The 72089-nt window shown below is 48.0% G+C and overlaps 2 pseudogenes; one reads left to right on the top strand and one right to left on the bottom strand.

Moving 5' to 3' along the window:
* Positions 1–43007: 43007 nt before the first annotated feature.
* LOC125546609 lies at positions 43008–50627 on the top strand (annotated as a pseudogene).
* A 10369-nt stretch (positions 50628–60996) lies between these two features.
* LOC125547866 lies at positions 60997–63305 on the bottom strand (annotated as a pseudogene).
* Positions 63306–72089: the final 8784 nt, after the last annotated feature.

The following is a 72089-nucleotide window of genomic DNA, read 5'->3' as shown; positions in this document are numbered from 1 at the left end:
TGGAGAGGGGTGGGGAGAGTTTGCCATTGAACCCACCATGGAGCGATGTCTGCATGACATTGTATTGCCGCGCAAAACTCTTCTCTTTTTCTCTACATGTTCAGCATGACTGTGTACAATATCTGACATGCATACGAAAAAATATGGTGAGATTATGTAAGGAGAGCATGCAGAAATTTAGAGTGATGGTAACAACCAGTGGATCGATGTTTTTCTGCTGAACCAAAATAGCCCTAATGGATCGACGTGAATGTATAGTAATAAGTGATGCAACAAGTGTACAACCTCTTTGCCGTAGCCGTGTCGACCTCATCATCATTGGGTTGGTCGCTGAAGCAGTTGAGGCAGAGGTGGCTGTCGGAGGTGTGGAGGAAGATCTGAGGAATCTATAGACGGCGTCTAGGGCACTGCTCTATTGTGATGGATCGTTCTGTCGTTGGAGCAGCTCCGGTGAGCCGTAAGACGTCAAGGCTGAAGCAACACAAGATAGACATCGTCAATCTCAAGTGGGATTCTAATAGCATTTCCAATAGACGATGTAAAATGGATGTAAAATTAACATCACCAAAAACCACCTGACTACAATAGATGAGGTAAAAACTGTTGACTCTGAACTTAACTGTCGAAACTGAAATTTACTGTGAAATCTGAATGCTACTGTCGAAACTGAATGCAATGGTAGCAGAGAGGCACTTGACATGTAGTTTAGGGAGGGCCTGCAGTTCATCTTCAACCCGCACCCCCCTGAGCCGCCAGCCACCACCGGCCGAACCGCCGGCCCCAGCGCCGCCTCGCCGCCCCGAAACAACTCGCCACCGCCGCCCCGGCCAGCCCTCTAGGCCCCTGCCCCACCCTAAACCCTAAGATAGATAGTGGGGTACCTCTCCGGTGATCCCCCATCCCCGCTGCAGGTGGTTCTTCCTTAACTCCGGCGAGCCCCCCAACCCCTGAAAATCGACTGACCCAAAAGTCAATTCAGTCGACTGAAGTGTGGCTTAATCAGAGCAGAGCAGCAGCACGAGCGAGGGGGAGAGAAGTAGCAGCAGCTGGGCGAGCGAGCAATCGAGCGAGAGCCAGAGCAGCAGCAGCAGATCCGTCTGGTATGGCTGCCGCCGCCGAAGGGGCCTCGCACTGGGGGTGAGCGGCCGTGGAGATGTCTCCCGCGGCGCCGGCTTCAAGTTAGCCGCTCCATGGGGGTGCGGGATGGAGCACCGTCGGTGCCGGGAGGTCGAGTTAAGGAGAAGGTGCGATGCGATGACTGTACAACCTCTTTGGTGGCGCCAAGTAGTCCTCGGCTTCATCCGAGGAGTCGGTGAGGATGCTGCGGTTCCGGTGGAGCAGGTTAAGGCGGCGCTGTGGGGATGGAGCAGCCGCGATAGACGAGGCGATCATCGGAGCAGCTCCTTGGAGGTGGAGGACGGGGCGGCTGAACCAGTGGGACGGCGAGATGGACGACGGATCCTCATCCGGGGAGGTGGACGAGGGACGTCGAGCTATTGCGGTGGACGACGTCGTCGGGGAAGAGGCTCCAGCTAGGCAGCGGTGACGTGGCGGACGGAGGAGGGTGGGGTTTCATGGCTGGAGCGGAGAGGTTATGGCGGCCTGGGATTTCGAATGGCGAAAAGGGGGTGATGGGAGGGGGTGAGGCATGACTTAGGAACGCGCTTTTCCAAAATGTAGGGTGTGTTACAAAAGTACCCCCCACCGATTTGAACTAGCGGCGCTTTTGGCTCAGGGTTAGAAGGGGGATTTCGCGTGTCAGGATTTGGCAGCTGGAGGGAGTTTTCGCGCGCGTTGTAATTTCGGGATAGCAAGGCGCGGGTTGTGAAGACGCCAATTTTGGAAGCACGATATCTGAATTTTCAGGATATAACAAGACGTGGGTTGAATTTCAGGGACAAGCCTAACGTGTCGTAATATTGTACTTGTACGTACCAAATCAATTTGCACTTCCCTCAACCAAAAAGAAAACGAAAAAAATAAAACTATTCACACCACACAAAAGAGAGAGTCTTGCCCCGTTTTACTATACAAATGCTATTCAAAGCTACTCCCTCCTTCCATCTATATAGGGCCTAATGCGTTTTTCGATGCTAACTTTGACCAAATATTAGAGCAATGATATATGACATGCAACTTACACAAAGCACACCGTTAAATTCGTCTGTGAAAGGTTCTTTCAATGATATAATTTTCACATTTTGCATGTCATGTACTATTAATCTTGTCAATAGTCAAAGGCGGTCTTAAAAATCTCATTACGACCTATGTAGATGGAAGGAGGGAGTATGAATCCATGTTATGTCCGATTAAATTTTTTCGCTTGCTATATAATGCATGTAACCTACTCATACCAACATTTTAGTGCATTCCAAATGTCTATACTACCGCTGCAATTCGAACTAAATTTGAATTCGTTTCTCTATTTCAATAAGAATCTACAATCATGATTGTTGCCAACTTCAACCATCAAAGTTTCCTTGCTATCCGCCAGATATAAATCAAACGGCCTATAATGCAGGATGGCAGGCACACCATCATCAACAACTCCGTTTTTATAAGAGTAGAGATAAAATATATTAAATGTAGTATACCATGTTCGTAACCACACCATGTTTATCACCGTTATATATATTCACACATCCGTCGGTTTTAAACACTATGATAAATTCTTCAAATATCCGAATTTGCTTTTTATAATGAAGTATATATGATCTCTATTCGTCTTTTACACCCACACAACCCTCTTATCTTTGTAGCTAGCGCTAACTTTCTCTTGTGCATGCACACGCCCGCATCCCTCTCACCCTCCCTCAGCATTCTCTAGCTCCATCGTGCAAATTCGTGTTTTCACTTTAGGTCATTCACCCACGGTGTGTGTAGGCCCCAGCTCCTTCTTTACGGCACACATCGATCGATATGCCTCTCTAGCCAGGTGTGCCTAGCACAAACACAAGCTTCCCCTCTTCTCTTGTCACCGTCCATGCCTCACTCCCACCACTCTTTTCATCATTCTCGTACTCGCACACTCCTCCCCCTCGATATAGTATGCCTCTTGTACCACCTCCTACATGCATCCCTCTCTCTCTATCCTTCTCCTCATGCCTCATTTGCTTCTAACACACACATGCATGTATACCGATCGATCTCCCAACATATACCTAGATCGACTTTAACTACCCCCCCATCGATCGACGTACCTCACAAGTTATGTCTCTCCTTTCTCTTACAAAGGGCGATTGATCTTCCTATGTAGTTACGTCTGCTTACCACAGCCACATCGTCCCCCTCATCATTCGTGCATGCCTCCTAACCCATCTCTCACACGCACATGCACAGACAACAAGCAGCCATCTCCTCTCTTATTGATATTGCGGGCGTGCCCTCCGTTTGTATAGCAAGCCTATCCCACCATTTGTTAGAAGCAACTCCACTACCACCCCCTCCAACACTCTAGCTCTATCTCTCTCCCAACCTTATTTATCTCCTGCACATATGCATGGATGCCTATCGATCTCCCTTAATACATGAGGCAGATCGATCTCCTTAATACATGAGGTAGGCCTCTCTCCTCCTCCACACATATACCAGCCATTGTACCTCTATAGTTAATTGGGCCTCCCTCTTCCCCCACCACACACCGATAGTCAAGCGCTGCAGGTAGGTATCCATGCCACAGAGACAAACTGCACATGTCCCATCTCACATTCCAGTAGGCCAGCCACTCTATATCTTTGACGTGGGCACACACAAATTCGATGGCACTCTTTATCGATCGCGTGCGCGCGCGCACACACACACACATCATCCTTCTCTTCAATTCTATAGACACCTCAAGCCGATGATACCTCCACTCTCTTCTCGTGGATCGCCCCCTCTATATATATGTTATATCCAGAGCTCTATTTCACACACGTTGCATAAGTTAAATTTTTTGATTGACCCCCCAAAAAAACTCTCAAGAACCCACACACTATATCTCTCTAGGTTTGTATCTCTCTCACACAACCCCACATAGGTGGTGTACGTATACAAGAAGAGAATAGGTGCACCATGCACGTACTCACGCTTCGTGCCCAGTGTCATGTTTTTGTCACGGCAGATGTCCTAGAGAAAGGACTTAGTCGTGGAGCCATCGTGACGGGTTAGCTTGAAGGGGTTAAAGCGGACACAAGGACGCAAGAGAGTTTATACTAGTTCGGCCCCTTCAATGAAGGTAAAAGCCTATGTCTAGTTGTGATGGAATTGATGGGTGTTTCGATGACTAGGGAGCAATAAGCTTCGCCTATGTCTCGAATTGTTGTCTGTCGTCCTTGAACCGCCGCCGGGTCGTCCCCTTATATACATGGGTGACGCCCGTCAGTTTACAGAGTCCCAACACCGGCTCATAGATGTGTCTGGTTTGGTCTCTACTTATTCCTAACTTACAATACAAGTTACATATTGACGCCGGTTTACGGCTACGGGCTCTCAACCGATTATGGGTCTTGAGCCCTCATCTACCTTCATGGGCTTTAACATGCTTTAACTACTGATGAAGCTAATCCGGCCCAGATAGGCCGGTTTATGCCCAGTAGTAATATCCCCAACATTAGGCCCCAGATTGATTTGAACAGGTTCATGTCAATCCTTAGCAAAAACTTCATTTTCAACATCTTCTTGTAGTTTGGTGAACCGCCGTGATGTCATCTTCTCTGATTGCTGTAAATCGGCATGACGTCATCTATCATAAAGAAACTATCCATGATACCTTCTTGTTTAATAGATCCGCGATAATCGAGGCGACCGCTCTGTTTCCAAACTTGCGGCTCCTTGATTTTCACGCTTGACCCATGTCCCTTGCTTTATAAATTGGACCGAAGGGTCATCCCTTTTTTCCCCTTCGTGCCCTTCTGCTTCCTCTTCCTCGCGTCGCCCAGTCTTCGGAGCTCCGCCACCGCCGTCGACCTCTGCACCAACCTTGGCCGCTGCATCACCCTGAACGCACCAGAGCACCGCGGTGACCTTCCGCTTCTTCCTCAGCCCCAATAAGTCTTCTATCCTTTCCATCATAGATATGTTCTAGGGTTTCCCTGTTCTTCCCGTGTTCATTGCTTGCTTCTTGTTCATATGATAGATCCTTAGACGAGTCTGTGTATCTTCGCTCTGTGTAGCGATAGTTTTTATCCTCCGTTTTCACTGTCCGGCATACTAAGAGCATAGATCTTATCCATACCTTTGCTTATTGATTCGGTACTGCTCCTTTTGGGCCTTGAATATTTATCTCCTTTATAAACATGTACCAGATCCAAAGCTGTAGCATAATGTTGTGAAATCTGTTTTTGTGTACTTACTCATCTGCAGTCTTGATTGTTCAATGCTTAGATCCGGCGGTTTAACTTTGTAGAAGAATTTTACAAACCGATATATACCATTAGTCCCCTTGTTGAACCGCCAGATATTGGTTGCTTCATGAAACTCCGGTTCAGATAGTTCTTCCTCCGGTTTAACAGTGCCCATACCAACATACCTTGATCAAATGTATTTTTGAACCGGTATCTTCTACCTTGTAGACTCCGTCATGGCCAAGCAAGTATATGAGTGCAATTGGGTCCCTTCCCGCGTCACAGAGGATCAACTAGAGGATTTAGTCCTTATTGGCGCCTTGGGCAGCAAAGACACCCTCCATTGGAGGGCTCCTGGCAAAGAATGCCCCCCACCCCTCGAGAAGGAGAGGTTGTTGTTTTCATAGACCACTTAGCCCGGAGCTTTAAACCGCCCGGTTCCAAATTTTACCGGGATGTTCTGGCTGATATTCAACTCCATCCGCAAGACACTGGCCCCAACTCTGTTACAAATATGTGCCACTTCCAAGTGCTTTGTGAGGTGTTCTTTCAAGAGGAGCCCACAGTAGAATTATTTAGAGATCTTTTCCATCTAAACCGCCGTACTGAGTTTACTGATGGCTCTAATACGGAATTGGGTGGCATGGCGATTCAAAAAAGGAAAGAGGTCACATACCCTCACGCCAAGCTGCACAGTCACCCCAAGGAGTGGAATCAGACGTGGTTCTACTGCAAAGACACCTCCCCTGCTGGTGAGAATCCCTTGCCTGGGTTTCGTCCGGAGCGGCTCAGCAATACCCATCCTTTTCCTTAAAGATTGACTGCTCAGGAGAGAAGCAAATATGCTCCCCAGCTGTCAAAGCTTAGAGCCTTTATGGACAACGGTTTAACAGGGGTTGACCTTGCTCGCTGTTGGATATCATGGAGCATACTGCCCCTTAGTCAGCGCTCCGGTTTGATGTGCGAATATACTGATAGTGTGGATGACCCACTGCGACATTCAAGACTTCAGCTCTCCGGTGAAGAAATCACAGAGGCTGTGCATAAGATACTGAATGAACCGGAACACATCTGCGCCAGAACCGGCCTGCTTCCCTTCTGTGCCACCAACAAACCGCCAGCTGTAAGACTTTGATTTTTCTCTTTGCTGAACCTGTTATTGATATGTCTGGTCATTGTTTTTAATATCAGTGTCTGCATAATCAGGGCAATGATCCGTTTTGGAGCAAAAATCTGCCACAGGAGAAACCAGAGAAAACAGATAAACCAGAAAGAGCAACCCGGCAAAAAACTAAAGCTGTGAAGAAGACTGCCCACCGGAAAAGAACCACTGCATCTTCTAATCCGGCCCCTGATGACGAGGTGGATAATCCGGACCTTGAGGTAGAGCTTGACTCACTTGGTTTATTTTTCATGCATCTTATTGATGATGATATTTGTCAGGATGATGCCGAAGCCAGCCATGCGGATGTTGCAGAGGTAATTATTCTCTCTTCCGATTCAGAAACTTTGCCTTCACAAAAAATCCGTTAGGCAAACCGGAAAGTTAAATTTTCTCATCCTCTTTCTTATTTGGATCCTAAACTTCTTATGAAGACTCAACAACACGAAGCTCGCCGCACCACCCGGCACAGCGGCCAGGTAGTTACCTCCGCCGGTTTACCGAACAGTCCGGTTCGGAAACATCATTCTGAGGTCTCTAATTCGCTTGTCAGTGCTTGTCCTAAAGCGGGCTGTTTTCGTCAACCTCTTAATCCGTCTGACTCCGATTATCAGGTTGTTTCCCACTCATCTTCTGGCGAGTCGTCGGCTACTCAGCTCCCACCGCTCAAAACGGTGCTTGGGTAAGCTATATTTATCGTGATGTTTGCAGTATATTGCCTTAGAACATATGCTGTATTTAATTTTGTTATTCTTTTCAGGGCCAAACCTAGGCCGAGCAAGAAGGCCAGCCTGGATAAAGCGGCCGAAGAAGTTGTCATTCTTGAACCAGGCACGACACCCGATCTTGAAGCGGCTGTCCCTAAAGATATTCCCAACGATCCACCGCAGCCAGATGATGATCTTACTGCTGAAGAGAGACCTACTGATACCTCAGGTCCTATCCATCAGCCCACAGGTTCCCTCCGGATTGAAAGCTCCACCGGTCCAGCAAAATCTACTGATCAACCAATAGCTCCAGTGCAAACCGACGGTACCAAGGATGATGAAGTTGTCATTACTGGCACTAGCCATACTGAGCCAAGCAATCCTGTGGATTTATCCAAACATTCTGCCAAGGAAGAATTTGCTGCTTTTGGCAAAGGCAAGTGGAACGCTGATCTGACGGCTTATGCTACTCTGAACGCCCAAGATATCCATTCCGGCTATCTAAACCGGCTGTATACCAGCCGTGACTACGAAGCCGGTCTGGTTAATATGATGAAAGATAAATATGAGGTAACTTCCATATGCTCCTTCCTGCTTGTATGCTTTCATTCTTGCTGACTCTCCTAGCCCCTAAGGGCCGATTTGAAATATTGTTTCAAACCGGGACTTTAATAATATGAATCTTGATGCTTTGAAATTTGCTGATGTAGTCCCCAAGGGCCGGCTCAACTTAGCGTAGTTACACCGGTACTTTAAGTAATTGAAACTGCCGCATCAGAATACATATGATCAAATAGCCATTAGCCCCCAAGTGCCAAGTTGAATACTTGTATTGAGCTTGGGACTTTGTAAACAATTGAAAAGATGAAGATCGAATATGCATTAGCCCCCAAGTGCTAAGCACATAACTTGTTATGTGGTTGGCACTTGAATCCTTCTACCGACTTGTTGAAACATATATCTGTATGCCTGCAGGCGGAGCTGAAGGCGAAAGAAAACCAAGTCATCGATCTTCAAGAAAACTTGAAAACCCAACAGGCTGAAACCTCCAAAGCAAAAGAGGAATTGGCCAGTGCCTTAAGCGCCATGGAACAACTTAAGGAGAACTTCAAGAAGAAACGGGCCGATTGGGCCACTGAAAAGTCCGCTTTGACCAAACGAGTAGAGGATGCCGAGGCTGCATTAAAACCAGTGACAGATGAACTGACGAGCATAAAGCGGCACGTTCATGCCATGACCACTACTATCTTTGGTAAGCCAGCTTGCCTTCTGAATTGGTTCTGCCTTCTTACAGAGTCACCGGTTTATTAACCCTTTATGGTATTTCAGGGACACGCATTGGTCACTTGGGGTCAGATGTGCGGAAGAAATTGAAGGCTGCCTATACCTTAGTTGAACAATTGTATACTGGTGCCCAGCGGATCATCTGTACCGCATCTCATAACAAACCGGCGCCCAGTTTGATTCAAGATACTCTGATGAAACTGTCAGTGCTTCCTGCCCGGGTTGAAGAGCTGAAGAAATCTGCTGCTCGAACCGGTGCAATCAATGCTTTAATCCGGGCAAAAGCTTGGGTGCCGGATTTTGATCCAATTGAAGCGGCTCAGGGTTATCCCAGCTTGAAGGAAGACGGGTCAGAATTTGGTGAAGCAGATTTGCGAGCCATAAACCGGGAGGTACGTCCGCTAGCTTGTCAACTGGCTAAGGAAGCAGATTTGTCTCATTATCAAGCCCGATATGACAGCCAGAACAAGCGAATAGCTGCACCAATCCATGAATCGGAAAACCTGATCCGTCCAATCCGTAAGCATACTTACGCTCCCGATATTGACCCGTCTTTGCTAATCCATGACGAAGCTGTTTTTCAAGCACTAATGGGAATCGACTGGACAACTGTGGATTTCCAGCCACTGGGTAGAGAAACAGAAGCTGAAGCGGCACAGGATGACCCACAACCATCAGGCCAGGCTGGTGGCCAATCTTAAACTGGAAGCCGGTTTTAAAACTGTCTCTCCTTTGTGAAAAACAATTATGTTATTATGGGCACCATGTTGCCTTGTAATAGGCTAGCTGATACCTTTGATGTTGATATGCCTTCGTGCATAACTTGTTCTTCCTGTGGTAATGAACTTTCCAAAATACTTTTTGAAATAAGAAATTCGTTAAGTGCCACCGCGGTTGTACCGTCAGGCAAAATATGATGTCTGTATGTATAAAGTCAAAACATCCAATTTTTTTTTTAAGTATACATGATCAAAAATTTTGCGATACATAATACCTGCCACCGTTGAGTGTGAAGTTGGCTTGGCCAACCTTGAAGTGCAGTTTTGCAAACCCACACTGTTGGAGGAAATAACGACTCCTGTATATATGTATAATCAAATATGAAATATATCATACACATGACATTGAATCACATCGTTGGTTTTACCAACTTTTTGTAGTAAGGGTGATAACCCAAATTTTGAGTACTGATAACTCCTTTTATATTGTGCCGGTTTATAATAAAACCGTGCCGGGTTGTGATAAACACCGTGTTACTCCATAAGAGGATGTTAACAACAAGGATCAAACCGGGCAAATAGTCTCCGGATTGACGTGAACTGTGTTCCGTCAATTGATTGGTGAAAAAACTTTGTCGGTTTAAAAACACAATGAAAAGCAAAAAAAAACCCCTTCAAAGAAAAGTATGAAACACGACCAAAAAAGATTTATTTAAGCTGATCAAATGGTGTAACCATGGCAAAACACGACCAAGCTCCCGTTAGGTGTAACTATGGTTATAGTTAGCCAGGCCCCCAAGTGATTCTTGTGGCATTTATGCCGACCAAATGGCGTGGTCATGGTTCGGGTTCGACCAAGCCCCCAAGTGATTCTGTGGCCTTAGGCCGATCAAGAGGCGTGACTGGTTCAGACATGACCAAGTCCCCAAGTGATTTGGTGGCTTTCGCCTATCAAGAGGCATGGTATTGGTTCGGACACGACCAATCCTCCAAGTGATATAACATGATGCTTTTAGCAAAGTGAACTCAAGGGGTAAACCGGAGGCCGCTTTAGAGCAAATCCGTGTAACCTCACATGATGTAAAAGAATAGATACCCCGTTTTAGCTGAGGTTCCGGTTTATTAAAATATATACATTGTCGTAATATGTACATAAGTATAGCCAATGGCTCAGGTATAGTAAGGCCGAAGATGAGCTATATTCCACGGCCTGTTAGTCTCCTCCTCTGATGTACGTGAGTCCTTATGCTCTCGAATATCAATCAGATAGTATGACCCGCTGTGCAGATTCTTGCTGACCACGAAAGGCCCCTCCCAAGGTGGGGATAACTTGTGCATATCAGTCTGAGCTTGGATGAGCCGAAGCACCAAATCTCCTTCCTGAAAGGTTTTGGTTCTGACTCGGCGACTATGATAACGATGAAGATCCTGCTGGTAAATCACCGATCGAGCTGCTGCGATATCACGCTCTTCATCCAACTGGTCCAAAGCATCTTGCCGTGCTGTTTCGTTGTCCGCTTAAATATAAGCCGTGACACGAGGTGAATCATGACGGATGTCACTGGGGAGAACCGCCTCCGCTCCATAAACCATGAAGAACGGTGTGTATCCTGTTGATCTATTGGGTGTTGTATTGATGCTCCATAACACAGATGGTAATTCTTCTACCCAACAACCCAGCCTTCTCTGCAAAGGAACCATGAGCCGAGGCTTGATGCCTCTCAAGATCTCTTGATTAGGTCTTTCTGCTTGACCATTGGACTGTGGATGTGCCACTTATGAAACGTCGAGCCGAATGTGCTCCCGTTTGCAGAACTCCTTCATAGCACCTTTGGACAAATTGGTACCGTTATCTGTGATAATACTGTGCGGAAATCCAAATCGAAAAATCACCTTTTTGATTAACTGAACCGCCGTGGCCGCATCACACTTGCTAACAGGTTCTGCCTCCACCCACTTTGTAAACTTGTCCACCGCCACCAGGAGGTGGGTCTTCTTATCTTTGGACCTTTTGAAAGGCCCAACCATATCCAGCCCCCAAGTCGCAAACGGCCAAGTAATTGGAATCATCCTCAATTCTTGAGCCGGTACATGAGCACGTCTTGAAAATCTTTGGCAACCATCACATCGTCTGACCAGATCCTTCGCATCAGCATGAGCAGTTAACCAATAGAAACCATGGCGAAACGCTTTAGCCACCAGAGACTTTGAACCGGCGTGGTGACCACAATCTCCTTCGTGGATCTCACGCAAAATTTCACGGCCTTCTTCAGGAGACACGCAACGTTGAAAAGCTCCTGATACACTGCAATGATGCAACTCACCATTGATGACAGCCATGGACTTGGATCGCCGGATTATCTGCCGGGCCAGAATCTCATTTTCTGGCAACTCGCCCCGGTTCTTGTACGCCAGGTAAGGAAGCGTCCAATCCGGAATAACATGAAGAACTGCCACCAATTGATCCTCCGGATCAGGAATGTCCAAATCCTCTTCACCAGGGATCTTCACCGACGGGTTGTGCAGCACATCCAGAAAAACATTGGGTGGGACCGGTTTGCGCTGAGAGCCCAGCCGGCTTAAAGCGTCCGCCGCTTTATTTTTCTGCCGGTCCACATGGTCCACCTGATATCCTATGAAATAACCTGCAACAATATCCACCTCACGACGATATGCTGCCATGAGTGGGTCCTTGGAGTCCCAAGTGCCAGACACTTGCTGAGCCACAAGGTCCGAATCACCGAAGCACTTAACTCGACTTAGATTCATCTCCTTAGCCATCCGAAGACCATGGAGCAAGGCTTCATACTCAGCTGCATTGTTAGTACAAGGGAACATTAAATGGAGAACATAACAAAACTTATCACCTCGTGGGGAAGTTAATACGACTCCAGCCCCCGAGCCTTCCAACTGCCTGGATCCGTCAAAGTGGATGGTCCAATACGTATGATCTGGCTTTTCCTCAGGTGCTTGCATTTCCGTCCAATCATTGATGAAATCAACAAGTGCTTGAGACTTAACCGCTGTCTGAGGCACATATTTCAAACCGTACAGCCCCAGCTCTATAGCCCACTTTGCAATCCGTCCAGTTGCTTCCCGGTTCTGGATGATATCTCCCAAAGGAGCAGAATTGACCACCGTAATTGGGTGCCCTTGGAAGTATTGCTTAAGCTTCCGGCTTGCCATAAAAACTCCGTACACCAGCTTCTGCCAATGCGGATACCTTTGCTTGGACTCAATGAATACCTCGCTGATATAATAGACTGGACGTTGAACCGGATGCTCCTTACCTGCCTCCTTTCGTTCCACCATAATAGCCACGCTGACCGCACGAGCATTAGCAGCAACATATAGCAGTAACGGCTCCTTGTCAATGGGAGCGGCGAGCACAGGCGGATTGGCCAATTGCCGCTTTAAGTCCTCAAATGCTTCATCAGCAGCAGAACTCCAGATGAACTGATCCGTCTTCTTCAACATCTGATACAAAGGGATCGCCTTCTCACCAAGGCGGCTGATAAACCGGCTTAACGCGGCAATCCGGCCTGCCAGGCATTGAACATCATTGATACACTTCGGTTTAGCTAGGGAGGTGATGGCTGTGATCTTCTCCGGATTAGCCTCAATTCCCCTGTTGGACACCAGAAAACCCAATAACTTGCCCGCCCGTACACCAAAGACACACTTGTCCGGATTAAGCATCATCTTGTACGTCCTTAGGTTATCAAAGGTTTCCTTCAAATCATCAACCAGAGTCTCCTTCTCCCTGGATTTAACCACGATATCATCCACGTAAGCATGTACATTACGGCCAATCTGCTTGTGAAGACAATTTTGTACACACCGTTGATAAGTTGCCTGGGCACTTTTGAGCCCAAAGGGCATAGACACATAGCAGAAGGCTCCAAAGGGAGTTATGAATGCCGTCTTCTCCTGGTCCTTAACTGCCATTTTGATCTGATGATAGCCAAAATATGCATCCAAAAAACTTAAACGCTCACAACCCGCCGTAGCATCAATGATTTGATCAATACGGGGGAGGGCAAAAGGATCTGCTGGACAAGCCTTATTAAGATCTGTGTAATCCACACACATACGCCAGGTGCCGTTCTTCTTAAGGACTAGCACCGGATTGGCAAGCCACTCGGGGTGAAAAACTTCAACAATAAAACCAGCTGCTAAGAGCCTGGCTACCTCTTCTCCAATTGGCTTGCGTCTTTCTTCGTTAAACCGGCGGAGGAACTGTTTCACCGGTTTGCATTTAGGATCCACATTAAGTGTGTGCTCAGCGAGTTGCGTCGGTACACCTGGCATGTCAGAGGGTTTCCATGCAAAAATGTCCCGATTCTCACGGATGAACTCGATGAGCGCGCTTTCCTATTTCGGATCCAAGTTGGCACTAATGCTGAACTGCTTGGACGAATCGCCAGGTATGAAGTCAACAAGCTTAATTTCTGCTGCCGATTTGAACTTCAGGGCCGGATCATGCTCCGTAGTTGGCTTCTTCAACGGAGTCATGTCCGCTGGATCAACATTGTCTTTATAGTACTTCAACTCCTCGGTGGCACAAACCGACTCTGCATAAGCCGCATCTCCTTCCTCACATTCCAAAGCGATTTTGCGGCTTCCGTGAACCGTTATTGTCCCCTTGTGACTCGGCATCTTGAGCTGCAAATACACATAACAGGGCCGAGCCATAAACTTGGCGTATGCCGGACGCCCAAACAGGGCATGATATGGACTTTGGATTTTCACCACTTCAAACATTAATGTCTCCGACCTGGAATCATGATCATCCCCAAAGGCCACTTCAAGAGCTATCTTACCAACGGGATATGCTGATCTGCCAGGCACTACACCGTGGAATACTGTATTGGACGGTTTGAGATTCTTATCTGTTAGTCCCATACGATGGAAGGTCTCATAGTATAGGATGTTAATGTTGCTCCCTCCATCCATGAGCACCTTGGTGAACTTATAACCTCCCACCTGAGGCGCCACCACCAGAGCCAACTGACCCGGATTATTGATCTGGAGTGGGTGATCCTCTCTGCTCCATATGATTGGCTGTTCAGACCAACGTAGATAACGGGGTGTGGCCGGTTCAATAGAGTTGACTACCCGCCTCTGAACCTTCCGGTCTCGCTTGTCCAAGCTAGTGGTAAAGACATGGTACTGCCCACTACTCAACTGCTTTGGGTTGCTTTGGTAACCTGACTGTTGCTGCTGTTGGTTGTAACCACCCTGGTTGTTCTGACTATTTTAACCATTATGTCCGCCCGGATTACCATTAAATCCTGAACCGGAACTTCCTCCACCGTAACCCGGCCCGGAGCCTGAGCCACCGCCAGATCCGTGATCATACCGGAAATTATTATAATTCTTGAACTCCTTCATAATAAAGCAATCCTTCCAAAGGTGGTTTGCTGGCTCCTCCTTCGTCCCATGTTTTGGACAGGGCTGGCTTAGAAGATAGTTCAGGCGGTTTGGGTTGGGGTTGGGTGCTCCACTATGATTTTTCGGCCTACCCTTGCGCCGCTGGCCATTGTCCTGTACGTTGGTATTAGCCACAAAATCCATGTTGCCATCCGCTTTACGCTTGCCTCCTCCGCCATTGCCTACCCAGTGATGCTGCTGACCTTTGGAGCTGCTGTTCTTCTTCCCCTTCCCTGTCTTGTCATCATTAGATTCGGGATCCTTGGTACTATCAGAGTCAGCATATTTTACAGAAGCGGCCATGAGGGTCCCCATGTCGGTGCAATGACGCTTCATCCGTCCCAACTTCAACTTCAGGGGCCCAAACCGGCAGTTGCCTTCTAGGGTTAATACTGCGGTGTCAGCGTTGATGCGGTCTGAGGAGTGCAACACTTGTGAAACCCAGCGCACCCAATGAGTCATTGACTCTCCTTCCTCCTGGACGCATGCAGCTAAGTCCACTATCGACATAGGCTGTTTACAGGTATCCTTGAAATTGTTGATAAACCGGGCTCGTAATTGGGCCCATGAGCTGATAGAATTAGCGGGCAAGCCTTTTAACCAAGTACGGGCCGTTCCTTCAAGCATCAGGGTGAAGTATTTTGCACACGCCGTGTCATCCACATCTAGCATCTCCATGGCCATCTCATAGCTCTCTACCCATGTCTCTGGTGGTTGATCCGCCGTATAATTTGGTACCTTGCGTGGGCCTTTGAAATCCTTGGGCAGGCGCACGTTCCGTAAAGCGAGGACGAGGCAAGGCACCCCCAAAGAACTAGAAGTAACACCAGGTTCGATCGAAATGGTTGGACGAACCGGCATGAGCTGACGAGCCTGATGCTGAGCGGCTAACTCGGCCTCCCTGCGCGCTCGGGCCCGGTTCACCACTTCCTGAGCGTCATCAGCTCCACCCGTCGGGTTGTTACCACGGGGTGCTCCACGTCGTTCATTACTCGACACTGCTGGTTCATCCATATGTCTGCTATAACTCCGGCTTGGACGGGGGGTCGAGTGGATCCGGTCGCGGCTGTACGAGTACGCTTCCTGTTGGGCCAAAGCTATCCTCAGAAGTTTCTTGACCCGTCGCGTCTCTACTGCCTGCGGCGAGTCACCCTCAACTGGAATGGCCTCCAGTCGTGCAGCAGCGGCAACAATATTGTCCATTGGGTTGGAGTAGTGACCCGGAGGTGTTAAAGCATCCTGAGGTATAACGGTGTTTTGACGAGGCGGGTCCATCTGACGGGGCTGAACCGGTGCACCGGTCCCAGGGGCTTCTGCCCGGTTCCCTCTAGCGGATTGCTGGTTCTTGGTCCTGGAGTGTTGAAAAGGTCTCTGGCCTCGAAAACCGGAGGTAAGCGGGACCGGTGCTTCCTCCTCATGACTTCATGCGACGCGCTCTGGTCCAACATAAGCCTGTAGGCCTGTGCGTCTAAAGCGGCCCGCTCTACGGCCATCCTGGTGTCTTCAGCCGCCAGATCCGTTTTGGCCTGGGTGATTTGTTCCTTTATCTTTGCAATCTCCATGTTGTGAGCGTCCTGATCTGGCAGATTAACTTCTGCCATAAGCACCGCCAACGCATCAAATAGTTCTGATAGAACCTGAGCCGGCGGGCGCACGGGGCCCCCTGCCCCGGCAGCCGTTGCCGCTGCTGAACCGGAGATCGTTGCCGTGGCTGTCGAAGAGTGAAGCGCTGCTTGTGTTCCGGTCATGAATATTCCAGCCCGGTTAGGCATATCAGAGGGGTCCGGGAATACTGTCACCATCGGAACATCTCTCAATCCGGCCATCTTGTAGCTGATAAAGAGATTCGGTTTCTCCGGTCGAAAAGTCGTCACCGGAACAAACGGTAGTTGCCCCGCGAAGCTCCCATCCATCCTCATAACTCCCTCCATGAATCATTCCCACGAAGGCACGCTTCATGGCCGGTTTAATCCGGGCGGATCGTGCACGCTGAGCCGTCTCGACGAGGCCGGTGCAGATGTCCGGCTCAGGGCCCGGTTCACCGATCTTGCCAATGAAAACATGAATGCAACCAAAGGGGACCCGGTACCCGTACTCAATTGAGCCGGCCTCGGGGCCCCAGCCTGCGTCGTCGATGTAGAGTTTGCCGCGACGACTCTTAGTCATCCGGCCTACAGCGTAGCCCTTGAGTCCTTCAAAGCGGCCCTCCAAGAACTGGAAACCATCGTGCGATAGCCCCACGGTGGGCGCCAACTGTCGTGTTTTTGTCACGGCAGATGTCCTAGAGAAAGGACTTAGTCATGGAGCCATCGCGACGGGTTAGCTTGAAGGGGTTAAAGCGAACACAAGGACGCAAGAGAGTTTATACTAGTTCGGCCCCTTCAATGAAGGTAAAAGCCTACGTCTAGTTGTGATGGAATTGATGGGTGTCTCGATGACTAGGGAGCAATAAGCTTCGCCTATGTCTCGAATTGTTGTCTGTCGTCCTTGAACCACCGCCGGGTCGTCCCCTTATATACATGGGTGACGCCCGTCGGTTTACAGAGTCCCAACACCGGCTCATAGATGTGTCCGGTTTGGTCTCTACTTATTCCTAACTTACAATACAAGTTACATATTGACGCCGGTTTACGGCTACGGGCTCTCAACCGATTATGGGTCTTGAGCCCTCATCTACTTCATGGGCTTTAACATGCTTTAACTACTGATGAAGCTAATCCGGCCCAGATAGGCCGGTTTATGCCCAGTAGTAATATCCCCAACACCCAGCCACACCCGCGCGGATACACGGTGGAGCTCATTTCTTTACGAAATGGCAGCCCACGTGCTAATTTGAATGCCTGTAGCGGTTGTTTACCTAGGGAGGTCGTGTACCACTCGTGCATGAAACAAAGTTCGACTTGACGCGTGGCTGCGTTATTTTTAAATAAAGTTATAGCGCTCAATGGCACGTACACAGAATATAAAACAATTTTTATGGAGGAAAAGGTAGTCCGCTCTTCAGAGTATCTCACACAAGGCTCCGGTGGCCTCTCTCTCTCTCTCTCACCATTGGTCACTGATCCGGCTGCATCCCGTCCGCCGGGGGAAAGGGAGTGCGGTGGCCTCTCTCTCTCACCGTTGGTCACTGATCCGGCCGCATCCCATCCGCCGGGGGAAAGGGAGTGCGGTGGCCTCTCTCTCTCTCACCGTTGGTCACTGATTCGGCCACATCCTGTCCGCCGGGGGAAAGGAAGGAAATGCATTGTTTCTCCGTTCGACATCGCCGAGGCAGCATGTCCTGATCTGCGGTACACGCCGTTCTCTCTGACCAAGCTCCGGCGCGGCAGGGCCTATGCCACCTGCTCGGAGATTCCGCCCGCCGCCGCTCACCTAGTTACATCCCGATGACCTCCAGGTATCCCCTCCGGCCTTGCTCCACTGCCTGTTTTCCCATGTCGCTGCATGTGGATCTTCCATATAGTTCTTTGCCCAAAACATAGCTCGTCCGGCGTACTTTCCATATTGCATTCTCGTCCTCACACCATTTTAGACAAACACAACCGTGTTGTTATCTTCCCTTAGGACAAGGAATATGCTTCTTTTTTGTCGTCGCATGTGTCATCAACTGTTATTGGCCAGTAATTGTTTCCTTTCTACCTCTTTTTTGCAAACAGGGCTATCCATTTCACCTCGTTGCTATTGCAACCTTTTGGTGAACTGCACAAATCACTTTTTTCTTAAGAGTGTTTTGTGCAGTTGTACTAAAATGTCACACGGGCAATGTCTCTACATTTCAGTGCGACTGCACAAAGGGAGATTGGTTTTGCTCTATCCTCCTCATCCAACTCTGAGCCTAATCTTCTCCAACTAGTTAGTCTTAAGAGAGACCGCAAAGGTGACCGGCTTCTATTTGTGTGTTTATTGTTTCATCAGCAGTCCTCTATTATCGTAATCACACTTGATATCTTTGGAACAGGGACGCTCAGCTCTATTTTAGTGGAACTGCACAAAAATGATCGGAATGTTGCATGCTCCAGACAGCTACTTTTTTTCCCAACATGCCTTGTTGATTTAGACAGAGCTGGGGGGACGTTGCTGCCAATGAAAGCATGGATCAATTTTAATTTAACACCTTCTCACAACTTTGTCTTCAGTTGTGATGTAATTATTAGCTCTGATCTGCTAATAATTGACATGCATTAGCAAGGAAGTTAGTTTTTTATTGTTTCCGAAAGAGCATCGATGGCAAGACACGCGAAACAAAAGCTGAAAGCTCACACCATTGTACAATTTCATGTCGCTGGAAAATTATTTGTATAGTACGTCAATTATGTAAACAAATGATGGAAGCTTGATAGCATTGCCAGAAGCCTCTTCATCATCCGGGTCCATGTGCCATGCACAGAAATTATACTCCTTCGTTCCTAAATATTTGTCTTTTTACAAATTTCAAACGGGCATATTTTAGAGTGTAGAATTCACTCATTTTGCTTCTATGTGTACTCCCTCCGTTCCTAAATATTCTATTCGTCTTAACAGAGATTTCACATATTTTAGAAAGACAAATACTCTGGAGTATATTTAAGAACCGAGGGGGTAGTGCACAACCGCATGGGAGACTCAGCCCGGTCGTTGCGCCGCATTAATAGTGAGTAATGAGCAGTCAAATCATAAGCCCCACCTTTCCCACTGTAAGTTGCTCTGAAGAAGCAACCATCAATACGCTCTTCTTTGAATCCGCTCATACTACTCCATCCGTCACTGTTTATACAGCGCGCTTCAGAAAAAAGAAAAAAATCTGTGGGACCAAGGCGACTAGCGATCGGCCTGAAAAATAGCATTGGTAGTTATAGCACGGCGTCTATTACTAGAGGGAATAATGCGTACACACATGCATGCAGTGCTTCCACCCCGGGTACACACATGCATGCACTCCGTAGTAGTACAGTACATGGAGAGAAAATTGAGGACTTGATTGCGGTTACCACGCCCTAATTAATTGAGCATTAAACTAAATGCGTCTAAAGTCTCTCTGGTGGTGGAAATGCATTGAGAGAAATGCATCATAATGAAGTGCGCCCATTAAACTGTGACGGAGGGTGGAGTAGTATGAAGGTGCAAAACCAAGTACACGTACTACTGCGCTTGGCTCTTCGCCCCTTCGTGAAGTCGAACAATGATGGTACTCCGCATGTTGGGTACTACAGTGTATGGCTCTGACAATCTGATACCGAATGGACTGATGCATGTCCACCGAGGGTAGGTTGCATTAGTCAAAAGGTGTAAGCAAGCTTCACCTTGTCCTGCAAGCTTCTCCTCGTTCTACGAGTTGATGGGACACACCAAAAAGTAGTGCTAGTCCATACTCCCTCCTTTCCGGTTAATATGGCTTAATCTTTTTTGCGGGTAAATGAGAGAGCTTTATTCATATATAAGCATTCTTAGGACGATCAGCCAAGACACTGATCACTAGGAAGCCAAAAAAAGTAGGAAGCGAGGTGTTTCATCAAGCCAGCTCTCGCCACATTCAAAGTGCAGCAAGCACGGTTCGCACGAAGATGCGCCGCAAGGTTTGCTGACCTGTTTACATGCTGAATAACAAAAAAGAGGAAATATTACTGAGCGCTACTATTTGTAACAGGATATGAGCCAGAATTAAGCGAGAATTGTGGAGTGTTCCATGCAATCAACTTCCATTATCACATGCGAGAACCCTCGAAGAGAACCAAATGTGTTGAAGATTGCTTTATCACATTTTAAAATTATAATAAGAGTGCAGACGCTCCTCCATCCGGTTCCTAGTAGTATAGTGTAGTATGCTTCTGGCAATCTGACACCGAATTAACTGTTGCACGTCCACCGCCTGAGCGAGGGAGAGCTTGCATTAGTCAAAAGTTTCTCCTTGTCCTGTGAGCCACCGCGCGCAAGCTTCTCCCGTCCTGCAACCTTCTCCTCGTTCGGCAAGTTGACGGGACAGCAAAGTAATGCTAGTCCATGCTGCCTCCTCTCCGGTTAACATGGCTTAATTTCAAACGAGATAAATACACTGTCTGTCACTGTATATTTGTAAAAATACGGTCAGTGGACTTCATAATACGCTCATTGCGCTCAATATATATATTTTCCGGTGTTCATACGGTCACTAGCTCACCCTGACTGAGTATGTGTGTGCATGCACGTGTAGGTTGAGCACTTGAGCGTCACCGTGTGTGTTCCGTCGTGTGCTCGGACATGCATGCATTAGGGCGTGCGCGCGTTTTTGCGTCCATGTGTACGTGTGACTGTTGCATACACGTAGGGGGAGTACGTGTAGGGGCCACTAAGGAGCAGTCAAATCACACAGTAAGTTAGTCGGAAGAAGCAACCATCATTTCACTCTTGAATGACACGTACGCAATATAAAATGGTTGATATGGAGAGAAAAAGAAAACCACTATACTCCCTCCTTTCCGGTTTATAAGGCTCAATTCAAAATTCTCACCAACCAAGGTAGATGGTGAGTGGTGGAATACTTTTTGTAGTTTGCAAAAGCACCCAATTAATGCTCTTGTTTTCCTCAAAAAAGTATGTTTACCAATGCATTAATTGCAATGCATGCATGCATAAATTACATGCATTGGTCAATTTTCTCTTAGTACTTGCATGCAATGATTTAATGCACCTTGGAATCTGAACATGTGATGGAAAACAACCAAATTGAGCCTTATGAAATGGAAAAACTAAAATTTTGAGATAAGCCCTATAAACCGGAAAGGAGGGAGTATATACACTAGCAGGGTGCGTGTGAGAGACGGGTCAGGAGGTGAATGACACGTGGCCCCAGGGGGTGGCTGGCCCACCTATCATACAGCCAAAGGCAGGTGCAGTAGAGGGCCGAGGAGTAGTACGAAATCCTACGCACCTACGCACGCTAACCAAGGGCTGAGTGATCACTCGAATCGCAAGATCAGTTGACTAGAAGCTACGCTAGACCCATGGAGGCGATGAGCGCGAGCATCAGCCGGCTATGCCAGATGGTCCACGACGCCGGCCTGCGGCCCGGCAGGTAGTATTGCTTGAGGCCGCCAGGGCGAGGGGCCGCTTGGACGACAGCTTCGATCTCCTTGTTCGACGAGGTCCTCGTCGGTTTCCTCGACAAGTTCACCGTCGTCAAGAAGCTTGCGGACGACTTTGATGTAAGCCTCCAGCCGACGCGCCCAGGCTCTGCGATGCCCGCCACCCTCAACGGCCACTATGGTAACAACCTCTTCGACGCACTGGTGGCCCTGCGACTGCCCGCCGTCGCGCCGGAGAATGTCCACCTCGAGGTCGCGCTCGCCGCGCAGCGCCTGGCGCAGCAAGACACCATCGACATAATCACCCACGTCTACGCGCAAATCGTCCACAAGGACTACTACATGCAAGAGGAGGACGATAGGACGCTGGCCTTCTTGGAGCGCAGGGCAACCTTGGACGACTTGTTCAGAAGCACGTTGAGCTCGCCGCCAACGCCGCTGCTCCTCACACGTCGGTTGGTGACCCGGCGCACTAGGGCGTGAGGATGTCGTTGAACGTTGATGGATCCGTATGTATTTTTATCTTTCCGTCAAATCCATGTAGTAGTATATGATACTACAGTAATTATCTTACCTTTCGCATCAACTTCATAATTTTCGTACGTACTCCATGCATGAACGGCGCCAGAACCAAACTTCTCATTACTCTAGGCAAAATCGTTATTTTCTATCTATCGGTCGCGCCATGGAGCAGAACCAAATTTTACAAGTTACGAGTTCAAAAGGAAAAGCCTGCCGTGTTCGCGTCGCACCCCCACACGGTTGGTCCGGCACGCCGCTCAAGCGGGAATGCGTGCGGTGTTGCATTTTCACTTACAAGTGGGACCGCAGTTGAGCAAACCGACTATCGGCAAACCCCCACCCCGCCCACCGCGCGATGGCTGAGAAAACAGGAGGGAGAAGAGATGGCTGTAGCACGGACTCCAAGAAAATTGGTGTCGGATGGGACTCGTGTGGGTGGCGTGTGCCGTACTGCTAGACGTGAATGCTAGTTATGGCCCATGCCACCCCACTATATCGAGCCTATATCGAGGTACGTAGAACAAATTTCCTGCAGTCCGTGCTCAGCCCTCCTCTATCTCTCTTCTCAGCCAGCCAGCGGACGCGCGGAGCCCATCGTCTGTTTGCTCACATGCGGCCCCACATGTCAGTGAAAACGCAAGAGGACCCACTGAACCTGCACATCTTTCACCTCGACGTGCTGGTGATGAAAAACAAATCCAATAAAGATCTTCGGTGGCCGCTTTTGGAGTTACTCAAGAGTAGTAAGATTCTATTTACAGTTTAACCCAAGATGCACATCTCGTGGCTTCAACTACCACTCTATTTTCTTTCATGACACGACCTGGATGCTGGATGTCCCACGTGTCGGCAAAAGGAGGAAGAACCCGACCAAATCTTCGGTTCTGCTCTCGGATTAGACTAGTTGTGCTAACTTAAAATTTTTATTGTGTACTCCCTCCGTTCCAAAATACTTGACTTCCATTTGTCCAAAAATGGATGTACCTATATACTAAGACATGTCTAGATACATATATATTTTGACAAATAGAAGGCATGTAGTATTGTGCAACGGAGGGAGTAGAATGGATGCAAGTTTTTGTATTGGGAAGAAGAGTACATCCATATATTGATAGAGCACAATTTAGTAGATGTTCTATCACTTTTAGCTAGTATAGAATAGAGGCTAGACATGAGACTAAATGCGAGGAAGCAACGTCTACTTCTTTACACTCGAAGAAGAAAGAAGCACGCAAGATCGAGCCTCCGCAGATCAACAATGAATGCATCGAGAAGGCACTAATCCAACTTACTACAGGAGTAGTCAAAATTATCATTGGAGTTTGTGCAAAACGGAGGTCCGTTTGGGGTCATGCGTGGGAGTTGGCCTTACAAGTGGGACCGCAGTTAAGGAAACCGACTATCGGAAAACCCCCACCTCGCCTGCCGCGCGATGGCTGAAGTTAGAGAAACAACGAGGTTGAAGAGATTGCTCTCGCACGGACTCCAAGAAATAATATGGTGTCAGATGGATGTCGTGGTGGTGGCGTGTGCCGTACTCCTGGACGTGAATGCTTGTTCTGGCCCATGCCACCCTACTACTCCTACTACTTACTCCTACTATATACTATACTACTAGTATATCGAGGATTCGAGGTGCTGGTTACGTACAACCAACACATTAACATATGGCTACAGTAAAAACACCCGCCCGACACACGAAGCATGTGAAGCTAGTACACATAGTGTACTACTATTGTTGATTGGCCTCATCGGATAACCTGTTGCAATGCACGTACAATTATGTATTCGGAAAATATTTTTTTGCCTCGTCACACCACTCACTCAGAGAAGCGACTCGAAATCCATTCATAAATTTAGTAAGTTTATCACATGCATATTATTTTATTACATAGTACAACAGGTCAACAACCCACATCGACAACGAGGATACATTATAACTACTAAAGTTTTCACCACACAACAAATAACAAGCCATAAAATGAACTTCAACTCGACCATTCCGCGGCGTTGGAAACGCTTGCTTTGAACCACAAGTGATTCTCTGGGACGGGCCATCCGTTGTCGATCTGGAGACCAACGCAGGACTGATCATCCAGGCTGAAGCGGCCTACTATATCAGTACCAGGGTAGGGAACCACCCAAATGTCCAAGGTATAGACACAATTGCTTCTCATAAATGTGTCAACAGCAGTTGGATCGCCTTTCACCATCATCGGATAGTTTTGTCCAAGGAAGAGCGAGTTTTCTCCAATACTATGAATTCTGTGCCAGGGAGAAGGAGTTGGCGCTATCGCCCTAGTATCCATCCCGAATACCATGCAACGGGTGTTGGAATAGGTCCGGAGAGTGCGACCATGGGAGACTACACCTGCTTCCTTAGCAGTAACATCATCAGTGGGCTGTATACACACAAGAAGAGGTGATCCATCGGAATTAGTTGCCAGGCGCCACATAGTATATCGGCGCTGCTCGTCCTCATGCTCGTGATCATCACCATCGTCATCTCCCCTTGGTTATAAAAATCTTCAAGTATAGGTGGTGGGATGTTCACAGGACCTTGGAAACACAAGAAGAAGGTTAATTAGTAAAGGGAAACTTGCTAACCCGCATGCATGTGGATGAAACAATTATAATTACGGTGGAAGACAAACGTACCAAAACAACGAGGATGCCATGCAAAAACAGTGCCACGAGTGGTGGCAGCAAACACAAGGCCCTCGTATTCAATTGCATCATAGTAGTCATCCGTGTACAGAAACTGATTTTTGAGCAATATCCATCGAGTGAAACCATCAAGGACGGCAACAAGGTTGTCGAAGATAGCAACAACATCATAGTTTTTGTAATTCCAAGAGCGGTTGGGAACTCGACAAATTGCTATCTTCCGTAGATGATAGTCACCATGATCATATTTGAACGTGCGTACATTACTGGTGTGCTCAACCTCTAGGCAGTGTGCTGAGATTTTTGGAAGTGGAACCCGGTGACGAGAGTACACATTCACAAGTTCCCACTCATAGTTGGACACAATGTAAACAACCCAATCTCCATTTGCGCCCGCCCAAGCCTTCCCTCAAGCGATGGCATCTTAACATCACACGTATCATTATCAAGCGGCATCAACTTGCACAGGGCGAGGCCTCCGTCGTGCCGGCGCCAGTCATCAGGGTCACGGCGAAGAAGATAGGGGAGATCAAACCGCTCCTTGACCCTTGGGATCCTTGCAATGATGTTATTAGTTGAGTCGAGAATGGGCTGGAACGAACCTTCCATGCTAGCCAAGGTGATGACGTCGCACCGATCAATGAGTTCCTCCACCACGTCATCTTTCAGATCGGGGCAAGAATAACGAGGTCGTTTCCAGCCTGTTCCCTCCATGGAGAAGACAATCAAACAATGGCAGAAGGAAGGGTGAAGGGCTGAAGGAAAATGGAGGAGGGAGACGAAGAGCGTGCGACAGCAGTTCCAAATCGAGAGGGAAAGGCGGAGAGTCGGTGGACGGTTGTGAGTTTGCCATGGTTCACGAAGAGGCGCCCCGGCCTACACGTCCGTTCGGAAATACTCCTACTACTCGCTGTCATCTCACTGATATGTTGGAACGCGACCACATGTCAACGAAACATGGTGTGTAATTTCTCGTGCAAAATGCGATCTGGCCGTGTTGGCCCGAGGTGCCGCATTAGTTATCGACCTTTATTTTTTTAATGGCGTGCTGATCAGTTTTGAAGCACGACTAACTGGTACTGTACGCAGAGAAAATATAAACTACTCTACCACTACCCCACCTCCAGTACTAGTAGTATAAAAAAGATATATATAGGCTGGAGCTTCAGCACTTTCTTGCTAAGGGCTGCCCACTTGCTTCTCACACTACCATCCTCTCTCCAGATCTAAAAAAGATGGCCCCTCTCTCCCTCCTCACCGGTGGTCACAGATCCGCCGGGGAAGAAAAGGACGTGCAGCGTTGACGCACTCGTCGTCGGCAAGCGATGTCACGCACTGACGACAAGGCCGTCCTCTCAGACCTAGTGCCCGCGCGGGATGGCCTCCGTCCCCAAGCTCGCTGCCGTAGTGTGTGCGGAGGATGATGACCACGAGCGAAGCCACTTCCCACCGACCCTCAGGTATGCTACCTCTTTTCGAGCCATAACCTTGTTCTATTGCCCCATCTGCTACGTCGTTGCATGTGGATCTTTTTCCACTCCACCATCTTCCCAATTTGCTATCCTCTACTCTGCTGGCCACGCAGACGAAAACCATAATTTGCACTATTAAAGGAAACCCTACTTCATGCAGAGTAATCCATGTCTGGGTTGAATAAGGAAAGGAAGGAAGACTGTACTGTCCAAGAGAGTAGGCATCGAACCCGCATCTAGGTTGAGAAGGGGAAAATCAGTAGCTAAGGAACGAGTCTCGTGTCTCTTGGTTGAAGAAGGGTAGAAAGGCATGAAAACACAATAGAGAATGACCAGGTCGATCGGTTTGTTGTCCTCGCATAGGAAAAAGGTGGCTAAAGAGAACAAAAATGGGACCGTAATCCACATATGCTGCCTGGATATTTGTTGCTCTGGGCAACCATACCTCCCTCACCACTCTGCGTCCGTGGAGGTACATCGTACTAGTGCCTCCCATGCTCTTATTGCCACTTTTTTTGCTGTTAGTATAACGCCAGCAGTCAATTCAAGCAATGCTACTGCTAAAGTGATGCCACATTTAACTAATGCCGCTCTCAGTCTAATGCCACCCATAAAGTTAAGCAATGCCATTTAATGTCACTGGATTATTTCAGGGTTAGCTGTTGATTGTGGATGTATTAAAGATTTTTCAGCTATAAGGCATTCTAATGCTGTTGCACAGCCAGTATACCAACGATGAAACTTGTTGCTCCCGTTAGATTTTTGTACTGTTAATGCTTATAGATTACATACCTCACTTTCATGAGATAAGTTAATTTTTTTGTACAGTGTCACCAAAATGCCAAGGCGCTGATGTCATTTTATTTTGGTTAAACTATACAGACAATTATGAATACAAGAGGAAAGGTCAAGAGTGGGCACCTCCTCCTCCGGCTGTTCTCTTGAGGAGGTCTGTATGTTTGTCTCTAATGCGTGTCGACTACATACCTGACATCATGATGTAATGTTAAGTCATTTCCTTTTGTACAGTGTCACTGAATTGTCAAGGTGGTGATGGCATTTTATTTTAGTAGAACTGCACAAAATTTGCTTAAAAGAAGAGGAAAGGTCAGGAATGGCTCACTTTTGCAGAAAAAACTATGTATGCCTTCCTCACATCAGCCGCTGTTGCTTTAATTATTCCTTCAAACAGGTGGTTAGAAACAATCTTGCTACCTTTTCCCATTAAGAAATTGGAATGCTTATATTTGTGAGTCTATGCTTCAACTAGTGCCACTTTTAGAGTAATCACACTTTCAATATCTATGCAAACAGGGATGCTGGATTTTAGTGGAACTGCACAAAAAGTCCAACTGGTTCAACATTAGGAGGATGTTTTTTCCCAACCTTTATATCCAATTGGTGGCACTATGAGCTGTTCATTATGAAGGTACATGGTTTTCTACTATCTTGCTACTCTTTTTGTACTGTCATTAGATAGTAATAGTAGTGGTTTGCATGTGAATTTATTGGCAGGGTGGACCTACATTGGAGGTGCAGGACATGATTCAATGATTGGATGCTCAATTTCGGTTGTATCGATTTCACCTCTTCCATCATTGCGAGCATGGATATCCTTGGTCTGATGGAGAATAGGCGCTATATTTCTGCTCTGAACCAGCAAATCAATTCAGTATGAAATTGTCCAGGGCAAAAAATAACTGTATCAGATTGTCCAGTGCAGAACATGACAGATGCTAAGCGGAAGAGACATGTTTAAACCGAAAATACAAGGTGTGGTATATGTTTACTAGCTGCTTGATATTTGTGCAGGCAGAGATGTCTGCCCGTTGCTATTTGGCAAACCAACAAAGTGCCCGCAATTTTGGTTGAACTGCACAAGAGAATAGTATAGTCACTGGATGCAGTGCCATTTGAAAATAGACACAGAAAGATTGGATAGTCACTTCATGGACTGCAAAAAAGTAGTACTGTACTATTTATTGGCCAACACTAGGTGCTTCACTGCTTTGGTCTGATTATACAATGGACATCATTTTTCCTAAGTTAAAGTTTGTATTCCAAAAATAGTCTCGCAGTGTGATCGAGGGAAGACCAAATCATATTGCAGTGCATGTTCCTCCATCATGTCTGGTTCATTCTCATGGTTCCAGCTGTTGGTGAAACCACTTATGTTTGCAAGAGGAATTGTAGACTTCACAAACAAATTTGTCTTTCAGTTTGTACTGAATGCTGGCCAATAGAAGCATCCATGTTAGTAGGAAGAACAAATGTTTTTTCTAGATCTTTGCTTTTGGAGCTACATATTTGTATATGATCTGTGAGTCATTGAGATGCATTAACATGTTGATCTTATGTATGGGAATCGTACTAGTTAGTTTTAGTTGCGACGCAAGATCCGAAGTGGCTGATCTTTGCTTTTGGAGCTACATATTTGTATATGATCTGTGAATCATTGAGATGCATTAACAGTTACTTATTTCTGTTCGCTCAGTGTTTACAAGTTACTGATCGATCACTAGCTAGCCTACAAATGCGCTCCTGGCAGTTTTATTTGCGACGCAAGATGCGAAGTGGCAGTTTTTTAAATAAAAATGCCTACATCTGAAGAAACTGACAAGCTCGTACGCAAGCAAGTGCCTCCTATCGCACCTCTGGCAAGTCCGAGGCGAGGTTGAGGACGCCGGTGCCAGCGTTTAGCATGGACAGCAGATGGCGGCCGGCATTGTCTAGTTAGCTAAGAGTAAGTAAGTACGTGTACGCTACTAGAGTGTTAGTGGGAGTACATAGTTAACTTGGCTATGATGGTTGTCAATGTGGAAGTTCAGTACTCTATATGTGGATCAGACCTGTTACTTTGGTCTGAATGTTGAACTTTCTGTTTGAACGTATGGAATGGGCTGTTATTTTTTTTGAATGGGTTGTATTTGTCCTCCACGGTTTAGAGGCTGACTTGTGGGCCTAGCAAGTTGACGCATACACAATCATAAGATGATTGTACGTGGAGAGGATGACAGCAGGGACCCGCCAAGGTCATGGCAGTACGCAAGCAAGTGCCTCCTTATTTCAAGCCAATAAAAAAATGGCTCCTCCTAGTGGATTTCTGACATCTGGGTCCCATGCCATTGTCAACGTAGTCAATAAACGAGAGAATTGCACAACGAGCGGCTGACATTAGGGACCCAGCAGCTCGCCCAGTTATTTTGTTTTGGGTTAATTTGATAAATGCCACTCCAAATCTGGTGTATCCGAGAAATGCCACCGCAATTTCCAAACTTTGAAAAATGCCATTTCATGCCATTTCTAGTGGCATTTTTCGTAGTCTGGAGTGGAGTTTTTCAAAGTTTGCAAACTGCAGTGGCGTTTTTCAAAGTTTGCAAAAATTGCAGTGGCATTTTTCAAAGTTTGGAAATTGCAGTGGTATTTTTATGAATCGCCATAATTGGAGTGGCATTTATCGAATTTGTTTTTGAGATGGAAGCAGGGTGTCAACTGGGCTGTGCGAGACACTCTAGCCTGTCTAGACAGCCTTTTATTTTATGTTTACCACATACCAGCCCAGTAGTTTTTTTTTCTTTCTGAAAATGGCTAGCCCAGTTGTTTTGTGATTTGTCAAGTAAGTCGCTTTATCAGGCCTATTGGGCTGCAAATCTTTCAAGACGAGGAGAGCTTCATTCGGCTGGCCGAGAAAATGGCCTATCAGTAATGAGAAATGGGCTGTACATTTTTAAAACACATCAAACTGGCAATTATTTTCAAATATCTTTTTTTCATTTCGAGATTTTAAATTGCATTGATTTTTATGCATGGACAATTTATTGGATTTTATATTGATATACATTTATTTTTAAAATCAGTCTAAATATGACTCGAAATTTCGGGATTAAAAACAGTTCAGACCGCACCGACATATGCAAAATTTCTTATAATTTTTTAACCGTGGCCACAATATGGGCTGTAATGCTAACATAAAGAATATGGGCTCCAAAAAAACCCGTAAGAATTAGCAAATGGGCTGTAAATTATTTGAAATAATGGCAGATGGGCTGTATGCTGTTTTCCACGGCGGACGTCCGTGCCAAGACCGCCGCCTCACCTTCAGCTCCAAATTGCCACCCATGTTCACGGCCGTTTCCGCTTCATCGACCCGCGGCCGTCTCCGAATCTCCGCTGCTATGAACCGGACTTCTCCGTCAACCCGTTTCATCAACCCGGATCCGAGCTGCTCCGCCTCGACTGACCCGGCGTCTGTGAGCCGCCTTTTTTGGATCAACGCCGAGCAGCCGATCCGAAACGCTGACGAAGCCGCCGTCGCCCATAACCTCCGCGTCGAGCCGGACGCTCACCACTGCTGAACCGCCGCCGATGCCACCTTCGCCTCCCTTACCGCACCGCCGAGCTGCCGTGAGCCGGCCCGGTTGACTCAATCACCTCTAAGCCACCCTCGTTCGCTGGCCGCCCTGAGCCGTATTGAGCTGTCGTCCCCGCGCCGCTTCCCTTGTGCTCGGCCATGTCTCGTGCACCAGTCGGATTAATCTACGGTGGATCAACGCATCGTTCCAGTCGCTGCAATGAACCGCCGCCGATCCGCTGTGCTGTCAAGCCTCCTGACTGGCTGCGGTTCAAACCGCCACTTCCATCTCGGAGCCGCCCGGTTTTGGCCTCGCCTCCGCCTCAAGTGGCCGCTTTGAGCTACTGCGTCCAGGGGCTGCCGTGGCCACAAGCACGGATTCGCCGAGTGGCCGCCATTTCCTCTGTCACCGTGGATGCCTTGCCGCCAAGCTGCTAAGCCGCTGCCGTGATTCAGCCTAAGTCGCCTGTTTTAGAGTCGCTACCATGGCCACCTCTGCCGATAGCTGTCGGTGCATCTTTGTCTTGTCATTCCATCGCCGAGCCACCATCTGTTGACCTACGTTTCGCCGGAGTCGCCCGCAGTGTCGCCGGGTCGAACCGTGCTGTTTCCAAACCGCCGGGAAGATGCCTAGCTGAAGTCGGCCGACCGTGCCATTTCCAAACTGTCGGTGAGCCGCCCGGATTCTGCCGGTCTCTGCCTGCTCCAGATATGTGGCTGCGCCGGTTTCACCCGCCCTGTCGGGGATATACCCTGCGGTGTAAACCGGCCGGAAGTTAACCCGGCCGGACTTGGCGGTTTATCTGAAGATCCTGCTGACACTTGGCGAGTTACTGGTGACCCGCCCTGACCTGGCGGTTTACAAGCAACCCACCTGGTCATTATGACTCACTGGTGATCCGGCGAGCGGGACAGACGGATGACAAGGCCCAAGGCCCAGAAGGCCGGTTCACGTTTAACGGTGGGCCGGTTTAAGAAGAAAGGCATGAGGAACGTTTATCTTACAAGGAGTTAAGACCTGGACTTGTATCCGGTTTGTATTAGAGATAGACTAGTCCTAATCCTAATAGGACTCCACATGTAAACCGCCCCTTCAACATATATAAGGAGGGGCAGGGCTCCTCAAAGGGGGACAAGATTGACAAGTTCCACAAGTTGGACAAGTTAGGTTTAGACAATAGCTCTCGAGATAGAGCACTCTTGTAACCATGATCATCATCATCAATATCAATGAAGCAGGATGTAGGCTTTTACCTCCAGCATGAGGGGCCGAACCTGGGTAAAACATCGTGTCTTTCGTCCCACTCAACCCCTCTCAAGCTACCACATAGATGCGTTGGCCTCGCGACTAAGTCCTGACACTAAGGACATCTGCCGTGATAATTCCACGACAGTTGGCGCCCACCGTGGGGCCTGCGCACGGTGGTGTTGAGTTCTTGTAGGGATCTCTCCAGGGATCGAGAAGTTTGCAATTTTCCGGATGAGCCGGTTTGGAAGGGTGTGCATCAACTTCAATTCATCAAACCAGATTTTAGATCTGTGAGATTTAAGGTTCAAGAAAATTAGGGCTACAACTTGTCCATCGCTGTCGTCGGGCAATCTGCCGATTTATGAGGCCAACATGAATCTAGTCCTCGCGTCATTGTGCAATCGGAGGGATGTGATTAAATTTCCTCGACGATTGTTGTGCGTGGCATCTAGCGGTTCATCAAGTCGTCAATTCATCAATGATCCGAAGCCAGATCGATGTTGGAAATACCGTGTGCAAGAGACCGAAACCGACAAGAGTTGTGTACGCGTACCAATCACTGAGTTTGCGGCTCCAATATCCCATATATTTTCTACTATCAATACATTGACCAAGTCCAGGCAGAGGACAAGCTAGATCAGCCGAGTTCGGAATAAAATAAGAAAGGAAAGGATACGCCAGGAGATAGATCCGCCGCTGGAGCAGCCTGTCCAGCACAGTCAAAACCAAAATAGCAACAAGCATTGTTTCCTATCTGAAATAGGAGGCACGTGATGCCAGAGACAGCTGGGGGAAATTACTATTACTAGTAGTATTAATCCGGTCAGATTTGAGCTCAAGTTCAAAAGGCAAAGTCAAAGATGTGTGCGAAAACCGAAGTCAAGTCATCAGCTATTACTCCATTATCCATCGGTACGTGTGAAGGCACTAGTACTTGCGCTAGTACAGAGTGCTAGTCCAGCCTTTTGCTTTTTACCAACATGTGCTACGTCCAGCAAGATCTATCATCGGTTGCGAAAGTTGCTCAGGCTGATTAAAGAAAGGAAAAAAAAAGGAGCAGCTGCCTTGTCCATCATTGGAAAAAAGAGAGGAAGAGAAAGATAGAATAACAGCCATGCATGGCACATCTACACTGATATTTGGTCCGATCAAATTCTAGCCTGCGCACAGATCATTTGTCGTCCGGATAAATCAGGTGATATTCATCCGAGTCTACTTTTAACACATATTGTTTTTTATCAAAAAGCAATCTATTTTTGCTGCAATGTTTTTATGCAGGATAATTATTTATGACAAATGTATTGTTATACCGCGGACATGGAGCGTGTGCCGGCATAGTTTTGCAGTGGCGTTCTTCCGGGCCATGTTGCTCGACGGATACACATGCAAATCGCCGCCCCCACTATTCGGTTTACATCCGTCCACGCATGCGGCCGACTCATTGTCCGTGCCGGTTTACAAACATCACGGCCGACTCACCCGTCCGCACCGGTTTATCACACTGCGGCCGGTTCATCCGTGATTAATTTCAGCTTCATACAGTTATCATCAACTTCATGGCGGGTTATTTCCGGCCTAAACACATCAGGTGACACCCATATGAAATATATTTGATTAGCACATATTATTTTTATCAAAGAGCAGTTTATCTTTGCCTTGGTCTGCAATATTGTTTATGCAGGGCAATTGTTCATTACAAATGAGGCGTTATGTTATGGGCACGGAGCACGCGCTAGCAACGTTCTGCACTGGTGTTTCGTCCGTGTCCTACCACCCGGTGAATGAACGTGAGAAGGTCGCCGTCCCCGTGGCCCGGTTTACATCAGCTTGCCGGGACTGCGCCCGCGATTAACTCGCCCGTCCGAGCCGGTTTACGACACCGGTGCCGATCTTCCCCCTCCGCACCAGTTTACAATGCCGCGGCCGACTCATCTGTCCGAGCTGCCTCTGATGTTGCGGTCGTCCTTGTCGTCCGTCTCTCGCGGCCTGGTCTACATCAACATACCGGGCCGCACCTGTCTGCATGAGCTGTTTATTGAGTATGAGCAAGTCACAGCTTGGGTAGCCCAGTTTTTCTTTCAACAAAATGGAGGTAAATCATCATATACTATCAACCGCCGTCTGCACTGGGTGGTTCAATGGGCAGGCGCACAAATCGCCGCCACTACAGTTTGGTCAACTTCAAATCACCAGTTGGAAGGAACTATTGGCCGAGTTGCTGATACAGCTCATATGGGATCATTTACAACCCGCCGCAGTCACCTCAACCTTCTATGGATTCGCACCGTGCTATCAACGCCAATGATATACAAGTTATGCCGGTTTATATCACAGTCAAATATGGAGAATCTCAAGCCAACTCCTCGAGTCACCTTGAGACTTGGGGGCTACAATGATATGACTTAGCACACGTTGCCGGTTTTCAGTGAAGTCAAGAACCCCAATACGTTGGAGGGAAAGATAACCCGGTCCCGGATTCACATCGTGCTGTCAGAAGATTTCCGGATTAGAAAGTATATGACAGTTACAAAATCCCGGCTCAATGAAGAAGATCCGAGTCATCAGAAAGGATTCCGGTTTAAAATCCGGCTCAAGGGAAGTCAGTCTCACTGAAGCTCTCAAATATCCGGTTTACAATCCGGTTCAAGAGAAATATATTCTCCCACAAAGCTCTGAAGCGCTCAAATCCGGTTTAAGAATTTCCGGTTCAAAAAGGAATTAACTTCTCGCAAGTTCGAGTTTAAAGGCCATCAGAAAATTTCCGGCTAAAAATGAAGATTCTGGTTTAAAATCCGGTTCAAGGGTAAGATGTCTCCCACAAAGCTTTGAAGGTCTCCATATCTGGTTCAAGATCCCGGTTCAAGAAGAATTCATCTCTTGCAAAAAGTTAAAAATTGCCGAAGAGGACCTGCTGCCATGATGCGCGGTTCAAACATGGGTACCCCGCCTTACTGGCCCGACATATTATTGATCACATGGGGCCTTCTGCTTCATAAAGCGGGGTCTCTGGTCTTTTACATCATGTGTGGTTACACGGAGTTGTTCTAAAGCGGCCTCCAGTTTACCCCTTGAGTTTGCTTTTTAAAAGCATTGTGTTATATCACTTGGAGGATTGGTCGTGTCCGAACCAATACCATACCTCTTGATAGGCGAGAGCCACCAGATCACTTGGGGACTTGGTCACGTCTGAACCACTCATGCCTCTTGATCGGCCTAAGGCCACAGAATCACTTGGGGGCTTGGTCGAACCCGAACCATGACCATGCCACTTGATCGGCATAAATGCCACGGTTTCATTTGGGGACCTGGCTGACTAGAACCATAGTTACACCTAACGGGAGCTTGGTCGTGTTCAGCCATGGTAACACCATCTGATCAGCTCAAATAAACCTTTTTTTGCAACGTTTTGTCATTGCACTTGATTTACACCTTTCTTTGAAGGGGTTTTTTTGTGCTTTTTATTGCGTTTTTTAAACCGGCAAAGTTTTTTTAACCAATCAATTGACGGAACACAGTTCACGTCAATCCGGAGACTATTTACCCGGTTTGATCCTTGTTGCTAACATCCTCTTATGGAGTAACACAATGTTTATTATAACCCAGCACGGTTTTATCATAAACCGGCACAATATGGAAGGAGTTATCAGTACTCAAGATTTGGGTCATCACCCTTACTACAAAAAGCTGGTAAAACCAACAATGTGATTCAATGTCACAGGTATGATATATTTCATATTTGATTATTCTTAAGTGCAGCCTTGGTTATAAACCCAGGTTATATGTTGGGCGTTATGACCCGTCCGGCAGTAAACCGCCAGGATACTTTACAATTGTTGTATGCAGAAACATGTTGAATAAAGCATAATTACAAATCACCGGTGTTTATTGAACCGGCCTGGCTTTGGACTATAAGTTGCCAGTATATATTTGGATTGCGCCATTGGAATTATGGCCTTATAAATCATTGGGTATATTATTCAAATAGCCAACATGGCTGGATTTTTATTATGGTTATCAATAACTAGTATTATGAGTAAGGTTTTCAAAATTGCTTTAGCGCAATGGCTATCATATTATCAATAGATATGATTCTACAATGGAAGGAATAGTCCCGAGTCGCTGCAGGCTTACAACCCGGCACTTGGTGGCTACATTATTCAAATCAAGATTACATGCAAGTCTCATGTCGCTTCAAGCATGCATCATGACACTTGGGGGCTAATGCAAAGTCATTTTTATTAGTCTTATTGAAGACTCGACTCATCATATTATAATGAGCCGGCCCTTGGGGGCTACCAATTGCTCCTATCAACAATTCAAGGTACACAAGTTTTTATCCATTATATTGAAGGGTCCACTCCTCAGTTGGTAAAGCACAAAGCTCTTAACCTTGTGGACGTGGGTTCAAGCCCCATGATGGGAGTTACATCATATGATGTTATTTTCAATGAAGTATATATAAAGTCCCAGCTCAATATTATATTACTGACCCGGCCCTTGGGGGCTACACATCACTGCTAAAATCTACATGATTATATTTACAAAGTCCCTGCTCATTATTGCATAATGACCCGGCCCTTGGGGGCTACACTGATTGAAGTTTTTATAAGCAATTACAAGTCCCAGGTTGCTGCAAGCATGACAACCCGACACTTGGGGGCTACATATATGGAGTATTCAGTTTATATGATTGAGATGAACAAACCGGATTTCTTCAAGGTTGAAACACTTATTGGAGCAAGTCTTAAGTTATCATTTTGTTCTCCTCTTAAGACTTGGGGGCTACAGGTATTATGCATATAAAGGAGGAACATCTTCATTTTATTAGTTTTGAGCAAATCAGGAAGATCAATTATATGACCCGGTGTCGACAACAATTATGACCCGGCGCCATCAATATTTATAAACCGGCCATTTTGGTAATATTAAACCGGCAAGTTTTACATCTTCAAACCGGCTAAATATCAGATAAGTATTTTCAGACCCATATTTCTTAAAATCGGCGCTTTGGGAGCTGAGTCAAAGGAGTTATTCTTCACAATATTTCTCGGTGACAAACCAATGTCGGCAAATTGATTATGAAGCTGATCTGTTGACCCGGATTTCCCAGAAGGAGGAAATAACAAGGACTTAAGGATGATCAGGTACCGATTTACAAAAATTCTTAACCCGGAGCATAACCTGTCAAATTTGTTCTTGTGTTTATTTTGCAGTATAAGTTTACCATGAATAAATTCAAGCTAAACTTGGGGACTAATGTCGGGGATATACCTCGTGGTGTAAACCGGCCGGAAGTTAACCCGGCCGGACTTGGCGGTTTATCTGAAGACCCTGCTGACACTTGGCGAGTTACTGGCGACCCGCCCTGACCTGCCGGTTTACAAGCAACCCACCTGGTCATTATGACTCACTGGTGATCCGGCGAGCGGGACAGACGAATGACAAGGCCCAAGGCCCAGAAGGCCGGTTCACGTTTAACGGTGGGCCAGTTTAAGAAGAAAGGCATGAGGAACGTTTATCTTACAAGGAGTTAAGACCTGGACTTGTATCCGGTTTGTATTAGAGATAGACTAGTCCTAATCCTAATAGGACTCCACATGTAAACCGCCCCTTCAACATATATAAGGAGGGGCAGGGCTCCCCAAAGGGGGACAAGATTGACAAGTTCCACAAGTTGGACAAGTTAGGTTTAGACAATAGCTCTCGAGATAGAGCACTCTTGTAACCATGATCATCATCATCAATATCAATGAAGCAGGATGTAGGCTTTTACCTCCACCGTGAGGGGCCGAACCTGGGTAAAACATCGTGTCTCTCATCCCGCTCAACCCCTCTCAAGCTACCACATAGATGCGTTGGCCTCGCGACTAAGTCCTGACACTAAGGACATCTGCCGTGATAATTCCACGACACGCCCCGTGGCCGGGCTCCAATGGCCGCTGCTCCAAACTGCCCGAGAACTGCCACCGGTGCTCCGGTCCACCACTGCATGCCGCTGAACTTCTCTGTCAACCCGCTATGTCCTTCTGTCGACTCAAGTCACTATCATGCTGGCCGCCTCCACCGAGCCACCCCCACTGTCATCGCTCCTGCGACCCGCCACAAGTTGAACCGCTGGACTCCGTCGCCGCGAACTTTGTCTCGCCAGCCGGTTTACCCTGCTACCTCTGAACCTTCACGGCCGATTCACTGCTGGCTCATCCCCCTGCCTCGAGAGACTGCTGGCCCAGGAATACTGCTAACTCGTCCTGCTACGAGTTCAAGTCTCAAGGTATAAGTATACGTACTTGCGGTTACTTCCTAATGTAGAGATGGAAGGAAAAATACTACGTCAAGTAGTACTCCACCGGATCAAAATTTGCTGCTGAAGATTTGCCTCAAGATCACGATTTACAAAAGGACCGGGACATGAGTCATAGCCGCTGTCGTCTGAGTCGCGGCCCTCACTTGAGCCACTGGTTGCCACCAAGACAGCAACGGAAGAGCTGGCGCTTCATCAGCCGCGTGCCGCCGTCGCTGTAAATCGCCGTTGCAACCGAATGACACTGCGAAATCAGTAACCCGCCTCGCCAGATAAGAGGAGGTGTTGACCCGCACGGATGACTGCTAAAAATAATCAGTAGGAGTTAATTGTGCCTGATGATTCATCTTCATACTCGCCTCGTCATGACGACTGGGTTGATATCCCATAAAAAATCAAATCCTGGTGCTAACAGTCACCAGGCCATGGCATGTGTTCTGGCCGGTTTACTGTGGAGCACTCGGTACGTGCAGACAAAAAGCATGCTACTACTCGCTGGTAGCACGGCCAATTAAATTTCCAGGTGCTATCTTTTCCATTTGTTTCTTTTTTATACATATTGTTTTTCCAAGAATGATTACTCTGGCCTATATCTTTCTATACAGGACAAGTGCTCACTATAAAAGTGATGCCCTACTACGGACGACGCGCAATAGCTGTTCTGCGCTGGCATTTGTGCATATCACACTGGTGAACCAGAACACAAACCGCCGCCCCCGCAGCCCGGACTACATCAGCAATGCCGCGGCCGACTTTTTTGTCCGTACTGGCGTATAATCCAGCCATGTTGGATATCAACTGGACTGACATATCAGGTGAAATCCATCCAATATATATTTACATTATATATTGCTTTCTTTGAAAGAGCAATTACTCCGGCTTGCAAAGTTATCTAAATGCAGGACCCTAAACCGCCATATTGGTGCAAATTTTAAAGGCCGTCAGAAAATTTCCGGCTGAAAATGAAGATTCCGGTTTAAAATCCGGTTCAAGGGAAAGATGTCTCCCACAAAGCTTTGAAGCTCTCAATATCCGGTTTAACATCCGGTTCAAGAAGGATTTATCTCTTGCAAAAAGTTAAAAGGTGCCAAAGAGGACCTGCTGCCATGATGCGCGGTTCAAACATGGGTATCATGCCTTATTGGCTTATCATATTAATGATCACTTGGGGACTTGTGGTCACGTCTGAACCATAGTCACGCCTCTTGATCGGCCTGGTGCCACAACATCACTTGGGGGCTTGGTCATGTCTGAACCAATGCAACACCTTTTGATAGGCGTAAAGCCACAACATCACTTGGGGACTTGTGATCACGTCTGAACCATAGTCACGCCTCTTGATCGGCCTAGTGCCACAACATCACTTGGGGGCTTTGGTCGAACCCGAACCATCGCTACACCTCTTGATCGGCGTAATGCCAATGCATCACTTGGGGACTTGTGGTCACGTCTGAACCATAGTCACGCCTGTTGATCGGCCTAAGGCCACAGAATCACTTGGGGGCTTGGTCGAACCCGAACCATTGCCACGCTTTTTGATCGGCATAATGCCACTGTTTCATTTGGGAACCTGGCTGACTTGAACCATAGCTACGCCTATCGGGGGCTTGGTCGTGTACGACCATGGTAACGCCATTTGATCGGCTCAATAGCCTCTTTTTACAAATGGTTTTATCATTGCCTTTGCTTGAAATTTTGTTTTGATAAATATTTCTTTTGTTGCATTTTTTAAACTGACAATTCTTAAACCGGTTCGACTATCAAATTACAAATTGACTGAACACGGTCAAATCTTAATCCGGAGGCTATCTGCCCGGTTTGATTTTCTGTTACCATCCTATTGTGGAGTAAACCGGTGTTTATCAACCCGGCTCGGCTTTCAACTACAAGTTGTCAGTACACGATCAAATTATAATCCGGAGACTATCAGTCCGGTCTGGTTTGACTACGAGTCGCCAGCATTATATATGGTTAAACCGGTGTTTATCACAACCCGGTACGGTTTTATCATAAACCGGCACAATATGAAAGGAGTTATCATTACTCAAGATTGGGGTTATCACTCTTACTACAAAAAGTTGGTAAACCAACGATGTGATTCAATGTCACAGGTATGATGTATTTCATATTTGATTATTCTTAAGTGCAGCCTTGGTTATAAACCCAGGTTATATGTCGAGCATTATGACCCGTCCGGCGGTAAACCGCCAGGACACTTTAAACTTGTTGTATGCAGAAACAGGTTGAATAAAGCATGATTATAAATCACCGGCGTTTATTAAACCCGGCCTGGCTTTGGACTATAAGTCGCCAGTATGAGATAAGATAATATCCAGTGTTTGTTGACCCTGCCTGGCTTTCGACTATAAGTCGCCAATATATATTTGGATTGCGCCATTGGAATCATGCGCTCATAAATCATTGGATTATATTATTCAAATATTCAAATAGCCAACATGGCTGGATTTTTATTATGGTTATTAATATTATGGTTGAGGTTTTTCAAAGTCGCTTTAGTGCAATGGATATTATTTTGTCGATGAATATGATTTATTTTGCCATGGAAGGAATAGTTCCGAGTCGCTGCAGGCTTACAACCCGACACTTGGGGGCTACATTATTCAAATTGAGATTACATGCAAGTCTCATGTCGCTGCAAGCATGCATCATGACACTTGGGGGCTAATGCAAAGTCATTTTTACTAGTCTTACTGAAGACCCGACTCATCATATTATAATGAGCCGGCCCTCGGGGGCTACCAATTGCTCCTGTCAACAATTCAAGGTACACAAGTTTTCGTCCATAATATTGAAGGATCCATTGCTCAGTTGGTAAAGCACAAAGCTCTTAACCTTGTGGACGTGGGTTCAAGCCCTACGATGGAAGCTACATTATAAGATGTTATTTTCATTGAAGTATGTATCAAGTCCCGGTTCAGTATTGTCTTACTAAGCCGGCCCTTGGGGGCTACACATCACTGCTAAAATCTACATAATTATATTTACAAAGTTCCTGCTCATTATTGTATAATGACCCGGCCCTTGGGGGTTACACTGATTGAAGTTTTAATAAGAAATTACAAGTCCCAAGTTGCTGCAAGCATGACAACCCGGCACTTGGGGGCTACATATATGGAGTATTCAGTTTTTAGATGAACAAACCAGATTTCTTCAAGGTTGAAACACTTATTGGAGCAAGTCTTAAGTTATCACTATGTTCTCCTCTTAAGACTTGGGGGCTACAGGTATTATGCATATAAAGGAGGAACATCTTCATTTTATCAGTTTTGAGCAAATCAGGAAAATCAGTTACATGACCCGGTGTCGACAACAATTATGACCCGGTGCCGTCAATATTTGTAAACCGGTAATGATAAACCGGCAAGTTCAAGTCTTAAACCGGCATAGTTTAACATTCTCAAACCGGCAAGTTTTACATCTCCAAACCGGCTGAATATCAGATAAGTGTTTCAAGACCCATATTTCTTAAACCAGCGCTTTGGGAGCTGAATCAAAGGAGTTATTCTTCATAATATTTCTGTGACAAACCAATGTCGGCAAATTGATTATGAAGCTGGTCTGTTGACCCGGACTTCCCAGAAGGAGGAAATAACAAGGACTTAAGGGTGATCAGGTACCGGTTTACAAGAATTCTTAACCCGGAGCACAACCTATCAAATTTGTTCTTGTGTTAATTTTGCAGCATAAGTTTACCATGGATAAATCCAAGCTAAACTTGGGGGCTAATGTCGGGGATATACCCCGCGGCGTAAACCGGCCGAAAGTATAACCCGACCGGACTAGGTGTTTCATTGGTAAACCGCCAAAGGATTGGCGGTTTACGTGTCTGGCGGTTCACTGGTATGACGATTCACAAGCCTGAAGACTCATTGGTGACCCGGCGCATGTTCCAGATGGATGACAAGGCCCAAGGCCCAACATGCCGGTTTATGATAATCATGGGCCGGTTTAAGAGGAAAGGCATGAGGAACATTTATCTTACAAGGAGTTAAGACCTGGACTTGTATCCGGTTTGTATTAGAAATAGACTTGTCCTAATCCTAATAGGACTCTACATGTAACCCGCCCCTCCAACATATATAAGAAGAGGCAGGGCTCCCCAAAAGGAGAGAGAGAGGGACAAGTTTCACGGGTTGGACAAGTTAGGTTTAGATAATAGCTCGCGAGATAGAGCAATCTTGTAACCGTGGTCATCATCATCAATATCAATGAAGCAGGATATAGGCTTTTACCTCCACCGTGAGGGGCCGAACCTGGGTAAAAACATCGCGTCTCTCGTCCCGCTCGACCCCTCTCAAGCTACCACGTAGATGCGTTGGCCTCGCGACTAAGTCCTGACACTAAGGACATCTGCCGTGACAATTCCACGACAACTACGATACTGCAACGGAGCATCCATGGTGCTGCTTGGCGGTGATTTGCTGCGACGTAGCATCCATGTAGATGCTCGCCGGCGACGGTGCTACAACGCAGCATCCATGTCTGCCGTCGACGGTGCTGCATCACCGGTGCTTCAATGGAGCGTTGCCGGGAAATTGGTGTCAAACTGGCAGAATAAAATAGAAATCATTGGTTAACTAATAAACCTCTTTGAGTTGATTAACAAAATCATATATAAGGAGATCGAGTTCAATCAAATCTATGTTTTCTTGTTCCCTCAAAAAAAAAATCTATGTTTTCTTGAGCACACGTGTTTGCGTTTGCAACTTTGCATCCTCATCGATCGATCTAGCGATCGAGAAGCTGAACCGCCCGGTCATGGCGTCGGAGCCGCAGAGGAAGGCGTCGACGCACAGGACAAAGTTCGTCCGTGGCACACACCAGTTTGACATCGTCGGCTACAGCCAGCGGAAGCATCTCGGCAGCGTCGCCGACAAATATTGCTTCACCATCATCAGGTCCGGCGCCTTCAGCGCCGGTGGCCACACCTGGGAGCTCGGCTGCTGGTTCGATTATAAGGGTGAACTCTCGTCAATCTCCCTCGAGCTGCTCAGCCTCCGGATCACCAAGGACGTCGTCGCCAAGGCGAGTCTCCGGATCGAGGACCCGCTGGGTGAGTCGCCACCTGCCGTGTGGCGAAGCGGCGGCTCCAACGTCTTCTCCATCTCCACGACGGCTACATCGGGCATGACCTGGAAGCTCTCGGTTCCCCGCGCGTTCCTTGCCCATGAGAGCAGCTACGTGAGAGACGATCGCCTCACCATCCACTGCACCGTCGACCTCATAATCGAGGCGTGCACCCCCACCACCGAAGACACGCCACCACTTTGCATGGTGCCTCCACCCACCATCTCTCAGGATATCCGCAAACTTCTGCTCGTGGATGGACCAGAACCAGACATGAGACCACCTTGCTTGCAGCCAGACGTGACCTTCGTTGTGGAGCAGACCGAGATCCGGGCGCACAAGCTCGTGCTCGCCATGCAATCGCCGGTCTTCGCCGCGCAGTTCCGCTGGCAGACGAATGATGGTGCTGCTGCCACGCGCGTCGTCATCGAAGACATGAGAACCTCCACCTTTAGGGCCATGCTCCGCTTCATCTACACTGATGAGCTGCCCATCAAACCAACAAGCAAACACCAGCCTGCTTGCAAGGAGAGATATGCGGCGAGGCGCCGTGGAGCCATGGCACGCGACCTCCTCGTGGCTGCAGATCGCTATGACGTAGAGAGGCTGAGGCTTATGTGCGAGAACATACTGTCCGAGAGCATGGACACCACCAATGTCATGGCCACGTTGCTGGTCGTGCGCGGCCGCTACAGCTGCCGCCAGCTCGAGGATTCTTGCATCGAGTACATAGCTTCCGAGTTCCGACCCTGCCATGTGCGCTGCTGTGACCAAGACACAAGAGTTCCAGGAGCTCATCATCAAAGAAAGCTGCACCTCTTTGATAACCGAGATCATGGAAAGAGTAGCCGCACATAACTCCTCGTCCTCGGACGTCGGACCGTATCAATGGCCTGCCACTTGGGAAGACCTGGTCTACTTATAACATGTCCCAAAAAGTGCATGGCGTGCACGAGTTCAGGATACCCAACTTCCTTTCCGTTCAGAGGAGCCATGGTGTTGGCCATGTGATCCATTCGGGTGCTTTCCACATCGGTGGTTACAACTGGAGGATAGAGGTGAACCCGGTAGGAGATGCAGCAGAGAACCAAGGGAACATCTCTGTGTACCTCAGGCTGTTGACTGATCCTCCGGACCGTGGTGTCGAGGTGTCCAGCACCTTCAAGATCTTTGACCCAAGTAGGAAGTCAAACATGGCCATAGATTACGTGGAACAACAAATATGTGCAGTATACGCCCAAAACAATGAAGGCTGGGGATTTGGAAGGTTAATCACCTTTGAGTCTGCAAAATCAAAGTACCTAGCACATGATGGCTCCTTAACCATACACTGCAACGTTGCTTTTATCACGCATCCCTACACTATTACCTGCTCTCCCACGACCAGGGCCATGATCACCGTGCCCGATTCCAGCATCACATCGCAACTTGGGAAGCTGCTGGTGAGCGGAGATGGGGCGGACGTGTGCTTTCTGGTCGAGAATAGCGAAATTCACGCCCACCGTCTTTTGATCGCCGCGCGATCGCCAATCCTATGTGAAGCGATGGCAGGAGCAGTGAATATCAGGGATGACAACCTCATACAGGTTGACGGTATGAAGGCTGATGTCTTCAAGGCCATGCTCAACTTTGTCTACACCGACAAGCTAGAACCTCTCGTTAGCACAGGGGCGGCAGGAGAGATGCTCGGGGCGGCATGTCGGTTCGGCCTGGACAGGATGAAGGCCATATGTCAAAACTTCTTGGCTGAGCACATCTCAAAAGATAACGCATTAGACATGTTGAAGCTGGCTCACGCTCACTGTCACAATTGCTCCAAGCTCGAGGATTATTGCATCGAGTTCATTCGTCCTTGGCCACTCTTAGCCAAGGAGCGCGAAGAAAACGGTGGGCATCCTTCAACTAACAGGCTAGACCTAGGTAATTTATAGAATATATTTGATCAATTATGCTTTCCATATATCTGCCAGATTCTTGGAGCTGATCAGTACCGACATGGCAAAGGATGTCATCGCCATGGCCGGCATAAGGATCGACGACACGCTAGTTGGCAGGTGGCCGCTGGCCTTGTGGCGAAGCACAGTGCCAGTAGGCTCCTCACAATGAGTTCCGGCAGGGGCCAGAAAATTTCGAAGGATGTGACGAACAAGGTGAGCCTCGAGTAGCAAGTTTCTGGTTTACAAACTACACATTAGATAAATTTTGCTGTCATCTATTGGCATGTTCTTTTCTCATATGGTATATAATAGTTTTCGGCCGACTGAATTGACGCCTCTTTTTTATCTTCATCAACTCGTGTCGCTCTCCACAGAATTTTGCATGTTCCTGTATGAATTTTCAGTTTAATTTTGAGTTTACTAATCACATTTACCCTGCACAACGCAAAAAAAGATAAAAATACATTTACCCGGCGGATAGTCAATCGATGGTGTTTTTAGAAAATTATTATGTGCCTTTCCTCGTTAGAGTTCCCAAGCAAACAACCATTTTAGGAAAGTTTATCCCTCTCTTTTTTTGCGAAAAGGACCCCAGAACTATATTAGCACAAGCTAGTGATACAGAGCACCCCATAAAGAAAAAAACTACAATCCGGTATCTAGGGAGCCGAACCACCCCACACACCACCATGAGCTGCCCGCGCGCTGCCGCTGCCGTTGCCGCTGCTCCCACACGAGGCCAGCGTAACCTTGACATCTGCTAGGCGGATTAATCACGGACAGGAAGTCTTCAGCTAAGGCCCAACTGGACCAGCACGACGGACAGGGGAAGATCCAGCATCGCCCGACCACTGGAGCTGGCAGAACGAAGAACTGGAGTCGACCAAGACGCCCTGTACAAGCAGCAACACCAGACGACACCGGCGCCACCGCCCAACCCCCAGCCATCCACAGCAAGACCAGAGCCTCCTTACCATGACAAAGACGAAGACGGGGGACCAAAGGCTCCAGCAGCAGGCCATCACCTTCGCGACGACAGCCCCGCGCAGAGCAGGAGCACCTCACAAGCACAGCCATCGACGCGACCTCGACCAGCGAGAAGGACGAAGATCACGCCAGATCCCAAGATCCGAGAGCACCAAAATCCGCAAGCTCGACGGCGGAGCCCCGGAGGACAGCGACACAGAGGGGAACGAGCGGCAGCACCCTTACTCTCCCCGGTAGCAACTCCGCCTCCACAGTGCCGCCGGCCAGAAACCTAACTACCCACAACGTATCTACACACCGGAGCGTAGATCCAGGGTTCCCCCACCCTCCCGCCGCCGAAATGACCGGTGGAGGGAGAGGGAACCCACGTGAACGCTGGCGGACGCAGAGGGGAACATAGTCGCCTGGGATTCGCCCCTCTCTCCCTAGGAGCAGTTTCCCCGTGACGAATAAGTTTATCCCTCTCTTATCCTTACACTGACAAAAAAGCAAACAGACAGGGCACAAATGCCGACCGGAACGTCTCCTCCCCTTGAAAGCGCATCGCCGGAAATTTTGAGATAAATTCAGGAATAGGAGTGTGTTTGAAGAGATGGAGGATTAGTCGGGAAGGCGACTGCGTGGGCGACGCGCCTATTTCGGTGCTGGTGCCGACCGTGGAGGAGGCGGCGGGCTGGTCGGTGGTCCAGCCCGGCGCGAGCGGTCACTAGGGGAGCGGCGGGGCGGGCCGCGCCGGCTCTCCTGAGGCGGGGGGCGGCGCTCGACACAATCACTTTTGGGCGCTGGCAGCAGAGGACTCGGAGGAGGAGGTCGAGGACGAGGCGCTGGTTTTGGAGCGGGGCCTGTGCGCGGTGCCTGCAGGGCCGTCGATCAGAGATTTCGTGGTCTTTGCGGCGAAGCAGAGTGCGGTGGGTTCGAGCTCGGGGCGTGGGAGGCGCTTTGCGCCGGGTGGCCGTGGCTCCAGGACCATGGCCTCGCGCATCTGGCTACCGTCGAGGTCAGCAGCTCGGGCTCGGGTGCTGGCGTTTCGTCGGGGGCGGCGACGCTTATCCGATCCAAGACGGCGGTGAGCCTGCTGGTGGTTGAGATGGAGTTGTCCAGGGAGGACTGGCCGTGCCTGCCGGCGTCCCAAGTGGTGGCGGCGGCAGAGGCGGCGGTGGTGCTGTGCGGTTCGGAGACGATGCGCTCTGCACCGGGCCCTAGGGTTGGGCCGGACGGGCCGGCACCGGGGGTCCTTACTGGGCCGGCGTCGGGTGCGGGGCTGGCTGAGGGTTCTGGGCCTGGGCGGCGGGGACGGACTGGGTGCATCTCTGCCCCACCAGTGGGGTTGGGCTTGGAGATGGCCTCGGACCTGCGGCCACACGTGCCCCAACGGCCCAACGCGCCTTGGCCCGGTACTCGCCCGACCACTGGCTATAAGTGGGTGAGGAGGGGTTACCTGGATCCCCATTTAGGGTTTCCAGCCACCACTCGCGAGGTGCGGCGCCTCGCTCATCCGCCCGCACGCTCAAGATCTGCCCCCCTCCTCCCTCCTCCTCCATTCCTTCGCGGCGGTGGTGATGGGAGATCGGCGAGCAGACAAGAGACCGATGGAGATTTCAGACCCGGAGGCGGAACGATGCAGGGAACGGGAGCTGCGCGACAAGGCGAAGCGCGTGATGCGCCATCGTTCGGGTGGCCGCGAGGCCAGAGAAGATCGTGGGGGATCTCGCGACCATGGCGGGTGTGAGGGGGATTCGGGTCCTCCTCCCCCGTGGTGGATCCAGCAGCAGGAGCGCAAGAAGAAGTAGAAGGTTCAGCAGCGGAGGCGTGAGCTTGAGAGGAAGCATGAGGCTCATCCCAACTGTGGTGGGCGCCACGGGGATCCATTGGCCAAGAAGCCGCGTGCACCTACAGATCCACTGGCGATGGCGCTGCCCTCTGCGTCCAAGGGTACGGCGGAGGAACCCATCCCAGTGGAGGAGGCGCCGGATGTGGAGTGCTTCAAGTGCGGGCAACTCGGTCACTACCAATCCAAATGCAAGTTCTTGCCCCTCTGTGTGCTCTGCAAGGAAGAAGGGCACGGGTCCGCGCACTGCCCGACACGGGGCCGACAGCTTCACCTACAAATCATGGGAAGTGCCATCTCCGGGGAGGGTTTCTTTTGCCTAGAGTTTGAAGAGGAGGACGAGGACGAAGCCCCCATCGATGCTTGCATCAAGAACGCTGCCATCCTCTCTGCGGAGCCGGGGAAGCTTAATCTTCGGATTCTCAAACAAGAACTGAAGCACATGGTGACCGGAGAGAATGGGATTGGCAGGTCACACAGGTGGGCGATGACGATTTTGTGGTGGTCTTTCCTTCTGCAGATCTGTTACACATGGCGAAATCTAGCGGTAAGCTGTTTCTGTCGATCAATGACATTACTGCGCGTGTATGCGACATGCTTCATGAGGAGGTCCAGCCCATGGTGATGCTGGAGACTTGGGTGCGGCTCCATGGAGTCCCAAAGAAGCATATCCGTGAAGACCGCATCAGGGAGGGGTTCCGGATGCTGGGACGGCCAATCATGGTCGATGAACTGTCTCTGATCAGGTTGGGGCCTGTTCGGATGAAGCTCGCTTGCAAAGCCCGGGAGAAGCTGAATGGTGTCGTCGAGGTGTGGTTCAACCACGAGGGAGATCAAATCAAGGTGGAGCGTGAGACCTTGCCCAAAAGGGGTGGTGCGAGGGCCGAGCTTGGATCTGGTCGTTCCCATCCTCCTTCCATGGACGCGAATCCGGGCGTACGGCCACAGGGCAATGACAAACATGGTAGGGCTGAACCAGGCAAAGATCTGCATGGGGGCGAGGGCGGTCCTAGTGCTGCGGCGAACCAGGATGCCAAGATGCAAGACAAGGGGATAGAACCAGACGACAGCATCCAGGATACATCCATTGGCACGGAGATTGACGCGGAAACGCGGGATAAGCTGGGTACGCTGTCGGCTGAGGCTGGTGCCATTGGGGTGGCGAGTCAGGACACCGCGGTGAGCGTGCCTCCGCTCGCCCGGTCGCTGGAGCTTTCCTTCAATGAGTTCAGGACCAACACTGCCCCGAACGAGGTGGCGGCGACCCTGAGTGGAGCGGGCGGGGTATCCTCGACTGTTTCTCTTCCCGCCTCATCCTCTCCAGTGACCGTGGGGGCGGACTCTGGTTGAGTGGTAAACGAGGGTGGCGACCTTACCCCTGCTCCGCGTCGGGGTTCCAACAGCGCTGGTCATCAACCTAAGAAAACGGCGGGGAGGAAGCCGGCTAACAAGCAGGCGATGGTGGTGGCGGAGGTGGCGACTTCTGACCTTGGTGGCGAGCTGGGGGCGGCGCTGGGGGCGACGGGTACTAACAACAAGGCCAGGCGCACCAAGGCGATCCCGGTGGTGCAGCGCGCTCCTAGCGTTCGGGCCAAGGCCAAGCTCGGTGATCTCTCTTCCATGGAGAGCGCCAAACTCCGCATCGCCGACAAGAACATGGACGCTGCAGGTAATCCCTTGCCATCTTTCCGCATTCTTAATGCCTTCTCGGATGATCACCTCGCGAGCATTTTAGACGATTGCGGCGTGGAGACCCAAGGGTCTCAGTCCGACATTATTTCGCTTGTGCATGCTAGGGAAGAGGCGCAGGCTGCGCTGGCGGCTGCCGTCGTGCGCTGTGCTAACAGGAACGAGTTAGCCATTGTTCCAGTAGAGACTGGTGACGAGAGAGTGCCCGACGAGGCGACACAAGCTAGGGAAGCTGGTGTCCTTCCTTCTAATGGCCGAGTGGCGGCTAGGAAGAGAGTGGCAAAGGAGGTGACCTCTCGGGGTGTGCGCCTACGTAACGGGATTATTTAGATGCGGTACATGTTCTGGAATATACGTGGTTTTGGCCACGGTGGCCTGCGCACACAACTTAAAGAATACATGGCCAAAGAACGTATTGACGTGGTTGCGCTTCAAGAGACGATTAAGACTGATTTTACCTTTAGAGAACTGCTCGCTTATGACCCCTTACAACGTTTTGATTGGCACTGGGTACCCTCTGTTGGGCATTCTGGTGGCATTTTTTTGGGTTGTAATAAGGATGTATGTGATGTAATGTAGTGGGACGTTGGTGTTTTCCTTTTAGCCGCTACTATTAAACATCATGTATCTGGTTTGTCGTGGGTGGTCGTGTGTGTTTATGGACCTGCCGATCACTCCAGATCGCCGGCGTTCCTGCTCGAACTAACCAACCTGGTTGGGGCTAAAAGGGCAATCAACCTCCCTATGGTGGTGGGGGTGATTTTAATTTGATTCGCTTGGGGGCGGATAAGAATAATGCTAATATCACTAGTAGAAAAAGGGTCAAATGAGAAGCACATTAGTGCCGATTTGAATTTGAGCCGGCACTAATGTGTCCATTAGTGCCGGTTCCAACGGCTAGGCGGGCGGACATCATTAGTACCGGTTCATGGTGAACCTTTAGCACCGGTTCGTGCCACGAACTGGTACTAAAGTGAGTGGTGGCAGGATGTTGTCAGTCCGGGGCCCCTCCAGCACCTTTAGTATCGGGTCGTATCACGAACCGGTACTAAAGGTCATCCTACATAGACCCTTCGTCCACCCGAGCTCGCTCTGTTCTTCCCCTTTCCCCTCTCCTCTCTGTTCTTTTCCCTCTTCCTCTCAAGCTCATCACATATTTTGCCCAAAATTTGTCAAGATTTGATGGGCCCCATCCATTCAAATGATCACAAAGGTTAGCAACTTTGTCCGTTCATCTCTCATTGCTAGATTAGCTCGTGCAATGCTTTATATAGTGATTGACTTTTGAGTTTAGTAATTTGGGAGGAATTATATATATGTGCTAGTATTTGATTTATATGCAATTTGAGGTCAAAATAACACTTAGTTTGCATATGTAGGTGTGGTTTACTTAGTGCCTTCTAAATCTCCGTCGTAACCACCGTCGATCGCCCGCAACATCCCGTTGCCGCCACCACCTTGTGGTGAGCCTCTTGTTCATGAAGTTTTATATAAAAAATTGATGTTTGTGTGATTTGGATATATAGTTACTCGTATAATTATCTTACTCATACGTTGTTTGTTATACATAGTGCCATGGTTTTGATATCCGTCCCCGTCGGCCCTCGTCCGGGTTATGATTCGGATGTGGTATATTCTCTTTTAAAACTATTCATTGCATTTCGTGTTTATGATAAATTATGCCCATCAAGTTGACATAGATATTTGTATATGTAGGAGGTAGTTGAATCGGAAATTCCAACCGACCCTATTGTTGAGAGGTTAAATTTAGTTGAAAGAGAAAACGAGGATTTCAAGGAAAAATTGAAAAGAATTGAGGGGGAGAAGATAGAATTGGAGTTGCATGTTGCCGATGTCGTCGATGATCACAAGATTAAGATGGAGAAAATACGCTTGAAGATTAGAAAGATTAGAAAATATGCCATTCATAGTGAGGCTTGGTAACATTATGCTATTGGATCAATTGTTACCTTAGTTGCGATCTTGATCGTATTTGTTGTTGCATTTAAATTCTTTAGCTAGAGATTTATTTGTTTGTTGCATTTAAGTGTTCTATGATCTTTATGTATGAACTTTATGTATTGTATTAATTTGGTGTTTTCGGTGCTGTGTATTAAAGATGAGCCGGCAATGGATGTACGATGACCGATGCTCTCCCGAGTTCATTAATGGCGTGCGTACTTTTATGCTTGCGGCTGAGGAAAACAAGCGGGCGGATGGTTTTATGCCTTGTCCATGTGCTGGCTGTAAGAATGGTCACAATTACTCTACGTCAAGAACCATTCACGTCAACCTGTTTGAGTCCGCTTTCATGCCCCACTATAATGTTTGGACCAAGCATGGAGAAAGAGGGGTTATGATGGAAGACAATGAAGAAGAAGAGGACGACGACAACTATCCTGGCCATGGGTTCCCTGAATACGATGATACAACAATGAGGGAAGAAGCTGAGCCGGTAATGCGGGAAGAAGCTGAGCCGACAATGCGGGAAGAAGCTGAAGAAGAGGCATCGGATGAGCCTGTTGATGATCTAGGTCGGGCCATTGCCGATGCAAAGAGAAACTGCGCAAGTGATTTGGAGAAGAAGAAGTTGCGGCGCATGTTAGAGGATCACAAAAAATTGTTGTACCCGAATTGCGTAGGTGACAAGAAAAAGCTGGGCACCACACTGGAATTGCTACAATGGAAAGCAAAGAATGGTGTATCTGACAAGCGATTTGGAAAGTTGCTGGTAATGATAAAGAATATGCTTCCAAAGGATAACGAATTGCCCGAGAGTACATACGAAGCAAAGAAGGCTGTCTGCCCTCTAGGGTTAGAGGTGTAGAAGATACATGCATGCCCTAATGATTGCATCCTCTACCGCGGTGAGTACGAGGATTTGAACGCTTGCCCGGTATGCGGTGCATTGTGCTATAAGATCAGCCGCGATGACCCTGGTGATGTCGAGGGCGAGCGCCCCAAGAGGAAGATTCCTGCCAAGGTGATGTGGTATGCTCCTATAATACCACGGTTGAAACGTTTGTTCCAAAACAAAGAGCATGCCAAGGCGATGCGATGGCACAGAAAAGACCGTAAGAAAGACGGAAAGTTGAGAGTACCCGCTGACGGGTCGCAGTGGAGAAAAATCGAAAGAAAGTACGGGAAGGAGTTTGCAGATGACGCAAGGAACGTATGGTTTGGTCTAAGCGCAGATGGCATTAATCCTTTTGGGGAGCAGAGCACCAACCATAGCACCTGGCCTGTGACTCTATGTTTGTATAACCTTCCTCCTTGGTTGTGCATGAAGCGGAAGTTCATTATGATGCCAGTGCTCATCCAAGGCCCTAAGCAACCCGACAACGACATTGATGTGCACCTAATGCCATTAGTTCAAGAACTCTTATAACTGTGGAATGAAACAGGTGTACGTGTATGGGATGAGCACATGGGGGAAGAATTTAACCTAAAGGCGTTGCTGTTCGTGACAATCAATGATTGGCCTGCTCTCAGTAACCTTTCAGGACAGACAAACAAGGGATACCGCGCATGCACGCACTGTTTGGACGGTACCGACAGTATATATTTGGCTAATTGTAAGAAGAATGTGTACCTGGGACATCGTCGATTTTTTCCGAGCAGGCATCCCATAAGAAAGATAGGCAAGCATTTCAAAGGTGAGGCGGATCACCGGACGAAGCCTCGCCACTGTACTGGTGCTGATGTACATGATATGGTCAAGGATTTGAAGGTGGTCTTTGGAAAGGGTCCTGGTGGACAACCTCTTTCGAATGACGCTGACGGACGCGCACCCATGTGGAAGAAGAAATCTATATTTTGGGACCTGCCCTATTGGAAAGACCTATAGGTCCGCTCCGCAATCGACATGATGCACATGACGAAGAATCTTTGTGTGACCCTGCTTGGCTTCTTGGGCGTGTATGGGAAGACAAAAGATACACCCGAGGCACGGGAGGACCAGCATCGTATGCACAGAAAAGACGGCATACATCAGGGTCATGCAAGCTACACTCTTACCAAAGAAGAGAAGGAAATCTTTTTTGAATGCCTGCTCAGTATTAAGGTACCGTCTGGCTTCTTGTCGAATATAAAGGAATAATAAACATGGCAGAGAAAAAGTTCCAGAACCTAAAGTCTCATGACTGCCACGTGATTATGACGCAACTGCTTCCGGTTGAATTGAGGGGGCTTCTACTGGAAAACGCTCGATTAGCCATTGTGAAGCTATGTGCATTCCTCAATGCAATCTCTAAGAAGGTAATCGATCCAGAAATCATACCAAGGATAGAGAATGATTTGGTGCAATGTCTTTTTAGTTTCGAGTTGGTGTTCCCACCATCCTTCTTCAACATCATGACACACATCCTAGTTCACCTATGCGAAGAGATTAACGTTTTGGGTCCTGTATTTCTACACAATATGTTCCCCTTTGAGAGGTTCATGGGAGTCTTAAAGAAATATGTTCATAACCGTGCTAGGCCAGAAGGAAGCATCTCCAAGGGCCATGAAAATTAGGAGGTCATTGAGTTTTGTATTGACTTTATTCCTGACCTTAAGCCGATTGGTGTTCCTGAATCGCGGCATAAGGGCAGACTGGATGGAAAAGGCATGCTAGGAGGGGAGCAAATAATATGTATGGACGGACATTCTCTCACTGAAGCACACTACACAATTATACAGAATTCCGCCTTGGTGGCTCCGTATATGGATGAACACAAGAATTTGCTACGCTCCAAACACTCGGAGCGGTCTGATGACTGGATTACACGTAAATAAACCAGGAGTTTCGCCAGCTGGTTACAGACACGTATCATACATGACGCCTCTATTGAAGATGACCTGTACTTTCTGTCCCAGTTACCATCTTTGAATATAACGACTTTCAAAGGGTACAAGATAAATAATACATTTTACACGATCGCCCAAGATAAGAAGAGCACCAACCAAAACAGTGGTGTCCGCTTTGATGTAGAAACGAAGACGGGAAAGGAAACATATTATGGTTATATACAGGACATATGGGAACTTGACTATCGACGTGGTTTGAAGGTCCCTTTGTTTTAGTGCGAATTGGTCAATATGATACGAGGCGGGGTAACGGAAGACCCGTAGTACGAAATGACAACAGTGGATCTCAACAATCTTGCGTATGCAGACGAACCATTCGTCCTAGCCAATGATGTGGCACAGGTTTTCTATGTGAAGGACATGTCTACCAAGCCGAGAAAAAGAAAAGATAAGGAAGCGAATGCATCGTACGATGAGCCAAAGCGGCACATAGTTCTTTCTGGGAAGAGAAACATCATGGAAGTGGATGACAAGACAGACATGTCAGGAGATTATGAAAAGTTTGATGAAATTGCTCCATTCATAGTGAATATTGACCCGAGCATCCAGTTAAATGATGAAGATTTTCCATGGCTACGGCGTAAAGGGACACACGCGAAGAAAAAGTTTCACACCCAAAGATCTGGGATGTGATCGGCTTCACTATCATCACTTTCTTCTGTGTTTCACACCCAAGAGGGAATCTCTGTAACAGTTTGGGTAGCTAGTTATGTGTTTTGGCATTTGAAACACGAAGAAATTTTATGCAAGCAAATTCTTTCATGCATTTACTGATTTTTTCAGTTAATGACCCTGAAATTGAAAAGCATTTCAAATGAACCCAGAAAAGGTTGAAAGTTGGCATGGTATCATAATTTCACCCACATAGCATGTGCAAAAAAGTAGAGAGGGTTACCGCAAAAACTGGATGCACTTCGGACGAAACTCATCCGTTACAAAGGCATTTCATTTTTAAATAACCTAAGCATTACCAAATTAAATATAATGATAAAACACACTAATATTAAACATAAGAAAAAAGAATCACTGAAAAAATCTATTTTCAAAGTTAAGTTATTCACAAACTTGTGATTCACACAAATTTCAAATAATTCAAAATTTAAACTATTCAAATTTGTAAACTACCAGTACTAACAGAAAGTTTGTAATTTTTTGTACCTAAAGCAAAAATATTCACAAAGAAACTCTAAATACAGCAAAAAACAACTCAAAAATAAATAAAACAAAAATAAATAAAGCAAAAAAATAAGAAAAAAAGCCCACCTACTGCGCCATAGCGGCCTGCATACGATTAGAAACCCAACCTGTTGTTGGGCCAGGATGCAGGCCCGCAAAGGCCCAGTAGGCCTACAGGGAAGCACAAAACATTTAGGCCCAGTAGGCCTGCTTTGGAGAGGAGCTCAAGGGAGCTACCGCACTAGGGCTTATAAACCAGTGCGGACGCCCCTCAGCTAGCAAGGTGGGACTAAACATGACGCATCGCACCTGCGCCAGTGCACCCCCTTTAGTACCGGGTGGTGGCTCAAACCGGTACTAAAGGGGGGGGTCTTTAGTACCGGTTGGAGCCACCACCCGGTACTAAAGGGGTGCCGTTCCCGCCACTTGGCCTTACCAAAACAGACCTTTAGTACCGGTTGGTGGCTCCAACCGGTACTAAAAGTTGTTCTATATAACAAAACACTTCAAAAAATTTGTCAGTTTCTCATCACTCCCTCTGCCCCGTCGTCGCCGCCCCCGTCGCCGTCCGTCGCCGTCGCCATCCCCGTCCCCGTCCCCGTCGTCCCCGTCGTTGCGCCTCGCCCCGTCCTCCCGTCATCCCCGCCCGGCCCGTCCTCCCCGTCCCCGTCGTCGCCGCCCCGTCCCCGTCGTCGCCGCCCCGTCCCCGTCGCCGCCGTCGTCGCGCCTCACCGGTGAGCTTCCTGCCCCGGCCGCCATGTACCACACACACACACACATTGTTATAGAAATGTTAGCAATCTTTCTGTTTTTTAGTTATAGAATTATTAGAAATGTTAGTTATATAGAAATGTTTTTTAGTTATAGAAATATTAGAAATGTTAGTTATATAGAAATATTAGAAATGTTAGTTATATAGAAATGTTTTTTAGTTATAGAAATATTAGAAATGTTAGTTTTAGTTATAGAAATATTAGAAATGTTAGTTTTAGTTATAAAATTCAGAATTTGCATATATGAAATCACAATCCATCATTTAAAAAATGTTACTTTACTTTTGCGGCATATATATAGTATTTGTTGTCGGCGATGCACGGCCCGCATCCTCGCCGTCGACCCGTTCGCGACGACGTCCTACTTCAGAGGACCCATGTCCGGGACTGGGCTCCGCCGGGCTAGCACTGGGAGGTGCTACCTTCAGGGGCACGACGCTTGGTGAGGAACCCGGCCCCGGGTCCCGTCGTCGACCCTGATCTCCTTTGGTGGCGTTCGCGTGGGCCACTTTCGTTGAGGAGGGAGCCGGCCCCACCGGAGGTGGTACATCACCGTGTCAGGGAGGAGGACGAGCACGCCCATCGCTACATGGCTGCTATGGACGCCAGGTTCTCCAATACCTGGCAGGTTCTTTTGGGAGATCACCCGAGCTATGATCCAGTGATGGTTCCTTCTCTTTGGGTGTCCACCGCCCGCACCTCAGGAACCGCGAGTGGCCTAGATTACTCTGTAGTATTCGATCTTTATTAGCTTGCTAGCTAGCTAGCTAGTGATGTATTCGATATTATATCTATTATTCGAGACGATGTATTAGAGATTATATCTATTATTCGAGACGATGTATTCGAGATTATATCTATTATTCGAGACGACATATTCGAGATTATATTCTATGATGCTTATTATGTACTATCATTGATTCAGTTTTTCCTTATTAATTGATTGCATCCATGCATTGTAATTTGAATATATTTCTTTTGGATTAGTTAAATAAAACCTATGGCGGACAATACCGGCAGAGAGGGAGAAGAGGCCCTGTTCAATATCATACACAATCCTCGCGGGCCAGATGATGATCAGAATGAAGAAGATTATGACGGCTCCGAATATCTAAACAACACCGGGGAGGGTGATATGATATTCGATCGCGACGACCGAATTGATGAAGTCATGAACTATGAACATGACGAAGAAAATGTTGATCTTGAAACAACAAAGACCGGCGAGGTATATATATTTATATAAGCAGGCATCTGGTGATCATCACATGTTTTAAATGACTTGAAGATATATTAACGAATAGATCTTTCTTCTTTTAGCCATCCGGATCGAGCAAATCTTCAGGCAACAGGAAACGAGGCCCGAACAAAAAGCTGAAGGAGGGCGTAAAGTACAATATCGAGGCCATCGAACCTAATGGCGAACCATTAGCGCCTAAGAAGATTGCGGACAAGTTCATTCGTCAGTGCGGAGTTCTTGTGAAGGACCAACTCCCGATCTCCCTTCAAGAATGGAGAGAGCCAGCAAAGCCACGTCCAGGAGTTACTTTTGTCGACGACAGACAAAAACTTCTGCTTTGGGAAACGCTCATGGAACATTTCACCCTACCAGATCATTTCACAGATGTAGATGTGGAGAAAGTCAAGGACGCTGCTCTTAAGAAGATGGCGGTTGCATTCAACAACCATAAGAATCGTGAATGGGACAAGTACGTCAAGGGAAGAAGGAAGACTCCAGTATTCGAGGGAACACTAGAGAAGCAAAGTGCTCATTGGGACGATTTCGTGAAATTCAAAGATTCGGAATTATCTAAGGAACGGTCGAGAATAAACAAGGCCAATGCCGCAAAAAATGATAACTTCCATAAGCTGGGGCCAGGTGGCTATGCGGTGGGAATGCCTAAGTGGGATAAGTCTGAGAAAGAGATGGAGGATGCAGGTGTCACTCCAGAAACATTGAGCTGGCCCCCTAGGTGCGGGACTTGGTTCTATGCGCATGGGGAGGAGTTGGACCCGAAGACAGGCAAAGTTTCGAAGAAGGCATGTCTGGACGGAGCCGAAGATAAGCTACTTGTTGCAATAGAAGAGGCTCGATCGGGGGTGTTCGAGCCCAACAGAGAGAACGGCAAGCTTACGCGTGCCCTGGGAAATCCTGAACACCCGGGAAGAACACGAGGCAAGGGCGCTATTCCGTGGTATGAGGGGTTTTCGGACTGGAACGCCGACTACAGAACCCGTGCGAGAAAGAAGATTGCGGAGGAGAAGAAGAGGAAGATGGAGGAGGAGCAGAGGAAGCTGGACTATGAACGCCTTCAAGGCCTAGAATCAGTGCACGCGGACTTGGCAGTCAAATTCCAGCGGCAGCAGGAGCAGATCGACTCACTTAGCCAGCAAAGGGGGTCTCAGCAGCTGCAGCAACTAGCGGATGATCCAGCATTGGATAGCACCGTCCCATCCATGCCGAGAAGCAGCGTGGGTTCCGCCCCGGGCGACGCATTGCTGAATAGCTACCCAGTGGATGACATCATGGAGAACACTAACTGTGAGCTACACTTCAAAATGAAGAACATATCCATGAAGGTGGCGGACGGCGTTGCTTTTACAAATCCCACCGAGGCAACCTTCCATTGCAACCCGATTCCAGCGGGCTATGCTCGTTTCTTGGTTGATGAGGTGGTGGACCAATATTCGGGGCTAGAGCTTAACATTCCTGGAGGTGACGAGGAGCACACATTGGGAGAGGCCAACCATCGTATCATCCTATGGAGAAATGATTGCATCATCTTTCGAAGGCCACCGACACAGCGTCATCCGACTCTTCGTCGAAGTCCGCCACCGAGTCAGCACACTCCCGCTCCTCCAAGTCCACCAACGCGTCAGGCCATTCCTCCTCCAAGTCCGGCACAGCTTCAGGCCACTCCTCCTCCAAGTCCGGCAAAGCGTCAGGCCACTCCTCCTCCAAGTCCGGCACAGCTTCAGGCCACTCCTCCTCCTCCAACTCAGCCACGTCAGCCGTCTTCGCCGCCTCAGCAATCACGGAAGAGAGCCTCCTCAACTATGGTGCGTAGCGGTACAAGTCGAGGTAGTACTGGAGGTACAGGCGGAGGCAAGCGATTTCAATATGGTCCAAGCAGCCTCGCGCCTCTTCCGCAGAGGCCTTACGACAAGTCCGAGGAGGAAAACGCAGCCATATCGAAGGCCGAGGTGGAAGCTCATTTTGCACCAAAACGGCCACCGCCGCCAAGGGAGAAAGTGCCTGAGGAAAAGATTGACCACTTCATTCGTATGGCTAGAGCACCAGCTCTCAAGCCCGTTGACACAGACTATGAGCGCCACCTCAGGAAGTTAAATCGAGCACATCTACAGAAAGAGGCGAGCTCGAGCTCGAGCAAATCAGCTGGCAAAACATGTGGTAAAACCGTTCCCCAACTGGGAGAACAGGCGGCGCAACCAATCCCCCCGTTTGTTGTGCCAACAACACATGAGAGTAGGCTCTCCCAATATTATTGTGGGCAAACCGTTTACGTTCCCGAGCTGGGCGATGTGGTAATAACTGAGGAGCATATTGAGCAGGCTGAAAGGCTCATGATCACTGTTGGACAACTCCTCGATATTGAGCCCATGTCTCCGATTAGAGTGGAGGAAATAAAATGGAAATATGTCCGGGGCCAACCTTTGGTCGAGCCAGACAAGGTCAAGAAGCTCCCAACGAGAATGTATGAATTGCATCAATGGTACATGGACATTACCAAGATTTCCAATCGAGAGTCCCTCATGGTGAATGTCAAGAAGGATCATTATTACCATGAGAAAGCTGTGTCCGTTGAGTATTCAGAATTATTTCAGTTATACAATCAAGACGTACTGGACAAATCTATCGTCAGTTACTATTGTTTGTAAGTGATTTATTTCTGTAATTTAAGTCTCAAGCTAGATGTAATGATCATTTTGATCAATCATTATCTGTAATTATCCTCACTATATTCTTTTCTGTGGTATTATGCAGGATGAAGATTTATGAAATGAAAAAAGATGGACGCTATGACATTGGGTTCATTGACCCAAATACCATTAATGAATACACATGGAAATTAGATCCATATTACGAAAAAAAAGTGTAGAGGAAAGCATGCTAGAGTTCTTCAAGCGCCTCAAATACAATGAAGATATACTACTTCCTTACAACTTCGAGTGAGTCACACTGTCTTGTACTACAAATTCTGTTTTTGCCTACTAGCTAGCTACATGTTTTTGTTTACATATGCCCGCTTAATTAAGACATGCAAACGTGTGTGCATGCAGATTTCACTGGATCTTGTTAATCATTAAAGTTGATGAAGGAACAGTTGAAGTACTAGACTCACTACTTAAGAAACCAACTGACTACACCATCGACATTCTATTTTTATATATATATATATATATGATCGGTTCTAGTTTAGTCATGTAGAGATAAACTTGACACAGTATTTTTCTAGTTCCAAGCAGTGGTGACGTTGCGCCAGTTTCAACGTGCACAATGCATTCTTATTCGAGATGTGGTCAGCGAAAAAGTTCTCGCACGCAATCTTCAACCTCTCGAGACGGAATCGGCAGGCTGCCGCGAGCATGTCTTCAACAGCAAGGACTGGGTTATCCATAGAGGGTAGCTTGTCGGTGTAGATGAAGTGGAGAACAGAGCTGAAGACCGCCGCCTTCATGTTGTCAACCCGTACGATGTGATGGTCATCCTCCTTGGTCGCCGCCGCTTCAACCACTTTGTATAGGACTGGTGATCGAGCCGCGATTACGAGACCATGAGCACGTATGTCACACTCCTCAACCAGGAACCTCACATCGTACCTTTGCCCACTCACCAACAACTGCTCAAGGTGCAAACCGATGTAGGGTGGAGGCACAACGACCGTTACTCCGGCACCATGGGAGATGGTGCTAGAACTAGTGCAAGCAGCCTCCTTGGTGACATTGAGATGGCAGTGTACAGTGAGGGAGTCATCATGTGAGGAGTTGGTTGATTTCATGAGGGTGAACTCTGCACGCCTGAAGTTTTCTGCATTGGTAAAAATTTCTTCTACCATTGTTATCGGCGGCAACGACTTGCCACAAGGGTTATCTATCTTGAAGCCAATTGACGTAGTGACAGGGGAAGTTTCAAGACTACTCCTCACCAAACAGAGATACACAACGAATGCCGAAGAATTGGATGGGTATAACCACCGTACGCGTAGCTGCCAGTTGTAACCGCCAACCTGAAAAAGGCCGGAACCGATTGTATTTTTACCAACAGCAAGCAGGCTCCTCTGGACAGCCCTAAAGTAGGGGATCGTAAACTTGTGTGAGCCGTGGACTACCACCTGATCTGGCAAGCCATCATCTCGCTTTCTTTTGTTGGAGCTTGAGTTTGGAGCCATATTAATCGTGTCTACTTTGTCGGTGACCTCAAGTAGGAAAGAGCAGCCACTATTCATGATTTCGTTATACTCCTCGGTCGCCTTCAGGTCACTATAAAAATTTGGATGGGACGCTATGTACTCGATGCATAAATTCTCGAGCTGCCGACAACTGTACCTACCGTGCACCACCATCAGTGTAGGTATGACAGACTTATCATCCATGCCCTCAGCCAGTACCTTCTCGCACAAAAGCCTTAGCCTCTGTAAGTCATACCGATCGGCGGCTACCAGCAGGTCGCGCACCATGGCCTCGTAGCGCCTTGCCGCATGTTTATCTTCGCTTGTTAGTATCATGCGGTCGTTGTTTGGTTTGATGGGTAGCTCGTCGGTGTAGATGAAGCGAAGCATGGCCCTGAAAGTGGAGGCGCTCATGTCGTCGTCGTCGACCCTGATTATGATATTCTCATTCATGTGCCATCCAAACTCCGCCGCGAAAACCGGCGACCGCACGGCGAGGACAAGCTTATGCGCCCGGATCTCGGTCTGCTCCACGATGAACGTCACGTCTGGCCTCATGGCGTGCTTCACGGAATCCGATTTAGACATGGACGCAAAAAGAAGCATGAGGAGATCTCCGGAGATGGTTGGCGGCGGCACGGCGGAGATGAAGCAGCTCCTGGTATTTGGGAGGGTGACGTCCAGCCGGAGGACATGGACGACGCAGAGGATGGTAAGGCGGTCATCTACCACGTACCGCTCCTCTTGGCCATGGAAGAACGCCTCGGGGACCGACAGCTTCCAACTCCTGCTTGTTGTTGCCGGCGAAGCGGGGAAGGTGTTGGTGCCCGGGCTTCGCCATACTGCGGCAGGCCACCGGTGAAACGGGTCGTCCATCCTCAAGCTGGCCATGGCGGTGGCGGCGTACTTGCCGCAGACCAGCTCCAGGGAGATGGACGCCAGTCCTTGTTTCCTGAAGCGACAACTGAAGGCCCAGGTGCATCCTCCGGCCTCGAAGTCGCCGGACCTGACGACGGAGGTGTTTCTGGCGCTCACGCCGGCGAGAGCCTTCCGCTCGCTGTAGCCGACGATATGAAACTGGTGCTTGCCTCGGACTAACGTCGACCTGTGCGTGGACGCCGTCTTGTTCAAAGGCGTGGACGCCATGGCCAGCTCCCGGCTGCTACTGCTAGCAGATCAATTGCTTGCTTGCTCGGTCGATCACGTACACGGACGAGCCATCGGGCCTTTATATCGATTTCTTCCTTGTTTGTCGTATTGATTTTGATCCCGATCGCCTCTCGTCTGGATCCGATATATGCTAGGACCCAAAAAAAGTGGATCCGAGATGAAGTGTATGTTTGATGCAGGAACGGCACATATATAGGGCCCAAGGGATGAGTTAGTTAAGATTAGACGGGATCCCCCATCGTTAGCTAGTATCCCCTCACAAAGAAAAAACTATACATGTGGGTTTTCCTCTTAGTTATCTCAATCTACTCTACTCAGTTACAACAACACACCCCGTCGACGACAAGGTACCTACGGCGACTTCATAAATTTCAAGATGATATGCCGGCTCAGTCTTTCAAAGGTGCTCATAGGGATAGGGTGTGCGTGTATGCGTTCATAGGGGTGAATGTATGCGCGTGTATATGAGCGCTTACGTCTGTACCGTGTTAAAAAAAAACTCTTCTGAACCTGTTCTAAACAAAAAAACTCTCCTGAACCTGCCTTAAAAAAAAACTCTCCAGTAAATATATCGGTTCATTTTCTTTCCATGTATTCAAGACAATTTTGATTGGCAGTATAACTATTTGCTAGTGTGTGTTTTTTTGTTGTAAAACTATTATTTGGATGTAAAACTATTTGTAGTGCTTAGTTCAAAAATTGTCTATATTTGGCCCCCGGTCGTGGCGGACCAAATGTGTCGGCCACGTTGGGTGCATTGTCAACACATCTAGAAAAAGGGCTAGACGTCGTCCCCTTAGTCTGATCTAAACGAATAAAATTCGGACAAAATGGATGTCCGTGCTGGAGTTGGAGTTGGCTTTAGAGTGTCCGTTTAGCAACTCCAACGCGCGCGTGTCCGTTTGGGTCAAAACAGACACAAAAGTCGGCCCAACACGCTGACCCAAATGGATGCGCGCCCGCTTTTCATCCGCCGGGTGACCCATCCCTGACTCAAATTTGGACCTCATTTGAGTCGACGCAGACACGAGGCGAACGTGTGCGATGCCCGCCTACTCCTCCCCTGGCGCGCCAGTCGGTGGCACAACTACCCCCATTTTCCCCCTCTTTCCCAAAAAACTCTCGCCCGCTCGCGCTCTTTGCTACTCGCCATGGACGACAAGCTGATCCTCGACATAGCCGGCCTTGCCTCTGAAAGGATCGAGATGGACCTAGAGGGGGGTGAATAGGTACAATTACAAATTTTAATTATTACTTAGCAATTTTAGGCAATAATGCGGAATATGAAAGTGAGCCTAACAATTGCAAGTATGATGCTAAAGGCTAAGCAAGATAAACAAGTAACACAAATAAGTGAGAAAGCATGTACAATATGATATAAGTAAGTGCTAAGAGACAAGTAACCACAAGTAGAGAGTTAGGGTTAGGAATAACCACAACTCCGGGAGACGAGGATGTATGCCGATGTTCACTTCCTTGAAGGGAAGCTATGTCACCGTTAGAGAGGTGGATGTTACCATAAAGGCACACCAACGCCACGAAGGCTCACCCTATTCTCCCTTTGAGACAACACCGCGAAGGCGTTTCTCAACCACTAGTGGTAGACCTTGGCGTGGTCTCCAAACCCTCACAAACTTTTCCTGGGATAATCACAATGCTCGATTCCTCTCTGAAAGACTCCTACTGCCTAGGAGTCTCCAACCTCCAAGAGTAACAAGAACGATGGGGAAAAGCTCAAGACTTTCTCAAATCACGAATTCCTTTGGTGCAAAGAAGGGGAAGGAGTGGATCTATCACTTGGTTGGACAACTTTTCTCAAATGCTCTCAAATCCCTTAGGGATCTAAGATTTGGTGTGGAAGAGTGAGAGAGAGAGAGAGTGAAATGTGTTCTAGGGTTTGCTCAAAGTGAATGGTCAACCCTCTCCCATGGGGAAGAGAGCTATATATAGTGTGAGTGTAAATGTGGCTGTTATAGTGCAAGTGACCGGGCAGACCGGACATCCGGGCTCGGGGCCGGACATCCGGCCTGGCAAGGCACTTGAAGAACATAGCAGAAGCAGAGGTAAAAACAGAGGGGCCGGACATCCGGGGCCAAGCCCGGACGTCCGGCAGGTGGCCGGACATCCGGCGAGTTCACAGAACGGTTACAAAACCTTATTTAAACCACAGGTAGTAGTGGCCGGACATCGGGGATAGAGCCCGGACATCCGGCGAAGACCCGGACATCCGGCGTGAACACTAGAACCCTACTAGACATATAGTGGCATGAAGTCGGATATCCGGCGTGCGGGCCGGACATCCGGGGGAGCAGCCCGGACATCCGGCAACCCCAGAGGCAGAAACACAAGACAAGAAGAATTTGATAGATCAAAAGAATTTTAGGAAGGAGTTTTGTGGCAAGAGCAAGTCCTTTACTAACCCTACCGATCCCCTCTTAATAGTGTGGGATCCTATACTCAAGAAAACAAATATGTAATCATTTTGATACTTCTTCCTTGAGTAAAATCAACTCCGTGTGCTCATGATCCACACACTTTTGGTGAACCGCGGACTAACACCTGAGATTCACTTGACGAACGTAGTTAGTCCCCTGCATGTATATTGTCATCAATATCAAAACATGATGTAAGGGCATGATTGCACTTTCAGCCTCCCTCGCCTCTGGCCTCACCTCCATCGCCCCCGCCAAAGGCAAGCCACGCACTGCCGTCCACCACCGGCAACACGGCGGCAGCGCCCAAGAAGAAGTAGTTGACGCCCGAGCAGCGGGCGGTGTAGTCGGCCAAGAGGAAGACCAGAGGCACGCGAAGGACCGCATGCTCGAAACCGTGGCTGCCGCTGCCCTGGCCGCCGCCGCACAGAAAGAGGAAAACAATGGCAGAGTTGCTGTAGCAATGAGGCGGGCCCTGATCATCCTAAGTTAAAACTAGGCCAGCACGGGCTCATCAGCGCTGTCGTGGCCGTGGCCAGTACGGTCTCGTCGGCCTTTCCTTGTGTGGCACTGTCGGAGCCACCGCGCACGTATGCAACACCGCCGATTCCTGACTTCAATCCCTATTCGCAAGCCTCCCGTTTCTCCGGGGAATGCTTGCCAGAGGTGAGCGTGGTGACACCGTCCACGCCCGTGGCCATGCCCATCGACCTCAACACCGCACCTGTTGAGGGAGTCCTGGACTAAGGGGTCCTCGGGCGTCCGGCCTATTAGGCATGGGCCGAACTGATGGGCTGTGAAGATACAAAGATCGAAGACTCCATCCGTGTCCGGATGGGACTCTCCTTGGCGTGGAAGGCAAGCTCGACGATCGAATATGAAGATTCCTTTCTCTGTAAACCGACCTTATGTAACCCTAGATCCCTCCGGTGTCTATATAAACTGGAGGGCTAGGTCTGTAGAGCCGGATACTCATAGCCATAGTCATACAGGCTAGACTTCTAGGGTTTTAGCCATTACGATCTCGTGGTAGATCAACTCTTGTAATACTCATATTCATCAAGATCAATCAAGCAGGAAGTCGGGTATTACCTCCATAGAAAGGGCTCGAACCTGGGTAAACATTGTGTCCCCCGTTTCATGTTACCATCGACCTTAGACGCACAGTTCGGGACCCCCTACCCGAGATCCGCCGGTTTTGACATCGACATTGGCGCTTTCATTGAGAGTTCCACTATGACGTCGAAGATAGGATCGATGCCTCGCCTTGTTCTCAAGGACAATATCACCTCTGCAGGAGCACTGGCCCCAGGCCAAACCCTCCGACTGGGCGGCTTTACCATGACCACCCGTTCGGCTATTAAGCCGACGATGACCTCTCAGGTCATCGAAAATCCCCTTCGCATTGACTCTGAACACTCCAAGCAGATGGATCCGGCAGAGCTTTCGTCTTTAAACGAGCTCTTAGATCGCATCGCTGTCCTGGGGGTCACTACAGACTACGATCGGATTGGGCTTAAACCCGATCAGAGAGAAATCAAGGCTCCACCGATCACCCACCAGATAGCGGTAGTCGAGGAGTGATACGTCTCCAACGTATCTATAATTTTTGATTGTTCCATGCTATTATATATTATGTTTTGGATGTTTAATAGGCTTATTTATACACTTTTATATTATTTTGGGGACTAACCTATTAACCGGAGGCCCAGCCCAAATTGTTGTTTTTTTGCCTATTTCAGTGTTTCATAGAAAAAGAATATCAAACGGAGTCCAAATGGAATGAAACCTTCGGGAACGTGATTTTTGAAACAAACGTGATCCATAGGACTTGGAGTGGACATCAAGCAACAGACGAGGAAGCCACGAGGTAGGGGGCGCGCCTACCCCCCCTCCCCCGGCGCGCCTTCCACCCTCGTGGGCCCCTCGTGGCTCCACCGACCTACTTCTTCCTCCTATATATACCTATGTACCCCCAAACCATTAGAAGCGACCACAAAAACCTAATTCCACTGCCGCAACCTTCTGTACCCATGAGATCCCATCTTGGGGCCTTTTCCGACGTCCTACCGGAGGGGGCATTAATCACGGAGGGCTTCTACATCAACACCATAGCCTCTCCGATGATGTGTGAGAAGTTTACCTCAAACCCTCGGGTCCATAGTTATTAGCTAGATGGCTTCTTCTCTCTCTTTGGATCTCAATACAAAGTTCTCCTCGATTCTCCTGGAGATCTATTCGATGTAATCTTCTTTTGCGGTGTGTTTGTCGAGATCCGATGAATTGTGGGTTTATGATCAAGATTATCTATGAACAATATTTGAATCTTCTCTGAATTCTTTTATGTATGATTGGTTATCTTTGCAAGTCTCTTCGAATTATCAGTTTGGTTTGGCCTACTAGATTGATCTTTCTTGCAATGGGAGAAGTGCTTAGCTTTGGGTTCAATCTTGCGGTGTCCTTTCCCAGTGACAGCAGGGGCAGCAAGGCACGTATTATATTGTTGCCACCGAGGATAAAAATATGGGGTTTATATCATATTGCATGAGTTTATCCCTCTACATCATGTCATCTTGCTTAAAGCGTTACTCTGTTCTTATGAACTTAATACTATAGATGCATGCTGGATAGTGGTCGATGTGTGGAGTAATAGTAGTAGATGCAGATCGTTTCGGTCTACTTGTCACGGACGTGATGCCTATATACATGATCATACCTAAATATTCTCACAACTATGCTCAATTCTATCAATTGCTCGACAGTAATTTGTTCACCCACCGTAATACATATGCTATCTTGAGAGAAGCCACTAGTGAAACCTATGGCCCCCGGGTCTATTTTCCATCATATTAATCTCCCGTTATTTCCATTATTGTTTACTTGCTTTCTTTACTTTTACTCTTTATCATAAAAATACCAAAAATATTATCTTATCATCTCTATCAGATCTCACTCTCGTAAGTGATCGTGAAGGGATTGACAACCCCTTTATCGCGTTGGTTGCGAGGTTCTTATTTGTTTGTGTAGGTGCAAGGGACTTGAGCGTGACCTCCTACTGGATTGATACGTTGGTTCTCAAAAATTGAGGGAAATAGTTACGCTACTTTACTGCATCACCATTTCTTCTTCAAGGGAAAACCAACGCAGTGCTTACGAGGTAGCAAGAAGGATTTCTGGCGCCATTGCCGGGGAGGTGTGCGCCAAGTCAAGTCAAGACATACCAAGTACCCATCACAAACTCTTATCCCTCGCATTACATTATTTGCCATTTGCCTCTCGTTTTCCTCTCCCCCACTTCACCCTTGCCGTTTTATTCGCCCTCTCTTTCCGTTTGCCTGTTTTTCGCCTACTTCTTCGTTATGGCTAGTCCTTTATCTACTCCTCTATCTCCCGAGAATGAAGTTCTTAATTTTAAACAAAGGGAGGGAGAAAATCTAAAAGATGCTTGGTATAGAATTTGCAACACTCAAAATAAATCTGCTAGAAAGCAATCTACTACCATTTTTCTTCGCAATTTTTATGTAGGCATCACCCCTTGGCATAGATATATTCTTGATACCATTACCGGAGGAAACTTCTTGGGTAGCCATGCTTTTGATTCTTATAATGCTATGATAGATTTGTTTGGCTCACCACCTCTTTTGGTTAATGGAACTATTTAACTTGGAACATGTGATGCAACGGCTTGAAATTATTGAAAATAAAGTTGCCACCGTAGAGTTGATTGAAAATTTGGATAAAAAGATCCATTGTCACGACCGGGTTTTTCCGGGTATAAATTTCCAGAAAAAGACCGTCGTGCTCATCAGCCCCAGGATTACTGTTAGCTGATGAGGCTCCAATTTGATACAGAAATTCCAAGCAGAAAACAAAATATGTAGTACAAGACCATTCTGGCCTGTGAGTACAACAAAAGGTTTCTAGTGGTTGATGGCAGAAGCGGTTTGTGAGTCATCAGTGTCTATGGGACTCCATTTCCCACAGGAACAGCTGACCAGGTTAACTCCTATCTTCGCGAGGCTGCTATCACCGTTGCTTAGTTTCCGGGGCTGTCATCGCAACGATCCTCTCCAAGCAATCTGGCCAAGACAATAGCCAGGGACAAGCCAGTGAGTACTTTGAATGTACTCGCAAACATTAAGAACACAGGTATAATATAATTGATAATCATGCACTGAAAAATTCCATGATCACATCGTTAGTCATAAATAAAACATCTTTTAGGCATGCAAGCAGGTTATTTTCATGCAACATGAATAAGCAGTAATAGAGTGGGAATAAAAGTGCCGAAATCGGGCGTCTGAGCGACACCACATAAAGGGCTTTAAAACAAATGCCACAGTCGGGCGTCTGAGCGACACCACATAAAGGGCTTTAAAAGGAATGCCACAGTCGGGCGTCTGAGCGACACCACATAAAGGGATTTAAAAGAAATGCCACAGTCGGGCGTCTGAGCGACACCACATAAAGGGCTTTAAAAGAAATGCCACAGTCGGGCGTCTGAGCGACACCACATAAAGGGCTTTAAAAGAAATGCCATAGTCGGGCGTCTGAGCGACACCACATAAAGGGCTTAAAAAGAAATGCCACAGTCGGGCGTCTGAGCGACAGCACATAAAGGGCTTTAAAAGAAATGCCACAGTCGGTTGTCTGAGCGACACCACATAAAGGGCTTTAAAAGAAATGCCACAGTCGGGCGTCTGAGCGACACCACATAAAGGGCTTTAAAAGAAATGCCACAGTCGGGCGTCTGAGCGACACCACATAAAGGGCTTAAAAAGAAATGCCACAGTCGGGCGTCTGAGCGACACCACATAAAGGGCTTATAAAACAAATAATCACAATGAATATCCAGGAGGTAGAACCGTCCCAGGGATACTCGATAATACAGATAATACAAAATAATAATCATGGTCCTCACAAGTAACTAGTCGGTATCCAAGTTTGGTTTAACAATATCTCCTCCGAAGACCGACACTAAGACCAACACTTGACCCATCCCAGACTGTAATCCTTAACCATGGATACGGCTATTCGAATAGGTTTAATCTCTACAGAGGGTGTACTCTTTACCCACGAGTAACGGATTCCTTTAGTCCATCGGGACTAATTCCGTCTACGGCCTTTTAGTAGAAAACACGCCTAACTTGCACACACCAGCTTAACTCATCGGTGTCTGGAATCACCCACGACACTTGTTAAGCAAAACTCTAAGTGGGGAGGCTACAACCTCGCGTAGCATGGGATCAAATTTATATCGCGCGCTCTAAGGGGTGGCCTCCCCTCTCGGTCCCAACCGGAAACACCCATGCCCCCGGACCAGGTGGCCTGCCTACCAGCTACAACCGGTATCTTCCACCATGGCCTCTCTGTACGGTGTGTGCTTGAAAGGGGTTGACGACTTACTGAACCATACCCTACCTGCGGCAGGGACAAGTGGTAGTACATAGAAAGTATGGGGGTTACTGGAACAAGACTCGGTCTACGGTCGACTCAGGAGGTTTATAAATTCCCTGCATGACATGTATAACAAATATATTTCAACCAACAAAATCATGACTCAATATACCTTACCATACCATACCGGACATAACCGTCCCGACGGAGACCGGCGATAAGCTCACGCCTACCCAAGGCAGAGGCTTTCCCGGATTTCTTTCCGGCATGCATGCAAGGCACATGAGGATGATTACCATCACAAGTATATTCATTTCCAACATCAAGGAAATCACTAATATGCATTCATGCAAATGATCATATCACATGAAAATAACAAGTTCTCCGATATAAGGTGGTGTTATAAACGTGTGAACTAACACACCAAAAATATTATTCCGGGGTTCAGAATGCTTGCCTTCATGGTGTGGAGAGGTGGGGTGTTCTCCAAAACTTTTGAAAGTTTTCTTTCTTTCTCCAAAAATCCTATTTTCAAAAATATGCAAATAACACATATTTCAAAAACAGTACAAAAAAGTTGTTTGGAAAATTTTCAAATAAATCTTAAAATAAACTAGAAAATATTTGAGAGATGTAGGAAAAAGAATTAATTCATTTGTAGTTATATTTAAAAAGTTATAGCCAGTCAAAGATTTGGTCAGAATCTGTTTTGAATAAAATCAGGAAAAAGAAAACGTTTCAAAAGAGATTACGCCTTCGGGCAGAGAAAACGTACTACGGGTTTTACGCCTCCACTTATCCAGCGTGGACCGCGCGGGGAGTCACTGACAGTGGGTCCAGGGGGCCCACTAGTCAGGTTTGACTAGTCCACACTCGCGTCGTCTCCGCCCTGACCGAACAGAGGCGGAGCTCCGGTGAGGCTCGCCGGCGAATGGCGGCGTCCCTCGGTGATCTGAGTGCATGGGCGTGCTCAGGAGGTCGAGACGAACTCGGGGGTACCCGCTATGGTCGCCGACGTGGACGGAGTTGCCGGCGACGAGCTTCGCGGTGGAGATGGCTTCGGGGGCGAAGTGAGTTTGGGGCTGCGGTGGTTCCCGATCAAAATCGAGCAGGGGAATGAGTTCA

Source organism: Triticum urartu, chromosome 3 (genome assembly GCF_003073215.2).
Source record: "Triticum urartu cultivar G1812 chromosome 3, Tu2.1, whole genome shotgun sequence".
Classification (NCBI taxonomy): domain Eukaryota; kingdom Viridiplantae; phylum Streptophyta; class Magnoliopsida; order Poales; family Poaceae; genus Triticum; species Triticum urartu.
Note: the sequence above shows the minus strand (reverse complement) of the source record. Positions and strands in the feature narration are given on the sequence as shown.